At 38.7% G+C, this 72,089-nt stretch overlaps 1 protein-coding gene across 2 annotated transcripts; it reads right to left on the bottom strand.

Annotated features, from left to right (window-relative positions):
• Window positions 1-14,876: 14,876 nt before the first annotated feature.
• Window positions 14,877-58,636, bottom strand: LOC307167776 (uncharacterized protein). Of its 2 annotated transcripts, XM_079887069.1 has the most exons (5): window positions 58,585-58,636; window positions 53,543-53,700; window positions 52,943-53,036; window positions 40,617-40,724; window positions 39,999-40,467 (listed from the first exon to the last, which is right to left on the bottom strand). In XM_079887069.1, exons 1-5 carry the CDS (start codon window positions 58,602-58,604, stop codon window positions 40,392-40,394), a joined length of 456 nt encoding a protein of 151 aa, XP_079743195.1. In that variant the 5' UTR covers window positions 58,605-58,636; the 3' UTR covers window positions 39,999-40,391. The 2 variants fall into 2 exon arrangements, with proteins under 2 accessions (XP_079743196.1, XP_079743195.1); XM_079887070.1 differs by lacking the exons at window positions 39,999-40,467; window positions 40,617-40,724 and adding an exon at window positions 14,877-15,017.
• Window positions 58,637-72,089: the final 13,453 nt, after the last annotated feature.

Raw genomic sequence — 72,089 nt, forward strand, 5'->3', positions numbered from 1 at the left:
GGCTGTGGGGATGTCCCCACTTTACCCCTCTCTCTGTTCATAAAGCCAGAGTCGTTTAATCAGAGTAGCTGACAGTAATGTATGCCCACCCATGTAGCTGCACACAGTTACACACATGCACTACCAGCCTGGCTGAGGATCACAGTTAACTGTGGTCTGATTTATTACGACCTCCTCTGGTTTTACAGTGATTCCTCTTTATGAATAAACAGTGGGCGGGGCTTGGACCAGAGGGAGAAGAGTGACAGCTCACCCAGGGCAAATGACACGCTCGCTGCCAACAGGCAAACTCATCCTCTCGCTGAGCTCAATGTTCCTCTCTCTAACATACACACAGATAAATATCTGCGACTGGCACAATTTGCAGTTACAGTAGCCCAAAAAAGTATTCAGCTACACTTACTAGGCATTAATGTAATTGCTTTAAATGACGCCAAATTATCAGTTTTAAATTTATATTTACATTTTATTAGTTCCTGATTTTCCTCAGGTCAGAATACTTTTTTGGTAACAATGAATACAAAAAGTAGGTTACACTTTATATTGATGGTCCCATTAAGACATTCTGTTGACAGTAACATTGCACCTACATGTCATTTAACTCTCATTACAGTTTTAGTTGAGTATTAGTAGATGGTAAGGGTTAGTAGAATAAAGGGTTTGGGTTAGGATTCTATAGAATAAGTTGACATGCAGTTGCAAAGTTACTTATTGTCACTCAGTAGAATGTCTTTTGGGGGACCATCACAATAAAGTGTAGATATGAAGCAGACAGTCTACTATTAATACTAATAATCGTACTTAGAGTCAACAGAAAGTATAAATGGCGACCATCAAAATTAAATGTTATCAAAAAGTATCCAGATCTACTATTTCCGGCGAGATTCTTAAGTGTACATCCAATGGACACTTTACTATCCAATGAGGCCACAGGAGAGGATTTGTGAATGGCAGTGAAGTGGCGCTGTAGGTGGTCACATGACAACGACAACATGACAAATATAGAACGTCCAGACTAAATTCATCCAATACACATTCATATTATATAGAACAGAAGTTTTTAGTGGTCATGAAGTACCAGACATTTTTTTTGGAGAAAATGTTGGCAGGTTGGTTGTCAATGAGTTGCTACGGAGTTGCTAAGGGATTCCTAGTGGTTTTTTAGTGTGTTGCTAAACTCTCAAGTCTCTAAGATAATCAGGTGCCTACATATGACTTTAATGGAAAGCTTTCCCTTATGAAAAAGAAGTATACTTCAAGTTAATTTTATGAAGTATACTTAAGTAATGTTCAAGTATATTTTTAAGTATACTTTATGTAGTAAGTATACTAATGTCAATGTTCTAGTATAAACTTATAAGTGCCCTATTTCAGTACTGCTTGGGACTAAATTGACCCACTTTTAGGATATAAAAAGTAAACGTTTAAGTGTACTATAGTGTAACAGTAGAAAACTTTAAGTGCGCAACTACTTTTTTTTTGTTTATTAAAGTACACTTTGAAGTCGGCTAAACAGGCCCTGTTTACACGAGAACGCTCGCGGGTGAAAACGTAAAAATATTTTATCAGATGTGCCTTTCGTTTAGACGGCGACGGCGTTTTTGGGGCTTAAAAACGCAAAAAAGTGAAACCACCCTCCAGAGTGGAAATCTTAAAAACGCTCCACCGTCGCGTTTTCCGTCTAAACGGTAAAAACGCAAAAGTCTGCTAGACAGTGAAAGCACCGATCAGTGCTTCACATTGCCACTTAGCCGCCTGGAGTGCATACTACATTGAATTTCACACACTTTTGCGTCACTGTATGCACGCAGATCCCCCCCCCCCCCCCCCCCATAACGCTCGTCTAAACGCAGAATAAAAAGTGATCACTTTTGCGTTTTCTCTTCAGATCGTTTCCGTGTAAACGTAGCCTCAGTATCATATTTATAGTTAACTAATATTTATATTTTATTTTTGAACTTTAAGTATACTACTATGTTCCTATTTAGGTATACATTTTTATACTTAAAATATACTTTAACTGCACTTTAACTAATTTTAAAATTTTAACTAATTTTAAAAACATTTTATTCAATCTTCATGTATCCTTTTTTATCAACACTTGAATGTGGGTAAGTTTAATAATAATAAAAAAGTCAACACTTTAAACAAAAAGCAGAGAAATTAGCATTTTTGTCAAAGACAAATGTAAGTTTATAAGACAGTATGTAAAACTATGTGAAAAAAGTGTTTAATAGACAACTCAATCTAAAGAATAAACACAACTACAAGCCAAGTATACTTAGAATACTTAATTGTACTTTGAAGTATATCTCGATCAAAAGGTACAGGTCGGCAAAATAGATCTTTCTGTCAGCATAAGTCAAGTATACTTAAGTGCATTTTAAGTATATTTCTGAAAAGTACATAAAGTATATTTCTGAGAAGTATATAAAAAGTAGACTGAAAGTATGCTTTCTTATTTTTTAGTTTAAAAGAAGTATACTAATAGCACACTTGAATAAACTTCTTTTCATAAGGGTTGGGATATTTTCCCCACCTTTTTGTCATTCATCAAACAAAAATAAATAAACGTAAATCTGACCACACTATTAAGCAGTAAGAAGTAAGTACTCATTCAAAAGAAGTACCTACTCAGAGAATATACGATTTCAGGTGCAGCCATATCTTCGGATTGGCTGTTATTTTAGTTGACGTAACATATTCGCTTTCAGTGTAAACTGACAAACTACTTCCAGATGCTAGCTTGTTGTGTTGCACCTGGATGTGGTTTAAGTGTGGTAAATGTAAGTACAGTATGTTAGAGCTGTGGTGCAGTAGTTAGTACAGGTCATAGGTCTGAGTCTTGCCTGCAACATGTTCTGATACACACTCCTCTTTCCTTTCCATTTCCAATCTCTCTCCACTGTATCCAGAAAGTCTACAAAACAGAAAAAGTAGGTAATTATGTTCAAAACACAAATGGATCTTATGTCCTAAATTATGTACTATGTAAATGTGTATGTGCTGAGGGTTGAAAAAGACCAGAGCAGAGCGATAGAGAGACGGGGGACGGATGGAAAGAGATCCGCAGGCCACTTTATGACTTTTTCTTATGCCCTTTCAGCGGAGAGAGAAAAAAGGTCTCTCCCTCTTCTCTCTTTCACCCTTTTTCAGATTCACATAAAGTCTGAGATATTTGATGATTTATGGGGAGAGGAAGAGAGGAAAAGAAAGAAATGGAGAAAGGGAGGGGGCGCGGTGGCAAGGGGGTTCAAACATGATGCAAACCATTTGGAGGAGAGAGAGGAGGCTGCCAGCACAGCCTGCTCTGTTTAAACTGGGGAGGAAGTGACCGTATATACAGCATGCCAGCAACCTCGCTCTCCCCCCAAACGCGCGCACACACACTATCAGTGCTGAGGTCAGTCACTGGCCATTGGCTGAGGAGTGTGTTTGTTATTGTTATATTGTGTTTCTTTACATCACCACTGAGGCCACCGCCGCTGCTATTATCGTTGTTCTTTTTATTACAATCTATGAGGCTTGGGGGCAAACATGAGGGCAGGGATAAAGGAGCACAAGGGGATCAGGGAAACGTCGAAGAAGAAGATGAGACCGAAAACTACAAGACGGAGCACAAGGGAGGATGAGAGGTCAGCGTTTTCCCTCAACATCCGTCCATGACTTAATCTTATAGAGCTCTGAGACGGAGACCTTCCCAGGGACACGACCGTGCTACGACAGGGGAGGATGAGAGAGAGGAAGAAAAAGGATGTGCAGATTATGGTCCTGTGAGGCCCCGGGGCACCAGCCTCTTTGGAGGTCCCCTTTTGTTACAATGAGATGTAATGAGAAATGATCTGGCAAATATGAGAAATTAAGTGGCAATTGCAAGAATGAATACACTATGCAAAAGACCATGACTACAACTTCAAGACTAATAAAAGGTGTTCAGAAAGCATTTTTAGTTTTGAGCAGGAATTTTTCTTACTCCTTCATTAGGAACACAAAATAAAGAACAAAGCACGTTTTTAGATGACCTGGGTTCAAATCATGTAATTTTTTTAATGAAATAAATATCTGAAGGAATATATATATATATATATATGTGTATTCATTCATATGTATGTATTCATTCAGATATTTATTTATCAGATATTAATATGTAATATCATTGTCTTTTATACATAATAACATTATTAAACACTTCATGATCATCCCTTGTCTCTATATCTAAACCTAACTCTTGATTGCACCAACATGCACATCAACATATTGAGCCATAGTGCTCATACAAAAGATGCAAGTTCAAATCTGACCTGGCCCCTAATCCCAAACCCCTTCCCTCACTCTCTCCCCCAATTTCCTGTGCTTTCTCAGTAAAGTGGCAAAAAGCCCAGAAAATAATAGATTGCTTGCATTATACTGTATATTCACACATACTGTACCTCAATACAGCAGAATAACACATTAAACCATTTTTTTAAAGAAAATGTTGTCAGGTTGGTTATCAGGGCTATGTGGTTGCTAAGGTGTTGCTATGTGGCTGCCAATACATTCTTAGTAGTTATTACTGCATTGCTAAGCAGTTTCTGAATGGTTGCTATTGCCAAGCAGTTACTCACAGTCAAAAGAGCAAACTCTCAAGTCTCAATGATATTCTGGTGCCTATATATGACTTGGATCCCTACTTTAATGGAAAATGATGTGATTCCCACTCCCCACCTTTTTATCATCCATCAAACATTTTTTTTTTCTAAATATGTAAATGTGATTACTTAAAGAGGGAAAACCTTTTTTGTCAGCCAAACCCCACTGACTGAATTTTTTTCTTGAAGCATCTCTTAAAAGTTAAAATTTTAATAATTGAACAAACATTTGCATATTCACAGTTCTCTGATGTTGGTTAATGATCATATGACGTGCAGGCAAACAAATAAAATATTAAATGTGGGGTGTGCTTTATTTTAATTAATTTTATTTATTAATTAATAAAATTAATTTAAACATAAATAGATAAATAATTATTCGAATTTTGTCAACAGTTGAGGACACGCTGTCATGAAGTAATAGCACACCTCTCTCCTCAACAAGCTGAATGATTTGACATTGATGCAGGATGAGTTATGCATCAAAGTTCAATACTTAGAGTTCAAATCCAAATGAGCCTTAGCAAGCACCACTAACTCCACTAGCTGAATAAGCCTTTGGCACTTTTGAGCACCTAATGGTAATAGGTGTCGCAGCACATCGGCAGGTGAGCCAGCCCTCAGGCTCCTGCTGTGGATATCAACAGAATTAATTGGCATCACTTTTCCGGGAACAGAATAAGATGGGAAAAAATCTATGTCTCAGGGTGCTGATAGCAGCTCTGGCAGTGGGTCTTGTATAATATGGTTTATTGTTGGTATGCCTCTCCCATCATACCCCTGGGTGCCCACTCCTTTGCAGAGTCAGCTGGTTTCACTCCACAGCTGGTGGGAACGGGGAGGCTGAGCGAGTGAAGACACGCAGGGCACTTTTCTGGGAGAAAGAGCCTGGCAGAAAAGCACGTAAAGCACCAGAAAAACAGCTCAAGAATGTTTTATGATATGTAGAGAGTCCCAACAGGCTGGATGGATGTTGGGCAGAGCCAGATTACAGAGAGGACGTGTGATTGATGGATTGCTCTCCTAGTGAGCTGGCACTCAAGAGAGGGTTAGCCAACCACTCGCACTGCCACATGTACAGAGACTCACTGCCAGATGCACACACACAATCCCAGGTCATATCTCACCACCCACACACACTTACCCTCCTGCCTCCCAGGTTTCTGGCAAAGGGAGTCACACTCACATGCTAGAAGGGATGCAGAGGCTTGTATGATTTCACAAGAGCAGCAATCAGAGGAGGTCAGGGTGGCACTGGGGATCCGACATTTGTTCGTGAATCTAGCTGGACTGGTCGTGCTGTATATTTTTGATTCACTATAAAGAACCAGCTCATAAGATTCATTTGTTAGTGAATCAAGCTACACTGATTGCTCTGTGCATTTTTGATTTACTAAAAAAAGAAGCGGCTCATAAGAGTCATTTGTTTGTGAAGCGAGCTACACTGGTCGCGCTGTGCATTTTTGATTCACTAAAAAGAACTGCCTCATAACATTAATTTGTTTGTGAATCAAGAATCAAAATATCCGGGTCATAAGAGACATTTATTAGTGAACAACTGAGCTACACTGATCGCAATGTAAGTTTTTGATTCACACAAAATAACAGACTCAACATGAGTCATTTTTTTGTGAACAACTGAGCTACACTGACCGAAATGTACGTTTTTGATTTGTTTGTGAATCAAGCTACACTGGTCACACTGTATTTGTTCGTGAATAAAACTACTCGCACTGTAGAGGAGCGATCGGAGGAGGCCAGGGTGGCACTGGGGATCAGTAAAAACACGGCAGGATCCATCTGATCCTGTTTAACCACTCTAACACGCACACATGCATCCGAAATACTCATATTTCCAATTTGGAAGTAAGCATCTGGCATGTACGTACAAAAAGTACTTGAACAAATATGAACATCCACACACCTATATGTGTGTGCGACAGAGCGGAGCATCAAGATACATCTGTGCGAGAGCATCTGTTCGAGTACGCGTGCATTGCCGCCTGCATGTGCGTGTGTGAAAACGGCTGTGCGCGATGGATCCCGTGCATGCACGTGTGTGTGTTTGTGTGTGGCTGGGCTTCAAGATTGTGTCGAGGGCGTGTGTAATAAATGTGCCCTAGCGCGAGGGCCCGAAAGATATATCACAGGCGGAGGGAGAGCAGGGAAAGTGCAGCGGGGAGGGAAGGGGGGCAGAGAGAAGGATAGATTGGTGAGGAAAAAAAGTGGGGTTGGGGGGGGGGGTTTGACTGGTTTCTCCTGGGTCCTGCTATGTTTCCCATTATGTAAGCCATGGTCACCGGCAGCATGCCAGCAGGCAAAATAAAAGAGTCTCTCTGGCTTGGCACGGCTCGTATTTTCCTATCCTCGGCGCGGGGTCAGAGAGGGGTCAGGCAGCTGGATGGGGCGCTGGGGGGATTGTGGGGTCTGGGCTGGCCTCCAAAACCCAAAAGGCCCAGGGTTCAAGTACCAGCTGAAAGCAATCAGGGGGAAATCTGGGAGTGCCACAGCTGCTCCGCGCGGTGCTGCTCTGTGGCTCAACTCTCTCTTCTTCCCTCTTTCCTTTTCTCTCTCTCTCTCTCTATCACTCTCTATTGTTTTTCCCCTTGTCTTGCTCTCCCTCAGCCAACACAAAAGGCAAAAACAGCATACTTTTAACATGAAGCTAGCCGTGTGCATACGTATATGCTAGAATTTGTGTTTGTGTATATGTGTGTGTGCGAGGTCAGGAGGAAGACAAAATGGAAAAGAAAAATAGCACTACAATCTGCATAAACCACAGTGAATGGTACACTGTGTATGTCTGACCACCTATTATGTTTGAGGGGTCTGTGTGCTCGCTGTCAGACACCGTAATAACGTTAATGTCTTCTTATGGGTTTCTGGTGGACAGCAGAAAACATCCACTACTGTGAATTTAATTATAAAAGTGTGTGTCTGGTTGCTTGTAATGACCGAACCTCACTACACTGAAATCGGCAAGATTTCCCAATCTGGTTTAATTCCAGTTCATAAGCTCTCAATGTAAATTCTCATTCATTCTGGTATGTTTTCTGTTATAAGACTGATGTCAGTAATATTCATCCTTTTGAACTATTCATTAAGAGAACCAGCTCAAAAAGAGTAATTTGCAACAGGAATTGGGCTACATTGGTTATGCACAAGATTTTCCCCCAAAACCAGTTCAGTACAAACCCCACCACTCAGCCGATTCGAAAGATCTCATTAGTCATGTCAATCACAGTGCTGATTGCCTACATACTGTACTGCTGACACAAATACGAACCCCCTAACCCTAACCTGTCACAATCAGGTGAATCGAGACTGAAGATGCTATATTTTTTTCCATCAGCCATTAGTTCATGAATAATGCTACACTGGTTGTTTTGTACATTTTTGATTCATTAAAAAAGAACCAGCTCATAAGACTCATTTGTTTGCAAATAGAGCTACACTGGTCATGAACATTTTTGATTCACAAAAAACAACATCTAATAAGAGTCGTTAAATCGCAGAGAAAATTTCAAATGTTTGTTTTTGCATGCAGGCAGTGAAGACAGAAAAAACGATTCTTGCCATTAAAGGTAGGGTAGGTAGGAATTGTCTAAAAAACTTCTTTTCCAAATTTGTTTAAACTTTATTTATATATCAATACATAATTAAAATGTATGTACTCTGAAAAAGAAAGTATAAAAATCGAGTGTCTGTAGACCTCTCACGACCCACCCCCTCCCTTCTGGACTCCTTCCAAAGCCACGCCCCCAAAACACTTGAACGCGCGACTCCGACCGCTGAGCTGGAGACGCATTATTTACCTGAGACGAGTGGAGAGGAAGGAGCACAGTGCATGTAGTGACATCATGTCAGAATCACATGTAATAAAAAAAATCTAACTTTATCATTATGAATATAAACAAATAAGATGTATTTTAGTACTCACTATCAAGCTAGCATATTGATATTGGTAAAGTTTAAAATATATATTTTTTGATTTGCTAACGAGCTAGTTATATCTATGAGGCAAAGCTAAAAACAGGTTGCATTGATACACGTTTTTCCATTACCATCAGTTACACTGTGATGAAGATGAATTTCGTGTAAGATTCATAACATATATGGTGTTCTGCATGTAAGAGTTTCCATGATGAAAGCATTGTTGACTCTGATGAGGACTACACTCCAGAGACAAGTACCGCATCGTCAGCTCGAGGACAGGTCCGGGGTCGAGGGCGAAGCAGAGGAGGTCGTGCAAGAGGCCGTGCAACTAGGGTCCGAGGATATTGACACACGTTTTATTTCTTTGTTTATCCAAAGACTTTTTGTTCATTACCTTTTCTAGTAGCCTGCTGTCTTCCTTTTTTGCCTTGTTTGCCTTCGCTAACTGCATATGCCGGTAATGTGAATTTTGATTGCTCTTTCTCTGCCATTGTTTTGCTATTCCTAGGTTCCGTGCTTCTTGAATTCCTCAAATCAAACGAATGCGCGCAAGTGGGCAGATCCTGTGTGGCAAAAGGGTGGTTGCCATGGTTGCGAGAGAGTGACAGTCGCCTAAGCCAATCCTTTGTTTCGTCCCGAATGGAAATAATGAGCTGTGTTTAATGCAGATTAAACGGTCTAGAGTCACTCGATTTTTATACTCTTTTTTTCAGAGTACTTACATTTTAATTATGTATTGATATAGAAAGTTTAAACAAATTTGGAAAAAAGTTTTTACCTACCCTACCTTTAATGTCTGTTTCAAGTCGGGCGGGGCCGCTGGCGCGATTGCTAATGAGCATCACCTGAGCACCTCACTGGTCTCGAGTCTCACAGAGGAGCAACGGAAGGATAAAAGGAGGAGTGACGACAGTGAAAGATGAGAGAGGACCAGGCCTGGACTTTATGTTGATGTTTTGCTGCTGCCAACGTTTGCGGAAGGCCAGAGCCTGATGCAGTCCACCATGATGGGGAGGAGCAGGAAATGGGTGACTCTCTCGTCAACTGTCTGACGCCGGAGGAGCCGTCGCCGTTAGAGGGCCGTCCACTGAGGGCCCTTTCCAGCACCAACGCCAGGCATCGCGGAAGAGTTCACCCAGCTGGTGGAGGACTGGATGGCAGTGCATTTCTGGAACCGGATCAAGAGGTTTTTTTCCTCTCTCTTCTCGGGCTCTCCTCATCCTTCCGTCTCCTTTTCTCTCGCCTCGTCTGTCCTTACCCCCAGGTGCTGCGGCTGCTGTGACCGGGGTGGGGGGGTTGGAGGTTTGTAGAGCGTAGTCTCGAGGGTACCCTCGGCCTGTGAGGGGGGAGTAAAGAGCGCCACTAGCGCACCACACTCGGGTCTCGAGTCTCACGGAGGAGCTCTGGAAGGATATAAGGAGGAGTGACGACAGTGAAAGACGAGAGAGGACCACGCCTGGACTTTATGTTGTTGTTTTGTTTTAATGCAGCAGCTGTCCGTAAGGGGCTGCCGCTTTACTTTCGTTTTGTTGTGTGTTCATTTTGTGATTAAATTTATCGTTTGCGTTTATCGTTTGCCAGTTCCTGCCTCCTTATTCCCTGAGCCTTTAAACCTCATTACAATGTCTTATCACATTCCATACACACTGCAAACTCACAATCACAACTCGAAAAAAAAAAGTCATAATTCATTTTTAACAAAACTTTAGAAAACCTACAGTTATTTGAAAACCTACAGCAATACAATCCCTGTCAGTGTGAATGCACCTTTAGAAGCCCTCTACTTAGTCTAAGCATTTACCCATACGTGACCTCTCTGCTAGCCAACTGGGGTCAATTACACGAGAACCTTCTCACAAACACCTCTCACTCATCATTAACTCACACTCTCAGCATTGAGGGTTGACAGTGAGCGATGTTTAAACCTCAGGGTTGCCATGACCTCTAAAAGAGCGCAGCATGTTAACCCCACTGTAGGACAGAAGAGCCTGTGACCTGACACGGAAAGTGACCACAGCAGCGCTGAGTGGAGTGAAAGTGAGTGGGCCATGACAGAGTGCACATGCAATGAATCCCGAAGCGTATCCACATAGTAATTTAGCGGAGACAGACGCAAGGTCGAGCAAGCAGCCAGGCAGACGGCATCTCCCCACACACATTAAGAGAGAACGAGAGAGAGAGAGAGGGTAACCACTGTTATCAAGAATTATTAACAAAATACTCAATACTAATAATAAAGTTTGGTGGAATAACAATACCTCACAGTTGTGATACACAATACCTGTGATAAAGAATCTCATATAAACAATTCAGAGTTTAGATATTTAGTAACATTTATTAAACGCATGTACAAAACTGGATCAAATTCAGATTTGCTCTTAAATTTGCTCCTATGCTAATTTAACGGTTGAGCTATATAGATGATCCAGCAGACGATGTGTGATGCAGAATGAACGATCAGGAATAACTTTAATAAACACAGAAGAGAACACGCGAGACGATGAACAGAGGGCTTAAATACACAGAGGAAGATCATGAACGGAACAGGGAACGGGTGAGAATTAGAAACCCAACTCAAACAACTCACAGGCAAAACAGTGACAAGGAAAACCAGGACTACAAACTAAACAGTTCCCAAAAGCATCGTTAGCCAACAATAGTTTTCTGTCCATTTCTGTCATTATCAACATAGCTCAATGAGTCAGTGTTTCTTGAAACCACAGTTCCAATGAACATTCGCAAACAGCATCGAAAAGTTGTGTGGTTGGAATGACAGCTATGCTTTGGAAGCATTGTTTCTTGTTTACATGACAATCCCTGAGCAAAAAAATGCTACAATTATTATTTATTTTTTTTAGCAAAATAGGCAAGGAAACATTCAGTATAACCTATATCTTTTATTTCAAATATATGTGTTTTGTCTTTTAGTTTGTGAAGAGATTTAAAGCACCGTTTTTGAAGAGTGCGCATGTGCGTACGACGTACGTGCTCTAGTACGTAAGAAAGAGAATACGATTGAATTTGGAAATAAAGCAAAATAACTAAGAAAAATTAGTCCTCAGATGCCATGTCGGTAATTTATAGCAAAAAATCTGCCATTAATTTGATCTCAAACGGATTCATTAAAAGAAGTAATTACTTCAACATCTGCGTGACATTACATCCTGCGTGACATCCTTTGTTGAACGACAAATTTGCAAAAATACGGTTTTGGGAAACAGTTGTGACTAGCTAGTTGATTTCTTCAATAACACAACGTAAGCATTGAGGTATATTGCTGTACGGGAAATGCAACCCAGAACAAGACAATGAAAATAAACATGACTGTGACAGCTAAAAGCAAGAAACAAAATTGGGTTGCCTGAATTACTAATTAAATATTCAATGTAAGCAAGCCTTGTATAATTAGATTGGTTTCGGGTTAACTGATCAGACGTGTTTCTTATAGGTTGTTTATATAAGACACATTCTTGCTTTCAAAAACAGCTGGATGGAATGGAACAAAACAGAATGCAGAGGTTCTGGCTGAACTGTTTTTAATTTCTTATGCGGTCTTAAAAACGTAATTTCTTGAGCAGCAAATCAGCATATTAGAATGATTCCTGAAGGATTATGTGACACTAAGGACTGGAGAAATGGCTGCTGAAAATGTAGCATTGCCATCACAGGAATACATTAAAATATATTAAAATATAAAACAGTTATCTTAAATTGATAATATTCCACAATATTACTGATTAATCTCTCTCCCAAGAACAAGGGGAAGGGAAGATGCGCGTGAGAGGAAGATGGGAACGAGACAGTGAAAGAGAGGGAGCGATATGCTAGTTATCAAGGGGATGAGAGAGTGGGGTAGAAAAAACAAAGGAAGTCATATAGACAGAGCCAGAGAGAAGCAGACACAAAGGGGCTGAGGTGACACACACACACACACACACACACACACACACACACACACACACACACACACACACACACACACACACACACACACACAGTCTATATTCTCAGTATATATCTGCATTGTGTGTGTGAACGTGTCAGGCTGGCAACAATGCGGGCCAGGCTGAAGCAGGAAGTGTGTTGGGGATAAGGCAGCCATGTGGCAGGATGTTATGGACTTCTAATTAGAGCAATTCATCTGTCAGCGATGTTAAGCTTTCACTGGCTGCCCTAGCAGACCCTCGACACTCCTGCACTCCTGCACTGACCACACGCTCCACAGCTGCTGTTACACCTATCACAGCCTGTGACTAATACACTCAATCAGTGTGCAAATTACACAACGGCTTTCAGGGGGGTCGACTTTTGCTGTAATTTTGGGGTGCAACCTGTTGAGGTTGTCTTTGGCGCTTTTAGTGCAGTTAGCCAAACGTCAACTATCTGTAGTTTTTAAAGAAAACACTAAGGGGTGAATTAGCTAAACAGCTTTTCTACTTTTCATGCTTATTTATTTGCTACTCACAATCTAGTTTAAACAGGTGCTAATTGCACTGAAATTAAATGCATGGCCCCTTTTTACCACAAGGTGAAAATACACAGTCTGACTAACTTGTAATGAAACTTTAGTGGTTACTGAAGTATTATCTTATCTATACATTTTATCTACCGTTCAAATTGGGGTCAGTAAGAGTAAAAAATAAATAAAAGGAGAAGTTAATACTTTGATTCAGCAAGGACACATTAAAACATCAAAAGTGACAGTAAAGACATGTTAGAATGTTACAAAAGTTTTCAAATAAATGCTGTTCTTTTGAAGTTTCTATTAATCAAAGAATCCAGAAAAAATGCATCACTGTTTCCATAAAAATATGAACTGTTTTCAACATTTATTATAGGCCTATTAAGAAATGTTTATTGAGCTCCAAATTAGTGTTTTAAAATAATTTCTGAAGGATCACATGACAGGAGTAATGGGTTATTGTAATGATCTCACACAATATTGCTGTATACTGTTTTTTTTTTTTTTAATCAAAGCAGTCTTGTCTCAAACTTTTGAACGGTAATGTATAAAAAAAGAGCAATTTTAAAACCACTATACATTTTGATTTGACTTCCTTAGGGGGGTTCAAGTCTTAATTAGAGAGACGAGACCCCAAAACCCCTCCATAATGCTCTGCCTACACTGTGATCATTACATATGCTCACGTAAGCACATAAAGCACTGTGTGTAAAGCTTTGTGTTTCTCATGTTCCAGCACACTTTGCTTGAGTTAAAAAGGCTCTGACAGGTATTGTTCCTTACACACACATTGTATTCACATTCATCCAATGCTTGAATGGCATTTTAATCAAACGCCATGTTGTTGGAACTCAATGCAGTAAATGTGTTTGCTGTAATCATTCAATTATCGATCAATGTCACGTACTGATTTCAAGACTCTTTCTCTCTCTCTCTCTTGAGTTGACCGAGGAGCTTCCATTACTAAACACTCTCTTTTCCCTCCAAACAGCATGCCAAGCCATTGCTTTACACACATGATACTGCATCACTCTGATCTATAAAACCAGACAATCATATCAAACACATAAACATATGATCTGGGATTGTGCATATTGATTTATCTGAGTACTACGTATGTGGGTTTAAATAGCCAAACTATATATACATACATTTCATATAGAAAAAAGGTTACACTTTACTTTAAGGTGATATAGTTACATTGTACTCTAAATCCTGAGTAATATTAATTAACTACATGCACTTACCGTTAGGGTTTGTTTTAGGGTTAGTTACTTGTAAGTATGCATAAATTACTGTTATTAATATAGTAAGAACATGTAGTAATGTGTAATAACGTCACCTTAAAATAAAATGTTACCAAAAAAGAAATAAAAAATTCTAAGCTAAAAAAGACAAATAAATAATTTTAAAAAAGTACTTGCAATGTTGTTTCTCAAGTAAATGTATCTTTTTTTAAAGGAAATTTAGATGCAGATTTTTGTATTGCATGCTGAATCTGAGTGTAGCTGACCTAAAATTGTTTGTTACAGAACTGCCTAGAGGCCCAGTTTCACTTATGTGTAGTTACTGCATCCTGCTTTCACAGGACAGTACGCTATGTCCCCATTTACATAACAAGCTAAACGTGTGTGCAACAATATTCTGCTGAAGTCAGAGTTCGGAGAATTTTAGGAACCCTCCATTCAGAAGCAAAGGGATGCAACATGTAATACAAAAAAAAGAGTGGAATGTCCGCATGTGAAAACTCTCCCTCTTTTTCCATCTATTCCTCTTCAGTCATCTTCTCCGATGCATTCCAGCCCAAAGCAGAGCATGGCGCAAGGAGAAGGAGAGAGGGAGGCCGTGCGAGGCCGGGAACACAGAGCAGCGGCCGGAGGGATGTTTAGATAGGTGCAGGCTGCCACTAGGAAGTCCGGGCTCCAATATAAACATGCAGCCACACAGCCCAGCGCTCACGACTGTGGGAGAAACCTGCCCCCAGCCGCCTGAAAGAGAGAGAGATAGAGGGAGGATGGGTACACGGTCACTTTCAAATCATTGCGGAGTATATACACAGCTGACTAGCCGCTCTGTAGCAATTTCCTCCCTCTCCCTCTCTCTCTCTCTCTCTCTCTCTCTCTCTCTCTCTCTCTCCCCAAGCTGGGCTCTAGAGGCCAAAAGTAATAAGCGTATCTAGATGTGATCTCACTAACAAACAAACACACTTATGCACACACACTCTCACTCGCTCCCACACGCACACCCACCCACATGGGTCACAGTTCATTTCTTCAAACTTGTCATCTTGATGAGAGATATAGGAAGTGGAACGGGGCTATAATTCCAGTGAATTTACACAATTGCTACACAAGTGCATCAGCAGGGTGGCAACACACCATGATGCTTTAAAAGAGAAAAGAACTGCCCAACATACAGATGGGAAATGATTAAACAACTAAACAAATTTATGTCGAAAAATCTGTCTTACTCTGAAGAAAAATGCTTAAACCAGCAGGAAACATTTTTTTAAGAGGCCTGGTGAAAAAGAAAAGAAAACCAAAAAGGACATTTAGGCAAATGTGATAATGATAACTATTATTGGCCTTTTTTTTTTTTCAATACATCCCTTTTTTTTACTTCCTAAATAAATACATGAATAAATAAGGATTTTACCCACAAAGGCAAAAATGCAAAAACAACACCAACACTACAACTACAAAAGTTTTTCTGATTTAACTTGACTGATACGAAATAATTTCCCACACTTTCCTTCAAATCTGAGTGTATAGATGACCCATACCCGCCTGTCACAGGAGACCCCATTTCACTTAGAACTCAATTTTAAATTCTGCTTTTTCTATGTTTATGGATCATCTCATGCTGAGGAATAGCATTGTACATCACATACAGTGACCCCCAAATGTACTTTGGGCAGTTAATCCACACTTAAAATGTAGGAATGTCACTACACTAAATATCAAACCAAGCTGCATTTATTTAAAGAAAGACAGCACAGGTGCACTTTTCAAGAAAAACATTTCACAAAAAGACTTTAAGGCTTTAAGGATAAAACAAAAGATTTACCGTTCAAACTTAGTGCTTGCATACTTTCTTGTTGTCAAACTTAGAGGAACATTTCCATAGTTAATGTCTCTGCTAGAACACCTGTGTGAACCTGAGGGCCTATAGTTGGTTTCCAATCAAACCGGTTCACTCGTATTGCATCACTAGACGCGATGGGGAAAAAACTCCTTTTCAGCGATTTTAGAGCTGGGCTGGATGCCGAATTATTCTGCGTCCTCTCCAAAGCTGTCGAAGAGCTCGGAATGGAGTGGTCTGCCCCAGAGGAGCCCACACGCAGCCGCTTAGACGAACGGTTCCTGCCGGGGCGCCAACAGGCCCCTCGCCAGTGAGCAGCACCGCTATTCCCTGAAGTTCACGACTAACTCACCAAGTCGTGGCATGCCCCCTACTTGAACCGCCTACGCACTACTATCGACGGCACTGTGGAAAAAGGGTATGAGAAGCTGCTTCCTCTCGACAAAACTGTGGCCGTGCACCTCTGTCTACCCACCGCAATCGGATGGAAGGCAAAGATCGCTCACCCATCCAAACCCTGCATGACCACTTCAGCTCTAGCTGGCCGAACCTACACCTCCGCTGGCCAAGCTGGCTCCGCCTTTCACACCATGTTTCAGGCCAAACTCTTCCGGTCTATGGACGAGTCTGGTCCAGACCCAGCCGCATTCAGGGACCTGCTCAGTGCTACAGACCTGGCCCTGTGAGCCACTAAAACCACCAGGTCATCAAGAGAACCATGGCCAGCCTAGTGGTACTGGAGTGCTATTTATGGCTTAACTTAAAAGAGATCAAGGACGCAGACAAGGCTGCCTTCCTCGACTCCCCAGTCTCCACCACTGGTCTTTTCGACCCCGCAGTAGAAAGCACAGAAGTCCTCGCAGTATACTGTCCTTCCATTGGGACTGTCTCTGGCACCGCACACTTTCACCAAGTGCGTAGATGCAGGCCCTCTCCCCTCTGAGACAGAAGGGAGTGCGCATCATGAATTACCTCAACGACTGGCTCGTCTAAGCCCAGTCGGAAGCCGAGTTAAATACTCACAGATCTGTGCTCCTCATCCATTTGGAATGCCTGGAATCAAGAGCTCTCTGTTTCCCAGCCGGCGGATCACTTTCCAGGGGGCAGTTTTCGACTCGACTCGGAAGCAGGCCTGGCTTACACCAGAGCCCACTGTAGTGATTCCTAGGGTCTGAGCCCCTTCTCTGTCGGGCGAATACTCTGCCGTTGTTGAGCCCTACTGCACTCTTGTCAAGTGTCTTAGGCTGGGGCCTTAGAACGATTGATGTTCTGCAATCATAGCACGGCATGATTGGATAGGTTCCCCATCGCGTCTAGCGACGCAATAAGAGTGAACCGTATCGATAGGGAATGTACTAGGTTACTTACGTAACCTCGGTTCCCTGAGATAATGGGAACAAGTATTGCGTAGCTTACTGTGCTACTATGCTACACGACTAGGCATTCGTCACTTCAGTCGAGTTAATCTGGATCCTATGGCGAGACGAGACAGATGCTCCGCCCATTCTAGCGGGCTGCTGAGCCCGCTCGGCAGACTACCCGCCAATTGGTTCGCGCGCATACGCTGCGTCGCCATAGGTTCGTGCAGTTAAGATATACTTTTATTGTCCCCGAAGGGAAATTTGTTTTAGACTCTGTCCATTCCGTAGCTTTACAGAGACAACACAAAAGACAATTCACAAAAAGAATAAACATTTCCTTAGCACATCCTCTCCCAAACATTCTCTCATATACATTTAAATAGGTACGTATGTATAGTAGTAGACACATTAACGCCTTCCATTGGCACTTATAAAACTTTAAAAACTGTTACTTAATTAAGAACTGGCATAGTGCACACAAAAAACACACAACTGATATATTGCACACTCTCCATATGGCCTACAAAAATACACAACTGACATATTGCATATTCCATAGCACCCATTAAAAAACCCTTACCTGACAGGGATCACTGGTGATCCCAGATTATTTTAGTTCAAAATATGTTTGAGCTTATATATCTCAATATTAATAACAGTCTGGTTAATTTTGAGTCTTGAACTATAAACTCTCAAGGGTTGGCTTTCTAAATGTATTTGTGTTATGTTTCTATTCAGAATTACTTATGAGCAGTAACCTTTTTATTTTGGGCATTTCATGTATGCAGCACTTGCCAAAATTGGGGGTGATGAGCAAGGGGTTAAAATACACAACTGACATATTGCACTCTCCCTAAGGCCCATAAAATTACATAATTGGCATACTGCACTCCATAGTACCCATAAAATACACAACTGATATATTCCACAAGGCCTATATAATACACAATTGGCATACTGCACACTAATAGCACCCCTAAAATACACAACTTATGTATTGCACACTCTATCTGGCCTACAAAAATACACAATTGACATATTGCACATTCTCTATGGCCTACAAATCGTACAAATGACACATCACACACCTCAACAACCAACATATTGCACACCCCAAAAGCCTACAGATTGCAAAAAGAACATATTACACACCCTTCATATTAGAGTTAATGAGCTTAATAGACATAGGTAAAAAAGAATTTTTATAACGGTTTAGCCTACATTTAGGAACTCTAAATATTCTACCAGATGGTAAAAGCTGAAATTCTGGATGAAGGATGTGGGTCGGGTCAGAAACTATTTTTTGTGCCTGTCTGATAACCAACTGCTCATAGATTTTCTGGGGGGGCAGATAGTTTTTGACCCCCATAATCTTCATAGCTGTCTTTACTTGACAAGCGATCTGTGATTTTGATTGTACTGTCAGGTTACCGTACCATCTTGTAATACCGTACTTTAAAATACTCTCTAGTATTGCATGATAGAACAACAACATACATTTTTGTTCTACTCCATACAATCTAAGTCTCCGTAAAAAATGCATCCTCTGCTGGAGTCTGGAGCAGACAGTATTTACATGGTCCTTCCAGGTCAGTGCATGATCAATATGTACACCCAGGTACTTGTAAGAGCTAACCTGAGTAATGGGTACATTGTTAATTACTACAGGCCTGGTGTCGCCTATGGCTTTTGGGTCAAACACCATCTCCTCAGTCTTAGTTACGTTTAGCACAAGATAATTCTCATCGCACCACTGAACAAATTCCTCAATTTCTGTATGATACACGGCTGGACTTTTATCTTTATGCATGAGGCCAAGGATGTATCATCTGAGAATTTAATAATGTAATTATCAGCATGGTGTCTAGGGCAATTGTTAGTATATAATGTAAAAAGGGCTGGCGAGCTGACACAGCCCTGCGGGACACCAGTGCTGATTGGCCTGGGCTCCGTAAGAGCATTATTCACTTTAACCTGTTGAGTACGGTTTGTTAAAAATAAAAAATACCAGTTAAGAATAAAAGAATTAACATTCATGTGTTTCAATTTCTGAATGAGCATATAAGGCTGTATAGTGTTAAAAGCCGAACTAAAATCAACAAATAAAATACGTGCATAGGCTTTGGGGTCTTCGAGGTGTTTACTGACCAGATGTGTCTGACCACTGCTATGGCTTGTTCAGAATCACTGCGTTATTTTATAAAAAGGCTTCAACATTCGAGGAAAAAGGAGTTTTTCCCCATCGTGTCTAGCGACGCAATACTTGTTTCCGTTATCTTAGGGAACCAAGGTTACATTAGTAACCGAGTACGTTATGTAATTGCAAAAATGGCATAATTTATTTATATGCCATTTGGTTAGACACTTCGTTATTTAATGCAATGGCATTCATACATTTTAAGTGTGGCTTAAAAAAATTTATATTGCCATTATTTTACTCACCCAGGGTGAAAATAATGTTTTTTTTTTTTCATATTTGAACGTCAATGGGGTCCAAAACAACAATGAGCCGACTGACTTTTTAAAGTAATGACAAAAAACAAACGAAATTGTTACAAATATCTTCTTTTGCATTCCGCAGAAAATAAAGAAAGTCATACAGGAGTGGAACGACACAAGAAATTATAATTTTTGGGAGAACTATTCCTTTAAGTGTTCAAAATATGTTTTGGGACCACTATATGGTGGCAACCATATTTTCTAGGTTTGCAATTACTAACCAAAGAAGCATATGTTTACGAAGGTACAGTATGGCAGGTTATCGTGCAGTTGTCTCATCGAGTGTAATGACATGATATATGTAGTTCGCCGACCGTGACGGGTTCTGTAGAGGAGGCCTGGAGAGACTCAGACCATTTGTCTCTTAGACAAGTGTGTGCAGACACCTCTAATTCGGGTAAAGATGGAAAAAGACCAGTCTTTGCATGTTTAGTCTGTCTGGTGGTGATAAGTCCCATGAGCAGCGAGTGTGTGAAGAGCGAGACTGTCACCGCGCATCTCTTTTCAGAGAGGATCCATTACACGGCACTCAGAGAGAGACAGAGAGATTTTTTAGCACTGTCCTGCAAGCCATTTTAGTGAAAAGCAGTATTAAGAATATAAACATTGGTGTTGTGGTACAATGAGGCTCATTCCCCCTTACTTTTCTTCACAACTTCTTGTTTGTGTTAAATTAATTAAATTGTATTTATAAATTTGCATTTATTTTTTAAATAAAATGTTTATACAAAAATGTATATAAAATAGACATATAATTTTGTTTCTATACAAATACGAATTTATAAAAATTCTATTCTATTATTCCATTTCCACGTGACAAGGTCGATTTGGCTAAAAAAAAAAGAGAAAGAGAAAAAAAGTTTATTAAAAACTTAATGATTTAAAAATATTTATATATAATATGTCATTTTGGATAAAAGCGTCTGCTAAATGATTAAATGTAAATATAATTGTATTTTCATTAATAAATTGTTTATTTCTATAAAATACAACTAAATTAAATAAAAAATATTCCTAATCTCTTTATCCTATGTGACAAGGGTGACTTGGCTTTAAAAAATAGCAATTGTACATTTTGGTAGGATAAAAATTGTAGTCTTTATGCTTTTTGATGCAATTCTAATAGCTTTCAAAAAAAGTTTGAACTCAGAAAGGATCAAACATATGAGATGTAGAGCTACACAAATGTGTAAAAGTAACAGAATGGGCCTTATTACATGGCAAAGAAAAAAGCCAGTGTTTGACCAGAACAGTTTCCTTATTCATACCCTGGTGTTTGGCCTTTCCTCACCCTGAGGCTGTGGAGGCCTGAGGCCCTGGGGAACTGGTCAGGTCCATAATGCAGCCCTGGTTCTGTCATATAGAGGAATAAAAAGGAATAAAATATAAAATACAGGAATAAAAATACAAATGGGAGTGTGAATGACTCTTAGACGGTGGCATTCCTGCTGCCCAACACACATTGCAGTTCAGCCTAGACTGACACACTGGCCATATGGAGAAGGAATGGACCCACCCGAGCACATGGACACACAAACAGGCCTTGACACACAACTCCCTGCCAGTAAACACACGCACATCCAGCTCTTCCTGGAACAGCACCATGATACAGCTGCGAGGCCCGTGAGCAGCATCAACACCAAAGACACGCTCTGTGATAAACAAAAGATTGCATTATTACTGTCATCAACCAGACGTCCTTTATCATCATCATTTCACATGAAGTGAGAAGGTGACACAAAAGCAAACGCCCCATATACTCACAAAATATCCATTATTGTTACTCACATACACATAAAAAAATGTCACTGTCAAAACAGGGACACAGGCTGAATATGAGAGTCAGCACATCTACAACGTCTCTGCTATATGGTGTGGAGATCGCTTATTTCATAGTACATATTTCCCCTTAAAAACTCGCCATCGAGTTCCCGCACCAACAGGTTCTTCCTCTGACACACTTTTTCTGCTGTATAGTTTTGCAAAAATGCTCAGTGCGGTTTCATGGTGTGTGAGTGTGGGAGCTGCTCAGTTCCCTAGCTCAAGCACCGATCAGCTGATTGCCTTATCAGAACTAAGACAGTCATACCTTTAAAAAATCCACATTTCACAATCATTTAAAATGTGGTTTTGGGGGACTGTCAGCCATTGCTAATGCTTGTGCTGGTTAATAATGGTCACACTAAAAGCAGGCCGCTTTCAGGAATTTTTTTTGTGGAGATTCCAAATCAAGGTTAGAGATTGTAGTCTGTTAGAATGGGCTTTGCAGATGTGACGGCTGGAATGCTTAGCTGCAGCCACATTGTTTTCCCTATCTCTTTTTCAATTCAATCAGTTCGCTGTCTCTCATCTTTCGCTTTATCTTTATAATCACAATGACTATGTTCACAACTATATCGATGAACAGCTATGAAAATGAAAAGATGAACTGTGAAATAATTACATTATGTCTTTCCATTGAAAGTCCTTGGCTGCTCATAAAAAAAAAAAAACATACGGTAGCCTATAACGTGACCAGGAAATCAGTTGTTTTATTTTTACCTGAGAATAAGGCGCAGCATTTGGGTCATGTACCGACCACAAAACTGATCACATCTTCATCTCTGTGAGTTACTGGAACCCCACATGAAAAAAATCTCAACACACAAGATATGCATGAGCAGTATCTCACATTGTACGGTGTGAAAGATTCACACAGCAGATGTTTACTGAAAATGCAGTTTGAGTCCTGAAAATGTAAGGGACTTAGTTATAGAATATGATGGTCAGCTTTGTTGATAACCAAACTGTGTGGAAACATAACCATATTTATGACATCTGTAATGTATTTTATGCTGAGTGAACATATTTTGCTCTACTAACAAACAGCAAAGGAAATCTCTCGCTGTGATTTCGCACGTTCCTGGATCAAAACATGTGTTGGTTTGGAACAATGTTCATATCAACCAACCAAATTTTAAGGTAAGCCTTGCGACAAGATAAGAATTCATGATATATCGGTATCGTATTGTCATTTCCCCTATTTTTCCCCTATCCCCTATTGAATATCCATTTGTAATAATGTTGTGATGTCTAGAACTATATTTAATTGACAGGAATGATGTTCCAGGACCAACAACTGAAGTTCACATTGAACAAAAAAACATATGCTACTTCACGCAATCATATATCTGCTCAATCGGTTTGTTTTATTTTATTTTCTGCATCTTGACGAGCTTAACAAACAAGCTCAACCGGCTTCACCAGAAAGAACATGCTAGTTGACCAGCTTTCACATGCTACATTTTGATGGTGAACAATATGATGGTCCACCAGCGTAACGCTGATATTCACAGAAGACGAAGATGAAGATAAATCCAAGGTTATTAAATACACAGTGATGATGGCGTGCAGATGCAGGTGATCAGGTGATGGCTGATTGAGTGCAGGTGGGAATCATTAGGAATGCTGGGAAAAGTAGTGCCATTGAGGTGTGTGACAACAAGCTAGACCAACATGTCTAAGCTATAGTCTTTTCAACAGGCTTTAGTTGAAGTCGAGTTGCTCCATTCCTGATATTATGAGGCATCCCTCTCTGGAGTCTGTGGACAAAGACCCAAAATCCCCCTGCACTGTATCATTGTCGCTGTCAGAATACAAGAGTCGTCCATGTACACACACGTCTGCCACGTCATACAACAAATGACCAACTAGTCAAGAACACTTAACATTTAAAAAATATGTGTATTCACGTAACACTTACAGGCATACATACACACTAAACGCTTTCACACAAAAGTCACTCACATAAAAACACACCTTGCATAAATCCATGTAAATGCAATAAATGTGTTCCCCTGCACTATAAACACATCGCTCAGCCTGGAGGAGCTTCAGACGGAGCAGTCGCGTAGTGACATATGAGCGTGTCCTGCGACACAGAGAGAATCCATTGTCCATCAACACACATAAACGCGCTGCCTACGCACGCTTCTGCACTGAGTACGCCATGCTGAAACTAGCCAGGTCCTTCTGGTTTACAATCCTTCAAACTCCACAGACTGGTCATGGGTCTCATGATCTAGTACTTCATAAGAATAGCACACACGCACACACAGAGACAAGCTTTAGGTGTGTGAAGGTGACGGGCTGAGGTCTCTCTCATTAACAACAATCTTGAGGACGTTTTCTGTCCTGTGTTGATGTATTTCCCATTAGAAGTTTGTCGAAGAGATTGTGCCATGACGCTAACTAGTCATTTAAGGCAGTAGGCATATACTTGTTCCAGAAATGATTTGAATGTAGGGTTGGTGTTGAATATTGTTGGTTACATTAACAGTTCTCAGATACAGTATCTACTGAAGTGAACAGAACACTGCAGTAAATAACAGTACCACAACTGAATCTATAATGAGAAACATTGAGCACAACCAGTAGTGACTGATTCCTTAACAAATTACTTATAAGTTGGTTTGAATCTTTTTAGAATCAAAACATACAGTGTAATGTGATTCCTTAACAATATACTCTTATGAATCTTCAGTGTTCAGTAGTATATATATATATATACTATGTATATATTTTTTTTAAAATGTTATTTTATGAAGAGTTTTTTTTTTTATTTACATTTTTAAATGTTTAAATATTAAAATGTTATTGGTTCTGTTTTACTGAAAATGCATTATTTCTAAATATTTCTGGTTACACTATTTAAAGGTGCCATTGTTACAGTGTAATTAAGTACTGAGTAATATTTATTAACTACATGTACTTACTATAGGGTTAGGGTAGGATTAGGATTTGGTTGAGGGTTAGTTGCATGTAATTATGCATAATTTACTGTTATTACTATGGTAAGTCCATGTAACATATGTAACGAAAACACTGTAAAATAAAGTGTTACCATATTTCTTCTTCAAAGGTACTAAAATAAACATTAGTAGAATAATTTAATGGGATAGTTCAGCCAAAAATAAAGATTCTGTCCTAATTTACTCAACCTCATGTTGTTCCATGATGATAATGATGACAATGTTCAATTTTGGTGAACTATTGTTTACCTTTAAGGAACCAGAATAGTTAGGAGGAATCAATAGTTAGTAAACAAAATATTAAGAAAAACACTGTAAAATTGCAAACAAGAAGAGTAGGTGTACACTAGCAAACAAAAGGCCTCAAAGTTAACAAATATATGTACTGTACTAAAAGCTACCTTGCCCATTGGAGATGTTCTGCAGTCTGAGATTTATTGTGGCACCTCACTTTATGTCGTTCACAGTCCTAAATAAACAAGATTACATAATAGAGAAATGCAGTCATGTGGAGATTTTAAACACAGTGGCATCTTGAGAGCAAGTACACAATAAAGCTAGACAGGGTGAGAAGGAGGTAGAGTGGGACAGAAAGAAGGGAGTGGAAGTTCAGTAGAATGAGGAGGCTCTTCAGGGAGATATTCAGAATGGAAAATCCCTTTCTTTTCTCCGATTTAGGCTGAGGAGTGCCATGGGACTTTCTGTCCTGTTGGAAGGGTGAGAGACAGAGAAAGAGGTTGCAGCCGCATCTGAAACTCACACCCTCTCTGCGGACGTATCATTACGAGTGTTTGGGCAGCCTGAGAGCGTGTGTCCACGCATGTGGAGCCCAGCTAGCGTCTGAAAGCCATTGCTCGCTGCAAAGAAGTGCAGAAGGGGGGTGGCGGTGGGCTGCAGGTGGCTTATTCCTGAGTGCTGCCAAGAAAACAGAATACCCCGGGGTGGGAGAAAATAATGAGAGAGGGAGGACGGGATGGAGGTTGATTTAGGCAGTGTTGTTTTTTTCAGTATTGATTTGGAAGGGGCTCTGAGTTACATTGCAGCACGCTTTGCCTTCTACTTGAACCGGGGTGTGACTCGTAGTGAAGCCCAAATGACTTAATTCATTCTTCTAATCCTCCACACGATGCACTTTTAGACCTCAGAGGCACAGGGCTGTGCCCGTTCCCCAAGCTAGAGAAGAACCGGGGCCAAGATCCATCGTTTTTAATAACAACACACATGCCCTTTCTCTCGATCGCACAAACATGTTCCCAAGTTCACTCTCCCACCTTAGACCACAGTCTGTGAGCTGTTCAAAGAAGAATGCTCACTAACACAATCTGCACCGAGAGAGCCTGGGGCCGCATTTGTCAAACACTGACACGTTGAAACGGTGCTATTTGCATTCATGTGAGTCGGCCGATAAGCAACATTGCGAAAATATTTGTAAATATTTCCCCCCGGCGGATTTCGAACGGACAAATAAAGGATAACCCAACAAATTGTGAATCGCATATACAGATGTGGATGCGATTAAGCTATTAAAGCCCAAAAATCCCATAGTCCAGCAAATGGACAGTTTCAGTAGCGGTCCAGATCTCACGCAGTGCGGCTGTGGCTAATAGCTGAGGACTTTTGGAAGACCCCGTCCAATTACTGTCCAGAAGACCTCAGCTCAGCAAGGTGGCCGTCAGCCTACACCTGAACTCAAATGACACGTGAAGATGCACAGGGAGACTTTAAACTTGGCCCTGCGTAGTAGGAAGGAATCTAGAGAAGCACAAAGAGGAGGAGGAGCAGAGGAGGGGAGGGGTGGGGTAATCTTTCCTATGGGTGCTGTGCGATCCAGCCTGTATGACAGCTGAAAATGTGGAACACATTACGGAAGTGACAGAGTAGGGACATAGATACAAACAAACACATAAATCCCCATAGACTGACATACAGACGCTCCGCCAGACAAACAGGCACCCCTGTGCCCTAACTCCAATGTGTCTCTCTCTCTTTGCTCCATGTATACAACGCAGCTCTGTTCCAAAACCATGCAAGATGCCTACATAGGCAGAATTTAAAGGCGTTGTAGATGTATTATACTAGCTCGGTTTTGGTCAAATTCGCAAGTGTAACACCTTTGCAGAGGCAAAGGCAATCCAAAAATGCATTACGTAGATTAAAAAAAAAAAAAAAAGTATATACTACCACTCAAAAATCTAGTATTTTTTTTTTGTTTTTTGTTTTTGAAAGAAATTACTTTATTTAGCAAGGATGCAATAAATTGATCAAAAGTGACAGTAAAGACTTTGTTTCAGAAAATGTCTACTTCCAATAAATGCTGATCATTTGCTTTTTCTATTCCTCAAAGAATCTTGAACAAAATGTATCACAGCTTTTATAAAAAATAATAAACAGCATAAGTGTTTTCAACATTGATAATAATAAGAAACGTTTCTTAAACAGCAAATCAGCATATTCGAATGATTTCTGGAGGATCATGTGACACTGAAGACTGGAATAATGATGACAAATAGAAAATATTTATTTTAAGTTGTAATAATATTTAACAATATTGTTTACCATTAAATAGAGCCTTGCTGAGCATAAGATACTTCTTTCAAAAACATTTGAAAAATCTTAACTTTTGAACAGTAGTGTAATTTAATTTAAAAGAAAATTTTAACTAAATATAATAATAATTATATATAATACAGCAAATAATAAAAAATTATAAGGAAAATTATATATAGGCTATATATTTTTTTGTAATATACATTTAAAATAATTTAAACATAAGCTCAGATAAGGCAAGTATAATGGCCGACAATGCGTGAAAAATGTTGATTATAACTATAGTGACTTATTTAAGTTTTAAAACAAATCATATTTTTTTTACTTTTGCCAAAAATGCACTGGTCAAGAGGTCCTGCACATGTGGAATGTTCAAAGCAATTCACTGTTTTGGCCCCGTAAAGGCCCCGATATACTCACGGCGAAGTTAATTTTCGTTCTTCTTCGTTCTGTGAAAAGCGATATAAGTGATATATGTGCTGCGTGCTTTCCTTTCAATAACAAAATAAACAATCAACAAAAAAGACAGCGGTGAGAAAGGAAAGTTTTCTGGAAAGTTTGAAAACTGTTTCGAACTCCCGAAACAAACACAAAACGAACTTCATTTTAGCTTGATTTTGTTCTAAATGACATCACCAGTTGCTTTGTTGGCCATGGCTGGCTTTATCAGTCTGTGAGATGATCTCTCTGTTGTGAGATCTTTCGATCTCTCTCACCCTCTTGGAGGGGGCCTCTTGGCCTTGCTCTTGGTCAGGGGCCCGAAGAGACACAGAGAAAGTATTTGCCCCATCACCAGTCCCCTGCCCCTCTCCTCCTCTCGCTGTGCCTTGGCCGAGCTATAAAGGTTAGCGAGGGCTTGGTGTGGGTGTTGTGTCCTATAGTGAATTATGGGTACTGCAGCCAGGGGACCCCAGAAAGAGCGAGATGGGTGTGCAGCTGGAAGCAGGATGAAAGGGAAGGAGAGAGCGAGGAGAGGAGAGAGAGGGCAATTCCAAGGTTCATAATGCCAAGTGCTGATGTGTTTGTTTTCCATCACTGCTGTTCCGGGCAATGAGGAGGGGAAAAAAATAACATGAAAAACAAATAACGGATGTGATTTATGACATACTGTATGTTAATGTGCAAAAGAAGGGCAGTAACTTCACTATGAAAATGGGTGAATTATCACCTAACAACCCACTGGGAGGATTTCTATTTTGATTGACTATTTTTCATAAAGGATAATGCAGACTTCTGGGCTGTTGTTCAGTTTATTAAATTTTTTCTCATTCACATTTGTTTTTGATTGTAAAAACATATTATGACAAGTGGGCATATATAACAGTGTTTGAGGAGGTGAGTGTATGGGTGAGAATGCAAGATAAGTACTGTACAGATAGATTGATATATTAACCACAGTAACTATTGTAAGTGTAGCGATTTACAGTTGTGGTCAGAATTTTTGGCACCCCTGGTCAATATGATCAAAGATGGCTGTAAATATAATCTGCATTGTTTATCCTTTTGTTCTTTCATTCAAAAAATGTGCAAAACATGTATTCAACCTTTCATTGAAGTAAACGAATTGAAAATGGGGGGAAGTAACATTATGAAATAAACACGGTGGCCACAATTATTGGCACCTCTAGAATTATTATTTTTTTTTGAGTAAAATATCTCTGAAGTATATTTCTATTAACATGAAATTGTCTAGCTATGAATTCTTGTTTCACAGGAGTATATGAAATATGTATAAACACAAAGGCCAAATACCCTTAATCGTCCATCACAATGAGTAAAACCATAGAATATAGTTCTGATGTGCAGCAAAAGATTGTTGAGCTTCACAAAATAGAAAGTGGCTTAAAGAAAAAAAAACATTGAAAATTCCAATTTCCACAATCAGGGCAATAATTAAGAAGTTCCAATCAACTAAAGATGTTATGAATCTGCCAGGAAGAGGATGTGTCTATAGTGTCTTAATGCACGGCGAGTAATAGTTCAAGTGGCCAAAGACTCTTCAATAATCACAGATGGAGAATTGCAGAGATTAGTTGAGTCTTGGGGTTGGAAAGCCTTTTTTTTTTTTTTTAATCGAATAACCCCTACATCACCACATGTTGTTAGGGAGGGTTTCAAGAAAAAAACGTCCTCACTCATCCAAAAACAAACTCCAGCATATTCACATGTCAGACACGATTATGGTCAGATGAAACAAAAAAAAAGAGCTTTTTGGCAGCAACGATCCAAAACAAACATCAAAATCAACACAAGAATGTGTCACTGAGCACAAAAGGAAGCTTCAGCCATGGCCGTCCCAGTTCCCTGACCTGAACCCCGTAGAAAATGAGTGAGCTGAACTGAGAGAAGAAGCACCAACATGGATCTGGAGAGATTCTGTATGGAGGAATGGTCTCTGATCTCTTGTCAGGTGTTCTCCAAACTCATCAGGCATTATAGGAGAAGACTTAGAGCTGTTAATTTAGGAAAAGGAGGTTGCAAAAAGTATTTAATTATAGGGTGCCAATCTTTCACTTCAATGAAAGGTTAGATTTTAGCGATTTTTTTAATGAAAAATCAAAAGGATAAACAATGCAGATCTTTGACCATATTTACCAGTGGTGACAATAATTCTGACCAGCACTGTATAATAACAAATTCTTTTTTTTTTCTGCATGCAATTGTTAGTGAGTGCTTAACTTTAAAGTATATTATATAATACATATTTAACATATATTTATAATATATAGATATAATAAAAAAATATATATATTATAAATGATCAAAAAGGATTAGGTCAAAATAAAAACAGACAAAAAAGTATTAACACCGACAGATGAAAGGCCATGGTTGCAGACAGATTTTATGTGGTCAGGATCAGACATGTGTGGAACACCTGTTAAGCTTTATCATTTTTTAAAACTTCTATTAATATTCATGTTTAGTGCTGGGTAGTAACTGATTACATGTAATATGGATTACATAATCAGATTCCAAAAAAATAGGTACTAGTAATTAGATTGCATTACATTGTAAAATACTCGTAATCAGACTACAATGTGTTTTTTTTATTGATAACATGTTTTTCTCATAATGGCATAAATGATTCATAATTCATTGATTCTCCCCTTTACTTCTTTCTATCTTTTAAATGTACCTTTCAAAAAAAAAAAAAAAAAAAAAAAAAAGTCCACTGCTTAAATACGTTCAGAAGGTCTTCCAGGTTTGTGTAATCGCACACACCATCCACTATCATGTGACTATCACTGAAAACTGAAACCCACATAGAATTTGATTACCTGATTTACAGAAATCGTTTATCTTTTAAGAAGTATTTTCTCAACATTGCATAGCTAATCAGCTCCTGATGAACACATGAATTATTATTTGAATTATCACTCAGTGCATGTATTACTGTCATTGAAAGGCTTTTGTCTTTCAAACACATTAAAATATACAAATTCACATCATTTCATATTTTCATGCAATGCAGGGATTCCCCAGCTGAACCTCTTTGACCTATTATATTTACTTGAAGTACCCCCATTTTAAATTAATAAGTTAGGTCAATAATAATACTAATAATACTAATAATAAAATATAGTTCACGGTTCTCTGATGTCAGTTAATGGTCACATGACATGCTGGAAAACAAATAAAATATACTTTTAGTAAGTGTTTCATTAAGTGTTACATTTTTATGATTGAATTATAAGCTTTTCATTAAACTCACAAACGCACTGCAGTTCCATCAAACCCCAGTCTGGGAAACCCTGACGTAATGTAATTTGATTTCTCTTTGTATATTTATATCAATATGGTACAATATTATACTATTCAAATCAATGTGATAAACAAGTTAGTTCAAAAGTAATCTAAAAGTAATCAAAAAGTTTTATTACCTTAAATATGTAATGTAAAGGATAACAATTTTGACATGTCAATGACAAGGATGACATGACAATTTTTGTCATGGAATCAGTAACCAACTACAATTTGTAAGTAATCTACCCAGCACTGTTAATTTTATAATTATTATAAATGTCATGAAGTACACAGATTTAAATTTTAAATACTCTACAAAAAAAAAAAAAAAAAAAAGAAAAAAAATCTGTATGAACACCAGTAAATTGAAAATGGTTTGTCATTTTTCAGCTACAACTTTTAGAACGAGTATTGTATCTCATTCAAAGAATAAAATTAGTGTCTTCACACTGTATTTTCAATAAATACTTGTACTGTAGCTGCTCTATGAAAATGTAAAATGTCTTTATAAGGTAAAAAATACTAGTCCTCTGTGCATAAGCATCACACGGTGTGACTCACTGCCACAGTCCAACATTAATGTGTTATGTTCGATGCAGAAAGACGCAGCAGAGTCAGGCACTTTCGCTGCACTGTGTCAGTCTGAGAATGCAACAGTGCTATTGCGAGGGATGGAAAGAGGAGGGAAGAGATGACTGAAGAGAGGGGAAGAGAAGTGAGATATAGACAGGCCCTCACTCAGACACATACAAACTCACCCTAGGCCTGACCTACAGCTGATCTTATGAATGGAAGGAAATTGTTTCCTAAAAAAGAAGCTTTTTGAAAGCATGAGTAACTCCAATAATACAATCACTCCGCCTTCCAGGCCTACTACAAGAGGAAGGGACAAGGTAACAAATGAAAGAAAAGGGACAAGAGAAAGAGAGAGAACAAGAGAGGTTTATTTTATTAGCCCTTAATAAATATCTGACAGATTTCCTCAGGAAATATTGCAGATCACATGTAAAATAGTTTAAGACTGATGTCAACTGCAGCAACATATGAAATCTATTACTGCGAAGCCGCAGCAGGCACAGAGTGAGAGAGAAAGAGCTGTGCTGAAAGTCATGGCGAAAAAAAAAATCTCATGGCCTTTCCAAATTCTTCGAGAGGTAAAAAAGTCAGCCAAGACACAAAATCAGAGAGAAAAAAAAAATGAGAAGGGGAAAAAAAAGAACAGAAATCCACACACACATGCATACACACACAAATGCTGAGCTCCACATCCTGTTGGGGTTGAGGCCAATGCTGTGGAGAGTGCCCAGACTCTGCTGCCAGCTCCGGGGAAGGATGGAAGATGGAGAGCCGACTGGGACTGGAGAAGCGGGGGGTTAAAGTGCCCGGAGAACAATACCAGCTGCAGGGAGGCAGGGGGAGGAAGTGAACCCTCCTCCTCATCCTGAAGAACCAGAAACTTGACAAAGTTTCCTCCTCATAGCCAGCTCATCCTGCTGGCATCCTCCTCACATCTGGGCCAGAGGGCAGCATGGCGGACTATTTTCTAACAGGCCCTAATGAATTTCCATGCATTCAGACTAGTCTAGCTTGTGGACCAAAAAATGCAGGTGCAAAAACTTTTGGTGAAACTGGTTGACCATGTCCTGCTGGTTAAAGAAGATAGTTGGGGACACCATCTTACCAGCTGGAAACATATGTTGGTTAGACTAGTCTTAGCCTGAGATGTCATGCCCACTTTTGATATCTTAAAATGTACAAAAATAAATACAATAAAACTGTATATATAATATTAATTTGTACATATATATATATATATATATATATATATATATATATAAACAATATATGCAATACACTCTTATTCTTAATTTATGTGCATAAAATAAATCAATATAATAACCATCCCAAACGTATGAACAGAATGACCAGTGATTGCTTGATGAGACTCACATGGCTATTTCTGTCTAAGCGGGCATTTCTTGACCAGAACGATTCGCATTATTGACCAGAACTTTTGCAGTCTCGTTAAAGGTCTTGATGAATTAGATTATATGCAAAGAGTCTTGAATTTATTACACATTTCCTATTCATCACAATCAGAATCACAAAAGCCAATAGGCTGCAGAAATCCAAACGTTCTAGATTTAATCTGGTTAATGAACAGCTCGGCTCTCGACTGCAGCAAATGTTCAGGCAGTGGTCAAAAGGACAAAAGTAAGTTAACCCACACTGACACACACACACACACACACACACACACACACACACACACACACACACACACACACACACACACACACACACACACACACACACACACACACACACACACACACACACACACACACACACACACACACAAAGTCTTGGTTCCTTGTTTTGCATGGCAAGAGCAATCAACTCTGCCCTACTGGTGCCAGTATGTCTCAGTGTGGCAGCTAAGAAGTCTACAGCCATCTTTACACACTGTCTCTGCTCAGAACGAAACCACAGGCCAGTACCCACAAACCAACCAGCCCTGGACTAATAACCATTGAACAACACACACACACACACACACACACAACATCGAACAACCACACATACCAAAGAGGGAGGTAGCGCCATGGAAAATGAGAAGTAGTGAGGTTTCTGCTTTTTCTGCAGTATTTCCTTCTTTTTATCATCACCTCATAAGAGGGCATGCAGAGTTCAGCTGGGGCACTGTAGGGTAGAGGGCAGGGAACTACAGATATAAGCCAGCCACACACACCGCAGTAAGAGGTGATGATTTTAACTAAATGATCTGAGTGTCAGCAGGTCTGCTTTGAAACCGATAAGCCTCTGGTGGTTGCGCGTGCCAATTATGTTTGTTTGTGTGTGTGTGTGTGTGTCATGATCAACAGTGATATGGTACAACAAGTGTGAGATCTTTGTAGTTGCACTACAGAAGGGTGTAAAGCATGTTGTAGGTCCCGATTAAAAGGGGACTGACCTAGCACAAGAAACTGACAGGGAGAATGGTGCCAGAGCCCAAACAGGACCTTATATGGAGTCCTTGGGTTGTTTTCTCTCCTCCTTCAATCCCTTGTGCTAGTAAGCATTGCATGTTTCGAGGAGAAAAGATGATCCTTCCAAGACCTCCTATTTACAGGACTATTTGCTGGCAAGATTGTTGTCAGTATAACCACCAGACAGGGTCGCATACATTCTTCATTCGGGTCTACCAATTTGCTTCATCTTCCCTGAATAAATTCTACCCTTAGTGGAAAAACAACAATAGATGAGATACAGGATTCAGATCCATTTTAAATGTTGTATGTCAAAACAATTAGGGATGTGCAAAACTATATATTTCCATAGTAAGCCTGAATAACTGGACAACTAATACCTGAATGCCCTGCAATATTACAAAATTTGGGACAGCAACTTAGTCAGAAAAAAAAACTGAGCAATAATTTTAACTTTGGGGGTACAACGGCTTGTTTCTGGGGCAGCACCCTTAAAAGAACAACTTTGTATATTAACTATCTCTAAAAGGTGCATATTAGTACATTTTAGTAGTATTGCATAACCTTAAGGTAATACAATGAACCTTTTATAGGTAAATAATGTACAAATATGTTCCTTTAATGATACTACCCCATTGACAAGCAGTTGTACCTAAAGGTACCAAATTTGAACACTTTTTTCTGAGAGTGTAGATAGAGCACAATGGGATGGAACGGACTACAGTGGTCTCAAGAAGAATGAAAAGTTGGAAGCCATCTGGCCAAAGACATCCGTCTTAATGTGTATGGATGTGGGTACTACAGGGCTCCTCATTTAAGCATGCAACTTTTCATGAGGGTTTTACCATGCCGACTGTTTAAATCTGTCTAGGACAGGGGTGTCCATTCCTGCTGCTGTAAGGCCACTATCCTGCAGATTTTAGCTCCAATCCTCATTAAACACACCTGAACCAGCAAATCAAGGTCTTCGGGATTACTAGAAACTTAGTGTTGGAGCTAAACTCTGCAGGATATTGGCCCTCTAGGATCAGGATGGGACACCCCTTGTCTAAAAAACAAAACTACCAAATATAAACATCTAGATAAACTAAATAAACCTCAATAATCAATTGCCGATTGTTGGATGACTAGTCACTTATCGTGAGGCAATTCCACACAAGATTGTCGATCATCTCCATTTTCCAAACAAGCCCACACACAATAAACAGTCATGTGGATTTTGTGGGTTGCGCTGTGAGTGTTTGAGGAATGATCTCTTCCTGACTTTAACTGAATTGCACTGTATGGGAAAGAGTTCTTCCACACCCCATTTATCTCTGGGCAAGGGCCTAAGGTAGAGCCCTGAGGAACCCCGGCGAGCCCTGCAGCCCAGCCTCCCTTCATCCCCTCAAGTTCCATGAGCACAGCGCCATGTTGCTTTTGGCAGAACTCTGCAGGCTGTCCCTGCGTGCCTGAAAACCAGCACTCCCCCCACAGTCCCCTCGGCCAAGGCGCACATTTCTCACATTTTCTCGTGCTCTCAGCGAACAGCACACTGGGAGTGCGCTAGCCGGCTTCGAACTGACAAACCGGAGGTTGGGACAAATGTGTCCAGTTCCACTCGACTCCTTTCCCTCTGTGGCGGTTTACAAACCTTTAGCCCTGACAGACACGCGGCCGCAGCCAACAGGTGTGCCTCTCGATGTCTCAATCAGGGAGCGATCAGAGAGCTGGAGCAGATGGAGAGGAAATGGTAAAGTTGTCTCGAAGCCAACCTGCTGCTCACGGTCTGGTAAAGATACTAAAGATACAAGTTTGCACAAAATCATACTGACGCACAACAGCACCATTCTTCTAACAGCAATATAAGTATATCCATGTCAAAGTTTATGTGAAGTAAAAAAAGAAAAAAGTGTTTGTATTGAGTCTGTTTGTGTGTTCATTAAACGGCACTCAGGGCGAACAGAAATCAGACCCCCATTTGTTTCCAACAAAAGAGGATGGACGTTTAACCCTTATCCCACACACCGGTATCTTTGGCAGGAAAAGAAGATTTATATTTATTATTTAATCTCTTTTTTCCTCCTAAACCTTAATTTAAACTTTAGTCCCTCAGTGAGTTTTGGGTTTGGGCATTTATACATAAATGAAGCTTCTCTGAAAAAAAAAGGATGAGGAGAGACAGAGAAAACGAGGAGAGGAGAGGAAAAAAAACAGAGAAAAAGCACAGTTTGTCTCCTGGGTGCCCTTCTTGCCATCCCATTTCCTATGCATCTGGTCTGTGTTTGTGCGCAAGAGAAGAGGGGGGAAAGAGGGAGGTAGGGCCGTCTGGGGCCGATTAATAACCAGTGATTTATAGGAACTTTTATAGAATAATACAATAAAAATGTGTGTGTACGTGGTGTGTGTGTATGTGAGTTCAACTGTGCATGTGTGTGTGTGCGCGCGTGCGCACGTGAGAAAGAGGCAGCAAGCACACAATGGTTTTCTAATTCTGGGGAATCAAAAACAAATTATCGAGAAAAAAACAGACCCAGATCAGGGTAAATTGGGCACAGATGGACAAAGGGAGGCAGGAAATCAAGAGAGGGAGAGAGAACACAAGACTGAGTGAGGGAAAGAGAAAGGCGTGTTTAGGAGGAGGACAGTGGAGTACCACAGAGCAGGGATGTGATGGAGAGGATAAAGAGGAGGTGGGAGAGAATAAGGAGGAGGTGAGAGAAAGGACAAGGGCACAGTGGGGAGAAGAGGAAGAAGAGAGAGGGACTGTGGGAGGAGAGAGATCAGGGTTCCCATGCCCTGTGAGGAGGAAATGGGCTTCAGAGGGGCCAGACTGCATGTGTGAATGAAGGAGGGTGTAAGGGTGACTTGACAGTACAACTTTTAAAAAAATATACATAATAGAGTTGTGAAGGAAATTACTGGGTCTGATAATATTTCACAGCATTTGATGAACAATGTCTCAACCATTTTTAAAGTATGTTATAAGCATGCATTGTGTAGAATGAAACAGGATATACTATACCTGCCATGTTGACATTGATGTGACCATTGTGAGTGGTTGCCAGGATGTTGCTATTTGGATGCAAAAGTCTTTTGTTGTAGAGTGTTACAGAGGTTAAGTGCTGTTAAACTTGCTAAGGTGTTCTGGGTCGTTGCAAGGGCAATGCTATGTGATTGTTAGGGTATTCTGGGTAGTAATAGGGAATTGCTATGCGGCTGGTGTTCTACATCTTCAAGGAGTTTTTAAGCATTTGTGCAGCAACATGCTAAAAAACACTGGGTGGTTGCTAATGTGATGCTATGGATTTGCCTATAGGTCTTCTTAGGGTTTTCAGCATATTGTTCAGTCGCTAGTGAGCTGCTATGCAGTTGCTATGGTTTTCTACAACTTCAAAGTATTTTTCAGCATGTTCTGAGCGGTTGCAAGGGTGTTGCACGTTAGCTGCTTACTGGCCCGAGCAACAAAAAAAGCGTCACTCATATTCTGGTTCTTAAGCTTGGTTTTATGTTCCACCAGACAAAAATCGTAACTATGGCTGGCTAGAAAACAATAGCACACTTCAAGTCGCATGATTTGAGGTATCATTAATATCCACTGTACAAAAAAGTGGGATAAATAACACACAAAAGTTCAAAACTTATAGTTAGGGATTGTGAAATGCTCAGTAACAAGAACCTATACAATATCAAATGTCTTTTACATTCATTTTATTACGCTTAATGTGGCATGATCTGATCAACTGTCATTCTCTCATCTTTTACAACATATGACACTCAAAGTCTGTAAGAACCCATTAAACTTGAGTGGTGTTCATGAGGGGTGGGTTTGGTTAAGGGAAAACACTGACAACCAATTAGAGCGGCTGAGTTATGAGAGGTTTAGGGCTCTGGATTCTGGGAAAGGAGAGGCAGGTACAGCTGCAACACGAGAGGAAGTACTGCTTGTGTCCTGTCAAGCAGGAGGTTAACTCCAGCCCATATGAGCCCACAGAGTGCCTGTGATAAGCAAATAGCAATATGAATGACTTCCTGTGATGAGGGCCTGGACTGTGGCATCTGTCAGAGAGGATCTGCCGCCTTTGTATACGGAGCGCAGACCACCGCAGCCCCCTCAGCGCACATTCACACGCACACTCACGGCCCTACCCCGAAACTCCCTGATGACACTGATCTGAATAACATGCATTAGATCTCACAGAGCTGGCCCCTGGGCACTGCCACCCACATAAACAGTCCTGCTGTCTCCCAGCATGCTTCACTCCCACAGTCAGGAGGAGAGAGAGGGGGGGGGGGGGGCGTTGATATTGGCAGCAACTCTGTAATGGCCCCACACTGGAAACTTCATCAGTGAATCATACTCAGCTCCACTGTGCACAAAGAGAAAGGACAGCAATGAACTTCCTCCCTATCTCTCTTTCACACACACTCACAATCGGGTGTCCTTTGCATCAAAGTTCGCACTTAAAAAAAAAAAAAAAACATCTTACGGGGAAAAAAGTTCTGCCACAACAAAAAATACCCCTGCTTACTCACTCTAGTACTCTCAAGTCTCAAGTTCTCTCTTTCTCACACTCTGATATTCTCAACTGTAAGAAGAGGCCCAGTGAAAACTGAATGCTGACACAATGAAAACGATCACGTCTGAAGATGGGAACCAATGCAGCATGTATGAACGGAAAGCACCCCCCCCCCCCCCCCCCCCCCCCCGAAAAAAAAAACACTCCTAAATGTCACTTGCTGATGTGAAAGTTAAAGGGATTATTCACCCAAAAATGGACATTCTGTCATAATTTACTCATCCTCATGTTGTTTCAAATCTTCTCTATTTTCAATGTAATGAAAGTGAATGGGGACTTGAGGTGTAAAGCTCCAAAAATAAAAAAAATAAAAAGCACCCAAAAAGAATCATAAAAGTGTTTCACCTGATCCATGCACATTTTTTTCCAAGTCTTTTGAATCTGAAGTCATACAATAGGTTTGTGTTAGAACAAATTAACTTGACATCCACTCAAGCTATCCTTGTCAAATTCATGAACGATCGTTCTTTTGAATTGGACATTTCCAAAGTATCAGTTTATGCGGTTCACAAAACCTGAATGATTCATTTATGATTTTGACTGACGTGGTTCTTGAGTTCAACTCACCGATATAAGGATTCAGTCACGTAGGTTAACTGTTAACTGGAATAATGCAGTTCAATTTCAGTGTGGTTTTTTTTTTTTTTTTTTTGTAGCTCGGAAAGTGTAAAAAGACAAAATATATATTTTTTAATTCCTCTAAGACAATCAGCATTAACAAAAAATAGGACCAAAATAGTGACAAATTTTTCAGAGAAGTGCTTGGAGATAAAAGTTAAACCGTGCCCAAATGTTGCACAGGGCACAACATCTCGAACACGCTTCCTGCTACGCTATAAATACAAATGTGAGCTGAGCAGTTTTCTCACGGTTGTATTCTGAGCTGAGTGTTTACAGTACAAGCTGCAAACGTGTGTGTATATGTGTGAGTGGCTGGAGACAGGTAGCTGGGTGCTGTGTGGTACGTGTTTAAAGACGGGCGCGTACGTGCCGACCTGCCCGTGTTAAAGTGTGTGAGCCTGCTGGTGCGGTTGGCCCGATACGTGTGTGACCGCAGTACATCATACGACTCTGAGAGAGAGAGAGAGAGAGAGAGAAAAAGAAAGAGAGAAAGAGCGAAAACAGCATCACAGGATTTGGCGTGTGGCGCACAATTCAGCGTGGGTACAACAGGCAGCCCAGAAACCCACACACAGGTTTCACTTCTGCCTGCTGTGGCAGCAAGTTCACACTCCAAACACCGGGTGAAAAGTTCACACGGAGGTCATGGCACAGCCACGCAAAAACACAGACAACTAGAAAGTGTCACACTCAGATAGAAACCTTTTTCGACACATAACAAATGTAAGAAATGCACATATACACACATTAATTTCACATTAATTGAAGTTCTGGCATTGCCTTAAAATGAACTTGACTGGCTGGAAGTGAACTGAATTGTGGGCCTGCATGCTTAGTCATAGGGAAAAGGGACTTCCATCGAAAATGAGTGGTAACAAAAGCCATCGGTTAAAAGAGAGCGATAAGACGTGGCATTTTCTGTATTTAATGTGTATGCGTAGGATTTAAGGAGAATTTCAAAAAGAAAAAAGAAAAAACAAAAAAACAACCACTTTGGTGGGCCAGAAAGGAAAAGGTCCATATCAAGAATCTACCATTTAAATGTTATTGCTGTGTGTGTCAGAGCGGCGCTCAGAGCGAGAGCAGCAGAAGGCAGCTGGGTTTGAGGGTGAGGGGGGTTGAGTCTTTCTCATGGCCTCTCGGCCCGTGCTGGCCTTTAATTCAGTCATGCTATTGGTTGGAGGAGCTCTGTGACACAGTCACCACCACACACCCGAGACAGCAGCCACACAGGCGTTCAGGCACGCTGGAGGAGAGAGAGAGAGAGAGAGAGAGAGAGAGAGAGAGAGAGAGAGAGAGAGAGAGAGAGAGAGAGAGAGAGAGAGAGATGTTGAGTGTCAGTGTACGGTGTTAAATGAAAGTGTCAGAAACTCATGCACCAGTGACTTAGCCAACCAGTAGAGCGCTGAAGCATGGAGGTCCGTGGTGAAGACAGACACAGTGCCAGGCTGTTCTGCTAAAGGAAGAGTCTGCCCTCTGCTGGTGGAGACCAAACCTGCAGCACTAATACAAGGATGAACCAAAAAAAAACAGTTTTGAGCTCATTCACACAACATCAAATGTTTTTTTTTTTTACGTAATCTCACGTGACTTGACCTCAGCATCACAATAAAAAAGTTGCATATTATATACTGAGTTGTAATGACCTGAAAGCTTGAATTTGAAAGGCTGTGGTTCTGCAAGGGCCAAATTAATCAACTGATATTTGGCCATTATGAAAATATTGCATCGGTTGATATCAGTGCCAGCTTGACCTGTTAACAAAAATGCCAGCTTCAAAATCTACCATCTACTATCTTCTAAAGATTATAATCATTTTCTGTTTTACAAAAAAGTAAAATGACAATTCATAATAAACACAGCAATGGGGTCCTCGCACCGTCTGCACTTGGACCCTAATTTCAGACATAAATTCATAAAATTTTGTGTATATTTCATTTAATATCACTCAAAGCACACTTATGCTATATTACACAAGGAGTTATTATGGTAATTTTATAATGTACACAGGTATGCTCTTATTTTTATGATGCTTTTTATGACATTTTTATTCCTGATTTATTGGCTTCATTTACAGGACAGTATAGAGTAAACAGGAAAGAAGGTGTGGCTATCCTCATAGGATAGTAAGCATTTTCTGCTTTTTAAAATAGTAATATTAATTTAATTAATTAAATAAATCGACTATTCATAACTTCTCATTTAAATTCAGAAAATTTTGTGTACATTTAATTTTATATCACTCATTATTACTGTACTGTAAAATTATCAGTTAGTTGGTCAATATCACAAAATTAACCTTATTTTATTTGAATGACCGTCTGACTGTACATTATCCCGCTTACCAAATACAGCAATAAATGGACTGATTTGAGTTTGCTAAGAACCAATAAACTGTAAGAACCAAAACCAAACAAACAAAATAAATGGTCAATACAGTATACAAAATATTTCACCAAAGAATGGGATGATCATAATCAAATGCATGTATAGTAAATATCTCAGCATTATATTAGCCATTGGCTAATATAATTGGCTACTCTGGCATCAATCCTAAAAAAAAAAAAAAAAACTGCATCAACTGACTACTCATTTTGAAATGTAAATAAAACAATACCACAACAAGTATCTGTTAAAATCACTCAGCAAATATTATAAACAACCAAAAAAACTACATTTGTCCATTAAAAAAGAAAAAAGAAAAAACAAACAAGACCAATAAGTACAAATATAGAACCGCAACAGCAAAAGGTGAAAAAAGAGTCCCAGTTCATTTCTCAATCCTATTCTCCCTCTATCAACTCTATAAGCAACTTTAACGTAAATAAAGCCAAAAACAAATACATAAAAATGTAAAGCGTCATAAAAATAAAAATATGGTACGTTAATAAATCGCCCTAATAGCTGAAATGAAGCATAAGTATGCTTCTCAGTAGTATATCGTGAGTCTGATGAAAGGAAGCAGAGTCTCTGGGTGCTGTTTGAGCTCCGTTTAACGATCGGACCACCCTCACGATCCTCATCAGTGTCATGCTTGCTTTATATAAACCAGAGAGAAGAAGTAGGCACTGAACCCTTGCCAAAAACTTTGAAGCTTTACAAGACAGTAGTCAGGTACCCCAGCGATCCTGAAATGACTAATAGCAGCCACAGCGAATGTGGTCCTCACATATAAATACAGGTTTTTAATGGCTGTGACCCAGAACAGATGATTACAGTGCGCTAAGTGTTCTGGCTGGGTACAGTAGCACCTACTCATCAGTCATAAATCACCTCAAGTACTAACAAAGAGATAAGAGTGTTTCTCCATATTATACACACATAAGTAGGCTGTATACATAAGCCCTTTGTTAATAACGAACTCCAGGTTGTTTATCAAACCAATCACCTGCTAATTCCTGTAATGGGATTCCTGCAGCCCAACACAACTATATGTAGGCCTATCTTTAAATATATGTTATCACATGAACAACCAGTCAGTAAAAAGTATGATGTCAGTCTCAAAAACATAAAAGTTACACAACATTACAGTCAGTGACGGTTCCCGGTTCATTTCGAATCAGACATAACTGAAAATGACTCCCGGTTCAGAGTGGGAGTCAGTAGTAAGCTGTGTGAATTGATCCCGATCTCATGAAAGTATGCATCAAAAGCACAAATTTATGTTTGATTTTCGTGCAATTTATACGCAGAAATTACTTTTTGTGCATATGAAACGCAGTGTTCGCGTACACACACTTTATGATGTGTAATACACACTTAACCCACACCTCTAATCCTACCCAAGGGGTTAACAGTACGTATCACATGCACGCAAAAAGTAATTTCTGCATATAAATAGCACGATAACTACTATAGATATGCAGTACTAGGAGATCGTGCTACCCAGTTCAGAGGCTGCATCCTTCAAAGGTCGCAATGGTCGGACCGAAAGTTGTTAAATGGGACGGTCTAGCCTACGGAGGATTGTTCTTGTCGCCTAGCAACTGTGACAGCTGCCGTTGATGAGCCAGTACTGGTTTGTACTGGACTTTTTTGAAAGTTATATTAAACTGTCTGAAAACAAAACAGGGTTCACAACCTTTCTAAACATTTACTATGGTCCATTTCTGTATATAATATTTACAATATTTAATAATATAAAATTAAGTATAAACTACATATAATCGCATCTTAGATGTAGGTCATCTAAAATGTAGGTCAACATTTGAACCGCTTTAAGGTTTTTTTTATTTGTACATAGATATTTTAGAAAGCTGAAACCTAATACTTAAGTTTAAAAGTGTAACGGCCGTTTCACATAGTAAGCTTGAGTGGCGCGTGAGCAGCACTTTTTTTTTTTCACTGTGCATGCTAACAAATGAGTGCACTAGCAGCACTACCCAAATCAAACCAGAGTCGTAAAGCTCAAGCTGTCGCCAATTTCTCTAAAAAAATCCTGTCGTCACCGCCGCGAAATGAATTCTGGGGTAGGCAAGGCCACGAAGGATCCGTTGTATCTTTCATTGCACGGGAAACGAAGGACGCATTTGAAGGAGTCTTTGAATTGGGACAGCCTTCGCTTCTCCGCCGTGACACAATCGGCCTTCGAATGCGCCCTTCGAAGGATGCAGTCTCTGAATTGGGACGCAACTGTTAGACAATAACCGATGTGGAAGATTTGACTGAGCAAGCCGACTCAAACGACAAACTCGACCAAATTCGAAGAGGTGTCCTGTATTCTTTTTACTGACTAGTAAAAAGAACCGATTCATAGGAATCATCTGCTTATGATTTGGACATGGCGGAGCGCGAGATGATTTTTTTTTAATGAATTTACAACCATTTTAGTAGCAATCTTTTTTTTCTGAGAAGCGTCTGATAACCAAAAGCATACAAGTAATTTTTTTTTTAATGAATTTACAACCATTTTAGTAGCAATCTTTTTTTTCTGAGAAGCGTCTGATAACCAAAAGCATACAAGTAATTTTATCCCCCCAGCAGAGCTCAGAGCCCATTACAACGGTGAGAAAAGGACGGCCGCTACACAATACACTGGTTCCGTCTAAATGGTCTGAATGAAGCACATACGAACGCAAGCACGTCATCCCACAGCCCTTTCTAAGAAAATGTACTCAACATAGCTGAGGACACCACACACCTCAAAAAGCATACTGGCTTTGTTCTACCAGAACCTTTCCCACACGGGGGCTGCGTGTGTGTAAGTGCGTGCGCTCGTGTGTGCGCATGTTGCGAGCGCTGACGAGCAGCGGTAACCACGGCAACAGAGTGATGATAACTCCCTGCCCACCGATACCCATCTCTCTTGCTTTCATCTCTAGCAGTTGGAGTGAGTCATGATGATGCATTCACTGTTTCCTGTGCAGAAACTCTCACTGACCTCCACTCAGACTTTCTTTACCTGTGTCTGTTAAATATGGTATCTTATTTTTGTCTTTTTGAGCACTGGGTAAAAAAAAAAAAAACCAACAACCTAAAAACCAAAACTATTTGATCTAGATATAAATTCTTTAAAATTCCAAGATCGATCTTTAACTCCATGCTTATTTTCTGTGGCTGAATGATTTGTATTTGCCTATTTAGAATTTCCTGTCCTATGTAATTTAATTCTAATGAACTACTTAGTTTGGGCCATGTTGTTCTCTATCTTTTCATAATGTAGGCTGCCTAGTAGGTGTTTATGCACTGAATCTACAGCACCACAGCATTCATGGAGTTGTGAATGTGCGAGCAGAGTCTGTATTGAATGTGATGCAATAAAAAATGCGCCACAAAATAATGGCAAACGTCTTTCTATTGAGTTGTCCTTGTGGGTTGCACGTGAACAAAATCCCTTTAAGGCAAGTCAGTGACCATTTTTTAAACGGTCCTCGGGCAAATATTTCAGGCATTCAAGTACAGCTCCTATCTCTCTGAATTGAAAAACATCAAATTATCCAAGGCTGTTCACCAAGCTTACGAATAAATTTCATATTTGAAATCACCAAATAAATCTGACAACAACTGTCTTATAAATTTAGGTTCTAAATGCTCAAATCATGACAAGAAATGACTTTCAGGCTGGATCACCCAATGTGCATGTGCAGTCCTAAGTGCGCGTTTCAGAACACAGAGCTTCTAACGGCAGCCGAAGTGACGTGATGACTTTACCAATTGGCGAATGGCTCTTTTATTTCAAAGACGGGACTTATTCTGCCATTTTGCACGTTGCACTTTTTCTCGAGTGCGCCATCTTTCAACATATAAAGTCTTTGACACAAAAACATACAGCATGACCAATATAGTTGGATTCACAAACAAATGACTTTATGAGGTGGTTCTTTTTAGTGAATACAGATTTGAAACCCTACGCTGTATAGTTTACAGCATTAACAGAAAGATAGGCCTACATTAACAGACATTTCTTACAAGCAAAATGGATATTATGAAATATACTGTAGCTACCAAAATAAATCACAATGGAAATCGAATTGAGAGATTGTAAACGTAATAAAATCGGGAATCTCTAAACATAGCTACCCAAATGAATCGGAATCAAATTGAAAGCCTGTGAACCGTATTAGAATGGGGAAATCTGTAACTTAGAAATTAGAATGGCATACTGTAATGCTACAATTATCATGGTGACAAACAGCACATGAAAACATCCACGTGATTTTGTGAAAGTCATTTTTTTTGTATGTGTTGTTGCTGAATACTGGATTTGAGGGGTGAGAACATCTCTATTTGCACCGGTGTGTGAATTTTCAGGTCCTTATTCTGTGGGAAGACTGTGGTAGAAAATAACATCAGGGAGGCCCCAGCAGACAGTGTGACAGGAAGACAAAGACAAGGTCAGACAAACAAGGAGGAGGAGGTGTGGAGGAGGAGGTGTGAGACAGGGCTACAATATTTTATTTAGATTACTCATTAGGGTTGAGAATCGTGAACCAGTTTTATTTTAGAACCATTTCCAAATTTCCACAAACAGTGGATCTGGTTTCGATAACTCGCACATTCCGATTCCGCTCCAAAGCACTCACACAAAAAGCTGCCTCTCATATAGTGCGCCAATACTCAATTTTCTTGTCTTCTTGTGCTAAAACAGGCAAATCACACAATATTATGTCAAAATATCCTTGTAAACACTCTCAGAAAAAAAGGTACAAAAGCTGTCACTGGGACAGTACCCTTCAAAAGGGTACTAATATGTACCATTTAGGTACTAATATGTACCATTTAGGTACAAAGGTGTACCTTTTGAAAAGGTACCGCCACAGTGACAGCTTTTGTACCTTTTTTTCTGAGAGTGAACAGTCAGCTTTGTCTTAAGTGAATGTAAACAGTTGAGAAAAAACACACAAGTGTAACAGTATATTGGATCTGTGCATTAGGTCATTAACCTGCTGCCATCTCTGTCATTAATTATCAAACAACAAAAAAAGAAAATTACTCACTGATCTTGACTGAATAACTTTTATTAAGGAATAATTGTTTTTATAAAAAGAAAACTGCAATGTTAATTTGATTTAAATTTCGGTATCTGATCTTTGTTCAGTTTTTATGTATTTATTTGTGCTATTGCCAGGTTGTTTATTTGTTCTTATTGTATTACTAACTGTTTACTTGCAATTTGAAATTTATGGTAGTTTATGTAGTTGTTTTGCAGTGGTATTTTTGTTAAAACCAGGCAAAAGTTCCTCAAAAGGGTTCTTTAGATGATTTGTGTTCATGGTATTCAGCTGCAACAGAATGTTTTGCAAAAAGACAGAATAAATATGTTGGATATCTAAATGTTTGACTTTGACTTTATTGGAATCAAAACTGGAAATCAATAATAATCGGAATTGCTATAATTCAACAATACCCAACCCTATTACTCGTCTTCTATTCTGTACAGTGGCCTCAGAATGAAGGATCCAGGCCTCATCCACTTAACAGGGCTCTTCTAACTCTCTCCAAACCCTTCTGAGAGATGAGATATATACAGTATAGTATAAAACTGAGCATTAAGCCTGTTCTAATGCATAATAACCTGCATGTGCATTTTAGCTTTGTTTGAAGTTACCTCAAAAGTGTACTTTTGGTTCATTCAATATTATTATTGTTAGTATCTTTTTAAACTAATGATTTTGGTTAAACAAAAAAGTGAATAATTTGGAATTTCTTTAAAAAAATTATGTAGATTATTTCACAAAAAATAGTCCAAGAACAATAATTGGCAGACCTATTTAACACATTTCTTCATCATTTAACATTTTGTGAATGAAAAAATGTGCTTAAAAACACTCGTGACACATTCCCACCATGGAGTTTTGCACAGACAAATACCACATACATTTTCACGGGAAAATGTATTTGTGAAAATGTATTTAATCTACTATTCTAGTACATTCAAAGCATTGTTCTCGTCTCATTAAAGCTGTTGCTTTAATAATGGAAATTAGGCAATTTATATAACTGAACATCGAGAAAGGTCACTGGATTTACACTAATGCATATTCAAAGACATGTACTGCTGGAATATATAATAAAAATATAAAATATGCTTAGATAAATGCTTAGAAAAGATAACACTTCGAGCAAACTCAACCACTCAGAGACTCCACTGCCGAATGCCTGTATGACACTTTCAAGTAAACATGAGTTATCATGGGTTATCACAAGATAAGATCACACACTCTGATTTGAGCGAAACAACCAGCCACACTTCTCAGATGCTTCAAATAAAGGGACAGATAGTGGACCATGACGTCCAACAGTGGTGACTGAGATACCGGTTCATTTTTGCTTATAATACACTGCACAAGAGCTTTACAGAACTCTGCCGTTTTTCAAATGTCACACATATAAACGAAGCTTTATACAGAATAAGCAATGAGCAAGTGCAACGGCCCTTTGAACCATTCTATAACATCATGAACTTCAGAACATCAGATCAAAGACTAACTATTTTAACGTTTTGGTTCAAAGTTTCATAAGAATCTGTACAATTTTAGTCGTACATTATTGTACAATTAAATTACGCCCCACTGACGGTTAGGTTTAGGGCTGGACCTTCATGCTTATTTTATTTTCCCCCTAAAAATCCTGTTTCCATATTAATGAATTCCATACAAATGCATACAAAACCACCACCTCAAAAAATAGTTGCATTTTCTCATGAGATCGGGTTGTACACAGACATGGAAGAGGAACTGATATTCATAAGCATTATGAAGAATGTTTCTTCATACATGGATATCACTGAGTGTCTGTGATCCAGCTTTTAGCTTGTTTAGCTCTGAGAGTCAGTCAAGGTGTCGTCAGTAATATTGCATCATAGTGGCAAACACAGATGTGCCAATCTGCCATTTACACACACACATGCACGCACACACACGTAATAATTTGCATGCTCTCTCTCTCTCTCTCACACACACCCAGACACTTGTAAATACTACTCAATCAAGTGAGAATGCAGCTTAAAATAATTCAATTATACTTATTAAGTCTGGATTCAGTAAACATTACAATTATAAAACATGGCCACATAAAGCAAGAAAAATTTCCTGAACTGTTCAAAACTACAAATTGTCAGTTGCAATAACTCTGTAAACAAATCTTTTTGTGCATGAACATTTTATTTAAAGACCCATTAATTGCTTTAATAATATTTTGCATTATCAATTCGATATAACAAAGTATGTTATATAATGTTAAAATTCATTTTTAGAATATTACTGGAAATTTTAAAACATGATTAATGGAAATCTTTCATCAGGGCTCAGTATTTTATTTAAACTCAGACTACATTAAATCAATAATTAAATCCTTATTGTTATTGTTATTATAATTTATTTTTAATAGTAGCCTAAATAATTTCATATTCTCACATAACTGTACATTTCAGCTGCAGCTGCTCTTCCTGTTTTTTTAAAAATAGATTTTTTAAGAAATAGATTAAGTCAATTTACACTATAGTGGAAAGTTACAAGGAATCTAAAAATACATTGAAATAATAAATATAAAACATTTTCCTGACTCAAACCATCAACAATCTGTTGAGTGATTTATTTTTCTGTGAACATACCATAAAAGTCTATGTGCTTGAATAAAGCTGATTTAATCATTTGATATGCAATGAAAATCATATTTTAGAAAACTATTTTAAACTCTAAAATGGCCTGCTATTTTGTTTCTTGTAAACTGCAACCATATCTCTTCAACCAAGTCATAATTTCAATCATTCAGATGTGGAAACAAAGAGGCAGAGCGAGTTAATTATATACAAATGACACTTATTTTCTTGAAAGATATGATTAGCGCTGTGCCGGCTCCAAAACGTTCCTCTCCAGAGCCGAGATAGGACACATGAAAAGAGCGGCACTGCCTCTTTTAGATCATATCATTTGGCTCTATGCGTAATATATTTTCTTAAAGAGTGCCGTGACATTTACTGCAGGAAGGAGGCCTTCCAAAGGTTTGAGGGCATGGCAGAGAGTGTGAGTGGGAATTGGTACGCCGCCCTGGGACCATGAACGTTTTTTTCACTTTCACAAGACGTAAAGGGTTACACAGAGAAAAACATTCTGTTTGAAGACTATGGCCAAGTTATTAATACATTAATCACCCTTTCAAAGCAAAGAAAACATTTAACTTTATTACATGTGATGACTAAGGAAATGGAGTTTGGTTTCATAGGTAACGTGTCATTAAAATGGTCATCTTAACATTTCTTAAACTGATAAAACAGACAGCATTCAAGCATATAAAATGTCTTTAGTGCGAGACTAGTCTGTGTGCGTGCTACATGGCTAATTCAGGTGATCACAACAGACGATCTAAAGAAACTTTATTGTTGTTGGTATAGCGACTGTTAAAACTCTGATAATGACAAATGCCTTCCTCTGCCTACAGCTGAAAGGACAAGGATATTTCGACATACAATACAGCAAACCGCAGATCTCACACAACAAGCTTCTACATCCCCTAAACCAGAGGTTTTAGTTCAATGTGGCGAGAAGAACTAGAGACAAATAGGAACAATCAACGGGGTAGATGTCTGAAATAAGGTGATGCGTGCATAAAATATGCTTCCCTGAATATTTATAGCCCAGCGCATTTTGCATGAGAAATATCTTTTGTAACCAAAATCAGGTTAATTCTGTCCAGCAGCAACTGCTAAGCAGAAGCAGGAGGAACAGAGAGAGTTAGTGAAATCTGTGGCCTTTTTTGTAATTACGGTCTGTGCTCACCAGTTTCATCAGCTGGCAGCTGGAGCATTTTCAGTTCACTTTTGTCACAAAATTATATTGCCAAACTGGCATTTAAATGCACTCAAAAGAGAAGGGTATACGTGGGTTTGCTGTGCAAATTCTTCAGAATTCACATTTGAAGTGCCCTTCTTTGTAAAGGAGAAATGGTTTCTCAAAAAACACAAGTACATATATGAAAATAGTCAAAATAAGGGGTAATAATAAAGTGGTGCAGGTATGACATCACTTCGTAGGCCAGTCGGTAGTTCGCATCACACTGGTTTCCTCAACAAAATCCAATGGGATTATGGCAAAAAAAAATCAACAAAAGTTTATACATCAAGATCATTTTCACAGCCTAAATGCAGTCACCAGAAGTAATAAGCAAAAGGTTAGGCTATAAACGAACTACTCTATGGTCTGACGACTTCAGCGTCACCATCACTAAGCTTTTTAGTCTCTTCAAATTTTTTTGACTAAACCGCTCAATTCATATGGATTCGTTTTATGACCTCTTTATGAACTTTTTGAAGTGTCAAAGTGGTAGTTGCATAGACTGTCAATGGAAGGACAGAAAGCTCTCAGATTTCACCAAAAAGATCTTAATTTGTGTTCCGAAGATGAATGAAATTTTTACGGGTTTGGAACAATATATTGAGAGGGTGAGTAATTGATGACATAATTTGAATTTTTAGGTGAACTATCCCTTTAAATGAGTAATCTTGACATGAATCGTCCAATTTGACTCTCATATACTGATGTCATATATATTACATTACAAATACAGCGACCCAACCCCCAAAAATGACTTATGTCACAATTGAAAATGTAAGAATCTCTTTGTACTAGATAACAAAAACAAGTAGCTTTTGTTATAAAGATATACAATACAAAGAAAAAGTTTGTCTGAACGGGGCTCCAGACTACAACTAAAATGGCTGCAAATGTGACAAAAATCTGCAATATAAATTTAAATATTTGAAAACTGTATGTCCATTCATAATGCAGTTTCGTGTTTCTGTGTACTGTAACAATGAACACAGCACAAACAAATGGCTGAAAAATAAACATGAACAATTTCCAAATCAGCTAGACAAAGTGAAGCAGAAAAACAATTTGCTAATTGCTTAGCTACTTTGAACATGTGAGATGAATGTGTGTTCAAATACATTTTGGAGTCAATATATGTGTGTTTACGGTCTTGCTTAGAGGACATTTCACAATCAGTAAACATGAGTGATCACATCAGCTGAGAAAGGTCGAGGGGTTAAGTGAAGGCACAGAGTCTAAACATGCCGTGGATGAACTGAAACTTGTTAAGGCGATCAAACCACAGAAGGAAGCTGCGATAGGTCACAACCTCAGGGTCAGCTGAGCCGCACTGTGTGTATGACTGAAAAATGTATCAGAAACCCCCACCCTACATGATGTGCTTGTGTGGCTTCCCTCTTACTTTTGGTTCCTTGTCTACAGGGGAAGCGGGAAAGTGCCAGGGTGCAAAGTTTTACGAGCTGGTCTCGACCGAACTCACCACATTCCCACCGTCCTTCAGCCGAGGGACGTGACTCTAGCCATGCCAGAGCTGCAGCCAAACCACAGCTCATTTAAGGTCACACACAAAAACTCACATGCTTTTTTTTTTTTCACTCGTGCATTTATCTGGTATTTTGATCGACGTGTGTTGCGAGTCTCTACTTTCATTATCAGCTTTCTGATGGTTAGCAATAACTCAACAAATCGAGTGAATAGCTTAGTTTATCAGACACTACAAAACAATTAACATGCAGATGGAACCACTTTTGCAATAATTGGTCAAATTGTAAAATAAACTAATATTACACAATAATGTCACTACATTTAACTTTGTCGGGTGGTGGTGCCAATCTGGCAAATGTGGTCTGGTTCATTGCCACATCTGTCAAACTTCCAAAAAATTCAAAGAAACACCATAAAGGTAGTCCATAACAATTGTGAGCTATATTCCAAGTCTTCTTAAGTCATGTAATAGTTTTGTGTGAGGAAAAATAAATAAATACATTTAAGATGATATTCACATTTAAAGAAAAAGTGCAATCTAGTGCACTAGTCATTTGAACTACTTAAATTAGGCTTTGGTGTTTTTTGTCCATTTTTGTAAATTGATACTCAAAAAAAAAAAAACCCTATCCTTGTACGGAAACGAGCAGCGTAAATATTCTTAAATTTCTCTTTATATGTTAAGTAACAGCATATGGTTTTAGAACAGCATGAGGGTGTGTAAATGATGACAGAACTTTCATTTTGGATGAACTACCCCTTTAAACCGAGCAGCATTCTCTCAGGGGTCTATCAGAAGGTGGGCATCTGCTGAATCATAAACACTCAAGCATGAATACTGACCCCTGCTGCATCATTAATGTACCCCCACAGTATGACTCAGATGATGCTGTTAATAAGCTGTTGGGTCTCAACAGCCAAGACTGTTCACTTCTTTCACAGGACCAATCCCACGCTTGGATCTCTCACCTTACTACGCCTGCAGAACTGCGACCCAGTGGCTCCGACTCAACGAAACCAACCTGAGCCTGCTCAACTTCCGGAACTGCCAACGTCAGTCCACCTACTCCAGCCAAAAGAAAATGACAATAATGTTGGAAAAATGTGACCCTCAAATAGCTGGAATCACATTAGTATGACCAAGGCCAAGCTATGATTTTCTCAGCCAACTCCATACTCCAGATTTATGAGAGTGGACATGAGGAATGTTTGCGGCTGTGCATGCATGATCTACACACAATTAGTGGTGACTAATATAAGCTTGCAAATTATTATACATGTAGATCAATATCAGCTTTGCTGAAGCCAATATCTAAAACAGATCATCTGGATCTGATCAGTATGAGATTGGCCATGCTCCAATGATATGTTGAAATATGCTCCCAGAGTTTTAACAATGAGTTCTTTGAGGTGTGACCAAGTTTAGACCATTAGCAGTTATAATATCTCTGCAATGTAATTCCTATTTCAATTAATATCCCCCCTGTACTACCCCGTGATTAACAGGGTCTCCAAGGGCAGACATATTCATTTTCATCAAATTTATTAACAAACATTTATCCCACTTGCCTCTGTGGTAGCCAAGTGTGCAGTTAGCACTCTTCGTGTCCACTTTTTTCCACAGGTGTAAAAATGATGATAGGTTTATAAAGCTGTGCTGATTCTGTAGGACACTTGGCCCACGAGTTGAAGTAAAACTCCACTGTCGCAGACAATATCTCGAATAACTAAGAAACAAAAAAATTAAAACAGAGAAAAGAAACTCTCTTAGACCCGTTAATGTCTCAAAAAGGACTTCCTTTTCGTTTTCCCGCGCTTACAGTGCCATCTTGTGGCGCAGAACGTCATTACTAGTGTAACACTTGCACCAAGAACTGTTACGCAACTAAAGAAAAACATAATTTGACTAAAAGGCTTTGTGCTATGGCTAGTTTAGTTAACATTATTAAATACTAGTGGACCGATAAAAAAGTTCTTCTTGTTTAGTAATAACCTAATGTAGGCTATTGGTAACACTTTACAATAACAATAAGGTTAATTAAAGCTGCAAGCAGCGATGAAAGGGCCCTCGCACCCGTGCCATCAACACTCGGTGGCTTTAGGAAGGCAGAGCATGGTTGGGAAATGTACATTTAAGGAGGTATATATAGTAAGAGTATGTCAAAGTCAGTTACAAAATGTTTTGTATAATGGTGATAATAGCATGCTTCATGACTCAGCTAAGTGTTGCTAGCATGTTCAGTCTGTTTCTAGCATGCTTAGTACACAATAATTATGTGGTTAGTACTGCATTACTGTGTTAACCATGTCAGTTTCTGTTGCCAGTAGGTGGCGTTATGACTATAACTGAATATGAGCATGGATGTGTGTTCAGGACAGAACTCTTATCAAACATGTGAAGTTTGGTGCAAATTGGACATTGCCTTCTTGAGTAACAACAAAGTCATGTTTCATTGAATTAGCATTCTTTAGAACTTAGCTAAGCATTGTTAGCATGTTTTAACATGTTGCTAGAACGGCATCAACGTGTTAAACATGTCACTTCCTGTTGCCAGTTGGTGGCGCTATTACTATAACTGAACATTCTCATGTAGATGTGTTCAGGCCATGACTCTTATCAAAAGTGTGAAGTTTGGGGCAGATTGGACATTCCATGCCTGAGTTACAGCAAATTCCTATTTAATTGCAATAATAGCATGCTTTAGCACTTGGCTAAGAGTTTGCTAGCATGTTTTAGCATGTTTCTAGTATGTTGTTAGCATGTTTAACACTTGCTGGCACTTTTTTATATGTTATTAGGAGTCCACAACAGTGTTAAACATGTCACTTCCTGTTGCCAGCAGGTGGCGCTATGACTGTAACTGAATATAAGCATGGTCATGTGTTCAGGACAGAACGCTTATCAAAAGTGTGAAGTTTGGGGCAGATTGGACATTCCATGCCTGAGTTACAGCAAATTCATATTTAATTGCAGTAATATCATTCTTTAGCACTTAGCTAAGTGTTTGCTATTATGTTTTAGCATGTCTCTAGTATGTTGGTAGGATGTTTAGCACCTACTGGCATTTTTTTATATGTTATTAGGAGTCAAGAACAGTGTTAAACGTCACTTCCTGTTGCCAGCAGGTGGCGCTATGACTATAACTAAATATGAGCATGGACATGTGTTCAAGAGATAACTCTTATCAAACGTGTGACGTTTGGGGTAGATTGTACATTGCCTTCTTGAGTAACAACAAAGTCCTGTTTCATTGAATTAGCATGCTTTAGCACTTAGCTAAGTATTGCTAGCATGTTTTAATATGTTTCTAGCATGTTTAGAACTCAATGGCATTTTTAACATGTTGCTAGAACGGCATCAACGTGTTAAACATGTCACTTCCTGTTGCCAGTAGGTGGCGCTATTACTATAACTGAATTTGAGCATAGGCATGCGTTCAGGCCATGATTCTTATCAAACATGTGAAGTTTGGGGCAGATTGGACGTTCCATGCCTGAGTTACAGCAAATTCCTATTTAATTGCAGTAATAGCATGCTTTATCACTTAGCTAAGTGTTTGCTAGCATGTTTCTAGTATGTTGCTAACCTGTTTAGCACTTGCCGGCTCTTTTATATATGTTATTAGGAGACCACAACAGTGTTAAACATGTCACTTCCTGTTGACAGCAGGTGGCGCTATTACTATAACTGAATATTCTCATGTAGATGTGTTCAGGCCATGACTCTTATCAAACGTGTGAAGTTTGGGGCAGATTGGACATTCCATGCCTGTGTTACAGCAAATTCCTATTTAATTGCAGCAATAGCATGCTTTAGCACTTAGCTAAGTGTTTGCTAGCATGTTTTAGCATGTTTCTAGTATGTTGTTAGCATGTTTAGCACTTGCTGGCACTTTTTTTATATGTTTTTATATGTCCACAACAGTGTTTAACATGTCACTTCCTGTTGCCAGCAGGTGGCACTATGACTGTAACTGAATATGAGCATGGTCATGTGTTCAGGACAGAACGTTTATTAAAAGTGTGAAGTTTGGCGCATATTGGACATTGCCTTCTTGAGTAACAACAACATCCTGTTTCATTGAATTAGCATGCTTTAGCACTTAGCTAAGTATTGCTAGCATGTTTTAACATGTTTCTAGCATGTTTAGACCTCAATGGCATTTTTAACATGTTGCTAGAATGGCATCAACGTGTTAAACATGACACTTCCTGTTGCCAGTAGGTGGCGCTATTACTATAACTGAATATTATCATGTAGATGTGTTCAGGACAGAACGCTTATCAAAAGTGTGAAGTTTGGGGCAGATTGGACATTCCATGCCTGAGTTACAGCAAATTCCTATTTAATTGCAATAATAGCATGCTTTAGCACTTAGCTAAGAGTTTGCTAGCATGTTTTAGCATGCTTCTAGTATGTTGTTAGCATGTTTCGCACTTGCTGGCACTTTTTTATATGTTATTAGGAGTCCATAACAGTGTTAAACATGTCACTTCCTGTTGCCAGCAGGTGGCGCTATGACTATAACTGAATATGAGCATGGCCATGTGTTCAGGACAGAACTCTTATCAAAAGTGTGAAGTTTGGGGGAGATTGGACATTCCATGCCTGAGTTACAGCAACTTCCTGTTTCATGGCGAAACATCGAAATTTGTAAGGCCGCCGAGGACCCGCCCTTCGACGAAAACTCAAGATCTTCGCAATTTAACGTCGCAAAGGCCTTAAGATTACACTCACCAAATTTGAAGATGATCAGATTAAAACTGTAGGAGGAGTTCGTTAAAGTACGAGGCCTGAAAATGGCAAAAACTGCACAAAAATCTGAGAGGAAGTTCAAAATGGCTGACTTCCTGTTGTGTTTAGGGCTATGCTCCAAGAGACTTTTTTGTAGGTATTAGGTCATTACACGTATGTACCGAATTTCGTGCACGTACGTGGAACGTTGCAGGAGGCGCACTCCGTTGAACTTTTATAGGTGGCGCTATCGAGCCATTTTGCCCCGTCCAATTCTGAAACCTATATCAGATGTAAATTTTCGCCAGTTCTGACGCGTGTGCAAAGTTTCGTGAGTTTTCGCGCATGTTTAGGCCCTCAAAAATGCAATTCAATGCGGAGAAGAATAATAATAATAATAATAAACAGAGCAATTCCAAGAGGGTCCTCACACCATCGGTGCTCGGGCCCTAATTAGTTAATGTAGTTAACTATTAGTATTTGTTATAGTTAATGTAGGCCTAACTAACATGAACTAACCATGAGCAATCCATTTTTTACTGTGTTTGTCAATCTTTGTTAACGTTAGTTGATAAAAATACAGCTGTTCATTGGTAGTTCATGTTAGTTCACAGTGCATTAGGCTAACTAATGTTAATAAGATTCAAATAAAGTAGCCTATTAGTAAATGTTGAAATTAACATTAACAAAGATTATTACATGCTGTATACGTGCAGTTCATTATTAGTTGATGTTAACTAATGTTATTAACTAATGTTATCTAACGAACCTTAAAGTGTTACCAATACATTTTTATTTAAAACGCAACAGGTCAGTGCAAATAGCCTAACGTTATACCCTACACACATAATTATTAATTATTATTATCTTTCAGTAGACGACTGACTTTGGGCACACTGCAGTAAAAATAAATATAATTGACATTAGTATAAAAAATACACAGATGGAAAGATGATAAAATGCTTTGAACGTCATATTTTAGTATCTAATGCTCAGAAATAGAAACGTTCTGTCATTATGTCACGTTTTGTTCTAAAACATAAATTACGCACAGTCATATAGCCTACCTCAAATATGTATTTTGAAGTTTGTGTGTGTGTGGTCCTATACATTATAATATGGAAACAAAACATTTTGCTCCCCATGAGGAAATCGGCTAAATCATGCTAAGTGATGTTTTTTGAAAATGTAAAAATGCAGAACGTTTTATGGGTAGCCTAGCTATAGTTTAGGGGTAGGGTTGGGGTTTGTAATATAGTTTGTACAGTAGGCCTATAAAAATCATTATGTCTATGGAAAGTCCCCATGAAATATGGAAAACCAAACGTATGTGTGTGTGTGTGCCCACTTTTCGGGACAAATTTGTAGGTAAAATAGGTTATATTTAATAGCTATAAAGAAAAACAATAGAAGTCTATGGAATGTCTTTTTTTTAAAATAAAGGTGTATAAAAATGGACTAGGTCTTCAAGACAAGTCACATTTCAAATTTGTCAAGCATGTAAACATCCTTTAGCAATTTGGTATAGCAACCTACATTTTAAACAAAACAGTGGCTTCAAAATTCATTTTTAAGATATGACTGTGTAATTTATGTGAACAATTTTTTTTCAAGTAGGCTAATGTAAACCACAGGCCTTGTTTTACAGGCCAACATTTTACATAAAAGGTATATAAATTGAAATTATAAGGAAATAGGAAATAAATTATAACGACTAGGTTACAAAGCGGATAGGTTTATTCCAGTAAAGTTTTGACAGGTCAGCAATTATTTCATTTCAGTGAAACAAAATAGGTCTAAATCCATTATTTCAGGGACTGCAGGGTAGCCTATTGTAAATAAGCTTATTTGTATCTGATTGCGGCATAGATCTTACCTGGACATCCAAGTCTTCATATCACTGTCCTTGGTTTTTCCTCTTGACAAACACTGCTGGCGAGAGAGTGTGAGCACTTGTCAACATAACAGCATGGACAATTCATTCCAGACGCGGGTGTGTGTGTTTTTTTAGAGCTCCTAAAATTTCTTGCAACACCCAAACAAGAGTCTACTAATGCTCCCGGGACACTGCCAAGCCATCCTCGATTGTCCCTTAGGACACATTTTCTTAAAAAAATAAAACTAAAAATTGACAGGAATGATTCTTTACTGAATTACTTTTGCCATAGTAATTGGGTTTTACGATAATTCAAAAAGCATTAAAAAACACATTAATCCTTAGTATTGATCAAAATTCAGTTGTTCTTATTCCTACATGTCAAAACACATTTCGCCTTATTTCATCAACACAACAGCACAGAGAGAGAGATCATTTTTGAAAACAAATACGCGACAAAAGGAAAAAAAAATCTCAGTCTTTCTCCATCTTTGCTCAGGTTAAACATGGAGATAATACAACGATGTGTAGAGTGTTTGTGATGGAGGAAGGAAAGGGGATGAGTCACTCCTGTGAGTCATTAGTTCTGTGGGGACAGCAGCAGCAGCAGCAGCAGCACAATCAGTGTGTGTGTGTGTGTGTGTGTGTGTGTGTGTGTTTTAGAGGGGGAGAGAGAAATTTAAGATGCAGGGATGCACATCTGATCAGGGACCTAAATAGACTTCCTGATTTTAGACAGCAAAAAGTGTTTGGGACAAACATTATGTGATTTCCATATGTTATATGTCAAATTCATTTATGATTTAGAACAAGCAATTAGTAAATCAGGATGGTTTAATTAAAACTGTGATTATAAATCAGGATGAGAAATCCGGACCCATAAAAAATAACCTATAGTGTGGCAATAAAAATGAATTCTGGAGAAACTTGAAAGATGTAAAGCTCTCATCCATAATTCAGTCACGACTGTGAATTAGAGATGATATCGAGTGCAGATGCAGATTTAGAGCAACATAAAACATTTGTGGAGTGACAAAAAGTCAACAAGTGGAGGGTAGACAAAGACCCTAACACACCAGCCCATGTGGTGGGTGTTTTTTTTTTCATGCTATGGCCACGGACTTCTTATTTGGAGAATTGATATGCCATAAAATGGCAGAAGGAGGAATCAAACAAGCACTGGTCTATCTTCCCTGCCTACGTAAGAAAACGTTTGTTCCAGCACATTCATGACTCACAAACCTGTTGCTGCATTCAGAGACCTCAGCATACGTAAACCCACAACGCACCAGCATTTCTAACCAATAGAAATATCGCACAATTAAGTGACGCAACTGACAACTGCTTCAAAATCAGTTCAAATAAATCTATTCAATATTATTTGTGTGAAATCAGTTGTCTTGTGAATTTTACGCTATCTATCTATCTGAAGAATGTATTCCTGAATTTGATTTATGAATGAGAGCTTTACATTTTTAAAGTTTATTCAGAACACACACACACACACACACACACACACACACACACACACACACACACACACACACACACACACACACACACACACACACACACACACACACACACACACACACACACACACACACACACGCAATATGTGGTGTACAGTCTCTTCATAAGAGTAATGGCTTTTATACTGTACAAACTGTATATTCTACCCCCCTACACAAACCCTACCCCTAAATAACAGAAAACTTTCTATATATATACTTAAAAAAACAAAAAAACAATACTTGTTATGATTTATAAGCTGTTTTCCTCATGGAGCCTGACAAAATGGCCCCACAACGTCAAAATGTTCACATATCTTTGTGGAGACATTTGGTCCTTTCAATGTAGGTTAAACAAGAAAACACACACAAGACACAAATATCTAATTTCTTAAATTCATGAACCTCATATAAACATGATATACGAATATTTTATTCGTAAACTCACTGATAATCCTATATACAGTAACCATGCATGACTTAATATGGTACAGTATGACATAAAACATTGAATATGGTATCTAACAGTAGAGTTGAATGAATATTTATGGCTTGCTGCTTTAAAACGGAGCACTTGTGAATTGTTTACTGGAGCTGTATTCACAGCAGATCTGAGTGAATTGAGATGATAAAAGTGGTTTTCATGGTGGAGTAAGTCTCGGTTTCCCGGGCCTGTTTCTCTGTGTGCTGGCCCCTGGAGAACAGGTTAAGATGAAAGACTGACGCATTTCCCTGAAGCCTGAGATGTGGCTTTGCATCTGCCTCTGTTTTATGCTCCTTAACTTTTTTTTTCTGGATAGAGAACATCGCCAGTGACGCTTTCGCATTCTGCTTTTGAATTTTTTTTTATATATTTAACCAGAGTAGCATTTAGACTGATGTATATAGTGATAAAACATTATCGAGTCAATGTGCTTTAATGCATGCTACCATTTCACCACTCACTAAATGAGTGAGTCAGTCCGTTTTTGTAGTCAAGCTAGTGAGTCATTAGAAAATGCTTTTTTTTTAAATAGTTTTTTGGAAAGCGCTGAGTGTTTCATGAGACAGGCCAATAACACCTACACCAGCCCAGGATGACATCCTTTCCAGAATTTCTTTACACAGAAAACATGATTACTGATGAAAAATCTAAGTCTGAAATAAGGGCCATAAGTTACAGGAAGATGTATGTCACTTCTGGAGGCATGAGTAATGTGTTTTCATATATAAATGGGGACACATGGTTGGTCATCTCCTCCAGTTCCTTGCAGTGAATGATAATATCCACTGGCTTTCCAATGGTAAGTGCAGCTAAGAGATCTATTTTGTTTTGTTATCAATAAATAAGAAAGCTTCTAATACCACTTGGTTCTGCAAACTTTTGAACTTTAGAAATCTCAAAATGTTTAGGTGCTTATGATTGAATTAAATATGCAAAAGTCAATTTGTAAATGTTAAAATACTTTCAATAGTACAAGATGTAAACAATATGCATTAAAAAGATTTTAGATGTAAAAATCACTAACCTTTTCTGTGTTATATCTGATTTTATCGCCATAAAGTGTCATAAAGCCTAAAACGAATTTCAGCTCAAATAATACACAAGTTTTAAAAGAAAAATTGATTCAAGTACTTTTATATACTTACAAGCTTCACATTTCTGCTTTTAGTTGCGTCAAACTGGCTCCATTTACTTTCACTGTAAGTGCTTTAATTTACCTCAAATGGTGTAAAAAAAAAGAAAACAAGGGATGATTACATTTTTTTCTTGTGGTAATCAATATTTTGCCACTGAACCATTGATATTCCTTTACTAGACACTAAAAGCAAGTACAGAACAGATAAGGCATTACAGCTATCAACTCATTGTGCCCACACAATATTAAGATACAGTTATCCATTATTTGTGAATATGATAACTGATATTTGCTTTGAATAACATAATTATTTAGCAGGTTTCCCAGCACAGATCAAATAGTGTCAGTGTGTAATTTTCAGTCTTGTAAGTTTAACAAAGCATCACCATTGAACAATATCAAATGATTCAACAGTTGTCGCGCATGTTGTCAACACATTTCAGATAGAGAGGGGATGTTCTGCACCAGAAGGCAGATTGCACCATATCTGTCAGAGGGATGCCTCAGCGCGGCTCGATGTATGCCACGGCTGAGCAGAAGTGAAAGAGGGGGAATGACAGAGCGTGAGAGGAAGAGATGGAGAGAGAATACTGATGACTGACTGTGAGGGGAGGATGAGGCAGAACTCTGCAGGTAGATGCTGAACCCCGTGGAGCCTTTCTGACAGATGCGTGGAGGGGAACCGGGCAAGTCTGCTCGGGGTGCTTTTGGAGATAGCAACCCAAAAAAGACATAAAGAGAGAGGGTACAGAGACCAAGGCAAAGGAACATGCTGTTTAAGTAGGGCAGAGACTGGGGCAAAGTGAGGGAGATCAGGAGGGATGGAGGTAAGGCTCAGAGGAGCGCTCAATGACGTACTACTATTTCATATTTAATTCACAAGACTAATTATGCCCCACTTGTGATGCCGGGAATCAATGGCTGTCTCTGGATCAGCATGACCATGATTGCTTCAGAGTGCACATCTTTTATTAATGACTCTCTCATAAGTTTGCACAGCTCATGCTGCGTTTCTGCCTTGTTTTCCAACACGATCAGTTCGCAGCTACGGGAGACTCATCTTTGAAGAACTCTGTGAAGACTGAAGAGAATGAGGACTAAAGATCGCTGGGTTTTTTCGAGCAAACTAGAATGATATAAACTATATAAGTAGTGTCCTCTTTGACATTGAATTAAAAAAAACAACAACAACCAAAAAAAAAAAAAAAACAGGTCTGGTGTGTATACATATTATGACTATAAATAATGTTGAAAGAGCCTTAAAATTCTGGATTGCCACTGGCTGAACATGTAGTTCATGTAGCCAAAGCTGAAGCTGATTATAACCAATCTAAATGAACCTTAGGTCAATAAAAATATAGTTCTATTGTTTTGTATCAGCTGAAGTTGAATCTAGCTTTGTATCTATATATACCTGAATGTGAACTTTAAAGGAGGCCTAATGTCAGGATTAGGTGGAGTAATCAGTGCAAATCACAGGTGATTCATCGGGGACACATGCAGAATGTGAACGGAAAACTCCGATCTAAGGTACATGGACACAAATGAGAGCAAATAAATCCAAGTGTCAGGGAAGAGGTGAATGAGGTGGTTGTATGTGTGGGTGATCATGTTTAGCAGAGAGTGGGATCAGGAGAGTGTGGGTGGAAGTGACAAGAGAGGAGAGAAAGTGACAGGGGAAGTACGAGGGATTGGCAATGCCAGCGAGAGCTGAAAGCCAATCGGTGTGAGGTGAATCATAGTGAGCAAAACTACACGACGACAGGCTGCATGCTGGGCAAACATGCACACGCCAGTCCCAATTCCTATTCTCTGAATGCCTAGTTGCTGTTAAACTCTATTGAAAATGAGACACAAATGTTCACAGCTGAATGAGATGGATTAGTCAGTTTGACTTCTGGCTGCTGCTATAGGACAATTCAATGACAAAGCAGAATGTCCAGGATGATAAAAATTGAGAAATCATTTAAAAATCTGGCTAATAACGCATTTGGTTTGAAAAGCTCCTACTTGGTAAAAACCCATTGGTGACGTGTGTGTGTGTGTGTGTATGTGCCAAGTACAGCATATATGTCAAGTGTGTAACCATGAAATAAAACGTACTAAAATACTTTCCTGTTGTTATCTAAAAGGGTTCTCTAAGTTTACTTGGCACATGAGGAGAAAATGTTTTCCAACAGGTTGCACCACACACTGACTTTAATTTGGTGGACAAAAGTTCTTCAATTTTTTCCCTCCTTTTTAAAAAAATGCTCAAATTAACCAGAATGTCGTATTTTTTTTGTGAAGAAATAATAATACATTATCCCAACATGGTAAAAACTCAACAGCCTTTTTCAATTAACTTTATCTTTTTCTTTTACAATCTCTGGACAGTTACGCAGTGACTTTAAGACCTGCACAATATTTTACAATTCATTTTAATTCAAGAATATGACTGCCGAACAACCTCCTGCATTAGACAACTGCTCAGAAATCGAACTTATTAAAGAAATAGTTCATTTGAAAAATTGTTCTGTCATTCTGAACCTGTATGACCTTCTTTCTTCAGTGGAATATATTTTATAGGCTATAAGAAGAAATTTTAAGAAATGCCTCTTTTGTTTTGTCCATACATTGGAAGACAATGGTCACCTAATGGTTTAGTTACCAACATTCTTCAAAGAGGAAAGTAATTCATAAAGGTTTGGAACGACATGAAGGTGAGTAAATGATTATTTTTTTTTTTTTTTTTATCTAAAACAATTCCAGATGCCCTAATCCCACACGGTTAGCGCCGCGAATAATAGACATAAAAAGAATATTCCCCATATCATCTCTGAACTCGAGTCGTGAAGGTCTTTACGCATGTTCTGCGTGACCCTCTCTATCCAGCGCGCGCAGCCCGTTGACTGCATGTCCTCGGTGACGTCATACAGCACGTCCGAGGCGCGATGCTGCTGATGTTTTTCAATGAATGAGATCCCCCTCCCATCCGCATTACTATCACTACAGGCTGTCTATAAATTGCGAACGATGGGAGAACCCGTTAAATTTCACAAGTGTGATCGACGGCAGAGGAGTGAGTGGATACATGCAGCGGAACACATTACACATGCCATTCAGCATCATTTCTCCTCAGCAGAGGTAACCAACAACGCACTGAAGTTGATAGTTACTTTGGTGATGCCAGCTGAGAAGTTTCTTGAATTTAATTTGGACTGCTTTAATACGAGGTAAGTGAATTTATGGTAATAAATGCTGGACAAAATAGGGATAAAACGAAACAAAACGTTACAATTATTATTGCCCCCTTATTAAATAAACTAAATTCGGATATAGTAGAAAATGGAATACATTTGTGATTTGTGGTGTCAATGGCCTTCCAGGTTATATTTCGTAGATGTGAGCGATTTAAAGTTACTGCAGTGTGACTCACTTTTGCGCACATGTGCAGTGACATATCAGAAACCAGGGTCCCTCTTGGAAAGTCAGACACATATGTGATCAACCTTAACATTTTATTTGCAAAATTACATATGCATGCTTTTTTTTCATTCTTTAAAAAAAGGGGCTAGAACTCTATCTTCGGCCCTTACAAGACAATTAAAACTGTAAAGACTTGCAATTTGTTTCATATGTTTTATTACCCCACTAGCACAGATAGCCTATATTTTGTTACATTCAAAGCTTGATGTGTTAAATGTAGCATATTTGAGTCGCTATGCAAAAAGTAGATCTTCAAGGTTGAGCGCCTTGTATGCTGTGCTAGAAATGAATGTGGCTGCTATGTTTAATAAATGTCACATTTCTAGTAGCCTATTTTATTTTGCTAGAAGCATCTCTCAAGCTTATATTTGTCCGGTATACAGACAGACCTATTTTGAGAAATACCTTAGACGTTAAATAAGCGCAACTGATCGGCGAAGCGCTTAGATTTAATATGAAATGCACTCAAATGAAGCGCTTAAACCTCAAACGCGTTCATATTACGCATATGCATGTGTCCAGCTGTTCTTTTTTCGCTGTCCGCGAGACATTATTCATGTTATCTAACAACTGTCACTTGCCATTTCCGATTCACACCGGGGAAAAAGACGAGCATACAATGTCGCTCAATGCCTCTCTCGAGCTTCTAAATTTTGAAGTAACAATATCGTGACGTACATTCAGATGAAGTCAATCCTGCGTCATTCCTGCGCACACGCCGACGATTTCCAACAGCCCGTCGGGATCATTTAAAGAGACAGCGCGCGTGTGGCGCGTGCGCAGCCGTCCACCTTGCGCCCCACGAGGGTTCGCAATGCGGGAGGTGGGGGTTTTCTGAGGGGGTGGAAACAACGTGGAGAACATCCAAAACTCCCGACACGAGTTTTGCAGAATAATTCGGCATGGAATTCACACTATTGTCGTTATATCCTCATTGACATAATCGAGGGATTACCCCTCTTATTCTAGACGAGCAGGAGATTGTGTGAGGGAAAGGTTAAGATGAAAACTTCGGATGGGTTTTAGTTGGCTAATGCACATAAGCACGAATAAATCGTTTAAACTCACTTTGCCTACAGATAATACAATAAACGCGTGGGGGTACAAAACATTAACATTTAAACTATTTCTTCTGTAAGATGTCTCCCTCTGCTCATACACCACAATTATGACTATGACATGTAGCTACTTAAAGTGATAGTTCACCCAAAAATGAAATGGTAATTTTTTTAATTTACCCCTCAAGTTGTTCCAAACCTGTATGAGTTTCTTTCTTCCGTTGAACACAAAAGAAGACATTTTAAAGAACGTTGATAACCAAACAGTTGACGGTAGCTATTGACTTAAGTAGGAAAAACATACTTTGAGTGAACTATTCATTTAAAATGCAAACCAGAACTGAATTATTTGTTTTCAATACATACCTATTTTTGAAGTTGTAAAAATCAATCAATGGGAAAAAAATGAATCCTTGTCAGCACCATGGATAGCGCACGTTTTCAAGCAGAAAACCAACCATAACTTAAAGGGACAGTTCACCCAAAAATAACCATTTACACTCATGTTGTTTTAAACCTGTACGTTTATTTCTTTACAGAAGAAAGTCAAAGTTATTTTTCATACAAAGAAAGTTAATGGAAACTGAACATCTACCAAACATTTCCTTTTGTGTTTCACAAAAGAAAGGAAGCCAAACGAGTTTGATTTGAAGAAACCCGAGGGATGAGTAAATGATGACAAAAATGTTAATTACTGGGTGACTATTCCTTTAAAAACAGATTTAGACAGCATATCTAAAAGGTCCGTTATTTTCATCTCATCACTGCAACGAAAAAGTGTTTTATGATTTGACTGCACCTTAAATCAGTCAATGCGGATGAAAAGCTCACAGAGTTAGTCATCGTTTGAGGACTGAAATAAACTGCACAAACAGAAGCAACACATCAGCAGCAGGAAAAAATATACTGCATAATGACTACATGGTCACAACAAGTGATACTTTAGTTTAGCCTCTCGGCTACAGGGGCATCAGTTTATGATGTCACTCACTACACATAACATCAACAGCATGGACGTCAGAGCATGTCACTGAATTAGGCTTGCATAACCCCCCTTCCATCACAACCACCAGCAGCTAATATCCTGGAGTGAGTCAGTCCGATAATCTCCACCGCAATCAATACAGAGTTGTGGAAGCGGGCCATGCCATTATGGACTCTTGATGGTGTCATTCTAGGCCAGGAAAACTGCTTTCCTATTTATAGCAGCCATCTGAGATGCTTGCTTATTGTTTAGACAGATTTCTAGATGGTTTAAATGTGCAAAATAAGGTCTTTTGTGTATCAAAAACTATTATTTACAGCATTTTACATTTAAAATAGACTTAAATGCTTCTTAAAATGTAAAGAAATGGCATTTTTTAACATTAACATTAATATTCTAAAGAATGTTTTTTTTCAAGGCTAAGAAAAACAAGATGTGTAAAAAAAGTGGGAAAGCATCTAAGGTCAGTGCATCAATACCTTGGCTCTAGACTGCTTACTGCTAAATGTGCCTGAAAGTACAGTAACAGTCTACAGTCATGGCTACTGACGTCTGGCAACCATCCACAGAGAATTCAACCACTGACAGAATCTTGTCAAGTCCACGTGGGCCTGGTTAGTACAGCTTTAAGAACGGCGAGCAGGAATCTGTGTCATCTGCCCTGGAAACCTCTGTGCTGAATATGTGGGCCGTGTCGTAGCCGACCAGCCAATCAGGTTAGCTTGTCTACAGTTTCCATTGAAAACCCTTCTCTTGCTGTCTCCATGGCAACCGTGGCATTAGATTGTTACTGTAGCAACAACACTTCTGGTAACAGTCTACAGCCATGGTCGCTAGGGGGCAGAAACTTCTGCATCTGATACATCATCCTCTCTCTAAATCTGGTACCCGCAATTTGTTTCAGTCGTGATACAGATGTTATTTTTTTGTATTTAGTACATTAGTTTGAAATGCCTCTTTTGATTTACTTGGATACTTTGTTCCAATTTGCATACACCCTAAAAGTGTACTGAAACTTCTAGTGATAAGTACATATGTACTTCTAGGTACATATGAAAAAAGTGCCCTATTATTTGGCCACACTACCACGTAATCTAATTGGGTTACACTTTATGGTAACACTTTATTTGACAGTGTCCTTGTTACATATACTTACCATAGTAATAACAGTCAATTATGCATAATTACATGTAAGTAACCCCTTAACCAAATCCTAATCCTACCCTAACCTTTAGTAAGTACATGTAGTTGCTTAATATTACTCAGTACTTAAATATATAATTACACTGTAACAATGACACCTTAAAATAAAGTGTAACCCACTTTATTTTAAGGTGACGTAGTTACATTGTACTTAGTTAAATACTTACTATAGAGTTACGGTTAGGGTTTGGTTTAGGGTTAGTTGTAATTATGCATAATTTACTGTTATTAATGTAGTAACGTGTGACTATGTCACCTTAAAATAAAGTGCTACCCCTTCAAATTCATTATGCAATAAGTTTTAGGTTCATGCATGAAAAAAAAAAAAAAAAAACTTCTGTGGAATTAGTACATTTCCCAGACTTTTGGCATCCTATATTTTTTTATACACTCTGCCCTAAATTTAATCTTGCATATTTATTAGCATAGGTAGTGTGATTGGGGCACAGTCAGAGTCATCAGTTTATCTTCTGTATATTGTGCTGTAAAAATCAGATAAAGATTTAGCACTTTATTTTACAGTCCTGTTCCTCATGTACATACTATGTACTTATTAGTTACAATAACTGGGTAATAACTAGGTTCTAACCCTGAACCTACCCCTAAACCTATCCCATGCAGTTAGCTTATATTACCCACGACTTTCTTATGCAAGTACACCGCTCTGTAAAAAATTTTGTTTCATGATTTGTTATCACAACATTGTTTCTTTTGTCAAATCAACTTAGATACTGTATGTGGTTCAGATAACAATATTTGAAGTTTCTGTTGATTAAACCAATCTCCACTGTATTAACTAATTTTTTATTTTACTTCAATGAAATTAAAATTAAGGTAACCAGGTTACTTTTTTTTTTTTTTTTCATTAAACCAACATTGTTTACAGTGTGTATGTACACGCAAGTGCACGTATTTTAAAATAAAGTGCAACCGAGATTTTGGACACACTTTATTTTAATGTGCCATTGTTACAGTGCAATTACACAACTGAAATAAAAAAAATATTGATTCAAAATTACTAGAGGTTTAGGGTTAAATAAAGCAATATTTTGGTCAGAAAGTTTGGTTTACAGTAAAATGTATGTTAACCCTAATGCCTTAACAGATTCGGTCACCATATTTTTTATGTTAAGTACTGGAAACCATATAGCTCACAGTCTCACTATTTGTATCATAAAATGCTATTTGTTTGTCATCTGTTAAATGTAAAAGTGCAAGTGTAAAATGTATGTCTGAATTTTAATGTTTCTGAATTAAATGGCCAAATGTAATCAAATCTGATCACAGTTCAGTTAGGTAGTACTTTGTTAGTTAAAGGTGAATCTTACCACCCAACTTACTTTTCATGACACCGAATCATATTTATACTAAGGGCCACCATCTTGCATCAAACACACTTGAACAATCTAATCGAAGATTGAAAAAAGTATTTCATGCAGGTGTATTTGATTAAGGTTATCCCTGCTGTAAGCTGCGTTGTTGTTAACTGAACTTATAACTGTCTGATTTAGCTCAAATCAGACAAGTTATCAGACCTCTATTTAAAAATAAATAAATACAATTACAATTACATACTGTATACAATATTTGGACATTAATATTGCCCATAACTGCACAATCTACAATTGTTGTATATATTATATATATATATATATATATATATATATATATATAATGTTTGTTACACAATGCAATGTAATATGTTACATCTGTAAGACATTTATGTAAAACTTAAATAAAGTATCTTCATTTCATTCAACAACAATCTTTTCTGTTAAAGCAAAATTAAGTGATCAATTTGAACAGGTAAGTGCACGAATTGTAAGTAGCCTAAAAATGATGTGGAGCAAATGTCGACATGATGCTGCAGAACACACACACACACACACACACACACACACACACACACACACACACACACACACACACACACACACGGTTTACAGGTACTCTCAATTGACGTAATGATTTGTTTAGCATACTGAGCTAATCAAATTTTCTCTAACCCAACTGCTAAACATAACCCTCACAGAAACCTTTTTGTCATTTTTTGAACTGAACACTATTTAGTTTAAGCCATTTGGTTTAAGGACACAGGAATAACCATTTTTACACTGTGATACCAATGCCATTATACACAACTGCGCACACACGGTTTTGATATTTATATGTTGATAACTCAATTAATTAAAGTCACTCATCAGACAGAGTTTATGTGTCTGTGAATCTGCATAAGAGTGCAGAGAGAGGTCATATCATCCAAATATTTAAGGAGTTTTACTTAAATTTTACTAATTTAATTAAAATGTATTTTAGTTAATTGAAATTAAAAATGGTTTGTGATTAGCCTACTATAATTACTGAAAGTTAAGGCCCGTTTACAACAAGAACGCTAACTATAAAGACAACTTTTGTTAAGTAATTTCGAGCAATTGATTGATTTATGTAGTTAAAGTAAGGTGAATTTACCTTGTATATATCGAATCAATTGCTTCTTTATTGCCCTTGTTATCTGTCACTATATTGATCGAAATTTCATTTCATAACCATAACAATAATAGGCCTATTAGCATCCACGCCAATGGACTATCATGCTGTTTTGTCGTCTGACAATTTAAATGCTCGAGCTCTTTCAGGCGGAATGGATTCTGATTGGATGTCAATGTTTTTTCATCAGCTGAAAAAAAAAAATCTTTAAGTGATTCCAACGACGTTGTTTCTTTGTGCCGTTGTCGTTATAGTTGCTGTGTGGACTCTATTATTCTTTAGAATGATTTTTAGAACTATATATTCCACCCTTAGATTAAACATGATTAGATGTGGTTGTATTTAGGCTACTCTTTCTACTCAGATGAGTTGATATAATTAAAATGTAATGTAAATCAGTCACATCAACTTTCACATGTAATGTCAATCAAATCATTATATAAAACATATACAAATTGCCTTTGTTATTGTCTTGAAGGTTTTCTACTCAAGTGAGTTAAAACAAGGACATAATTCTGTCTGTATGGAATAGGTTTTGCTTGTTCAGACACAGCATCGTCACACATAATTGGCCAGATTTTCAGAAAACAGCCAAATCAGGACTTCCTATGTCTTTCCAAACAGGGCCGCTCTTCATCGGACTGTCCATCAAAACCAAAGAGCCTTAAGAAGAACTGTTTTTAGAAATGTGCACGATTCATCTCCAAACAACCACTCGGTAACAGCCGTTAATAAAATAAAGTAAGATGCCGTGGAGGAAAGAAAAAGCCACCAGTGGTAAAATTCATTTGTAGTAGGCCTAGTGTATGTTGGATTTTTGTAGAGGTGTTTTTGGCTGTGTCATACAGGACAGACTGACCTCCCACACATTACTCATCTCCTTTTAACACTTGATATTTCTCCTCACTTTCACAGACAATCTTCTTTTCTGTAAATCTCCAACTTCCCTCTGGTTTCAGCTCTGCATGGTTGACTTTAGCAATTTCAGTTTCTCTGATATCAGTGGTTAGTCTTCACCCGAGGCTTCAGATCACAAAACCCAATCTCACGTTTCATTTCAACACTCTTAAGTGTCATTTTGGTCGCTTTTTTGGTCCTCTTACTATATTGGGTGTATATTTTTTTTCTCTTTAAGCACTGTAAAAAAATAAGGTGACTATTTCAGTATCATATA

The sequence above is a fragment of the Squalius cephalus genome (assembly GCF_949319135.1).
Source record: "Squalius cephalus genome assembly, chromosome: 11".
NCBI classification, from domain to species: Eukaryota; Metazoa; Chordata; class Actinopteri; order Cypriniformes; family Leuciscidae; genus Squalius; species Squalius cephalus.

What these genes read in the sequence shown, in the direction of transcription:
- LOC307167776 (XM_079887069.1), bottom strand. Translation starts at nt 58,604, where the DNA reads ATGAAGACTTGGATGTCCAG. An exon ending in ATGAAGACTTGGATGTCCAG is followed by an intron (nt 53,701 to 58,584) that starts GTAAGATCTATG and finishes TTTGTTTCTTAG; the next exon opens with TTATTCGAGATATTGTCTGC. An exon ending in AGTTCTGCAGGCGTAGTAAG is followed by an intron (nt 40,725 to 52,942) that starts GTGAGAGATCCA and finishes TCCTTGTATTAG; the next exon opens with TGCTGCAGGTTTGGTCTCCA.